Source organism: Amphiura filiformis, chromosome 10 (genome assembly GCF_039555335.1).
Source record: "Amphiura filiformis chromosome 10, Afil_fr2py, whole genome shotgun sequence".
NCBI classification, from domain to species: Eukaryota; Metazoa; Echinodermata; class Ophiuroidea; order Amphilepidida; family Amphiuridae; genus Amphiura; species Amphiura filiformis.
The window spans coordinates 68132304-68186327 of record NC_092637.1 but is presented as its reverse complement, the minus strand read 5'-3'; the positions used below and the strand labels follow the sequence as shown (position 1 = coordinate 68186327).

General features: G+C 36.7%; 2 protein-coding genes and 2 long non-coding RNA genes across 4 annotated transcripts; 3 read left to right on the top strand and 1 right to left on the bottom strand.

Moving 5' to 3' along the window:
* Positions 1 to 7341: 7341 nt before the first annotated feature.
* On the bottom strand, positions 7342 to 49355 carry LOC140162376 (squalene synthase-like). The gene is made up of 8 exons (XM_072185580.1): positions 49225 to 49355; positions 47857 to 47954; positions 46620 to 46803; positions 43897 to 44025; positions 42096 to 42287; positions 36037 to 36213; positions 11347 to 11499; positions 7342 to 7844 (listed from the first exon to the last, which is right to left on the bottom strand). Exons 1-8 carry the CDS (start codon positions 49318 to 49320, stop codon positions 7629 to 7631), a joined length of 1245 nt encoding a protein of 414 aa, XP_072041681.1. The 5' UTR covers positions 49321 to 49355; the 3' UTR covers positions 7342 to 7628.
* On the top strand, positions 13811 to 16685 carry LOC140162375 (uncharacterized). The gene is made up of 4 exons (XR_011860262.1): positions 13811 to 14118; positions 14688 to 14778; positions 15387 to 15632; positions 16594 to 16685. It is a non-coding gene; the product is annotated as an uncharacterized lncRNA (long non-coding RNA).
* On the top strand, positions 18149 to 19469 carry LOC140162374 (uncharacterized). The gene is made up of 2 exons (XR_011860261.1): positions 18149 to 18203; positions 18942 to 19469. It is a non-coding gene; the product is annotated as an uncharacterized lncRNA (long non-coding RNA).
* LOC140163297 (uncharacterized) lies at positions 22747 to 31296 on the top strand. Its single transcript, XM_072186696.1, has 6 exons — positions 22747 to 22858; positions 24410 to 24594; positions 25230 to 25320; positions 25630 to 25875; positions 26453 to 26547; positions 31079 to 31296. Exons 1-6 carry the CDS (start codon positions 22747 to 22749, stop codon positions 31115 to 31117), a joined length of 768 nt encoding a protein of 255 aa, XP_072042797.1. The 3' UTR covers positions 31118 to 31296.
* Positions 49356 to 54024: the final 4669 nt, after the last annotated feature.

The window sequence follows — 54024 nt, the reverse complement described above, 5'->3', positions numbered from 1 at the left end:
GGAAAAAATCCCAGCTACGCCACTGAATAGAAGGACACTTTCCATTTATTTGGTCACTTGTTTGACACGGTAAAGCCTAACCTACTGCCCTAACCCTCTATTGAAAGCAGAACAGGGGACGAAATAAGTGCCCCTCTGACCATGCTGACAAAAAATGAAAGAAAAAATCGGGAAGGCAAAGAAAAAAGAGGGGCAAGAAACCTGTTTTCCACATCACAGACCAAAGTAGTGTAACATAGATTTGTTTTGTGGGCTACGGGCGCATATTGTCCCTAAGGCCTTTTTAACCCTGATCATGGGCTAAAATAGTATAAAAATACAAAACTTTTGTAGTGTTCCAATAATTGCCTTTTTTGGGAACTGAAAGACTTCACATGTATATACAGTCTCTCTAAAAAAACGGTATGTGTATATCCCACCGATAATACCAAGTCAAAATGATGCAACCAGGAAATCATTTTCATCTTTGCTCCTGAAAGTTTTATTTACTCCCCCACCCAAGAATGCTGCTACACCCCTGCTATACGCAGATTAGTCTCCAAAGCAGCAAGTTTGGTTCCGCTCCCTGTTTGTGTGGAGGGAGCGTAACCAAACTGGCTGCGGAGGATACTATACGCAGATTCATCAAGATTTTGCAACTTCACTGCTCTGCGTGCTAGTATAAAATGTCACAAGTTTGAAATATTTTCTCAAAATATCAATAGCTATTTTAAGAACCACTGAACCAATACTAGGCTTGTTTGTACTCGTTTTAATACATTTTTCATGTTGATTCCAAATATGGTCATGAAAATTGACAATTCCGAAATTTTTGAATTTTTAACCAAATTTGAAACTTGTCTGCAATCGACACACGCTTGGAGAGAGGAAAGCGTAATTGCAGCCCCTTTTCAGTTTTTCTACAAAAACAACACTATTTTTGAAGATAAATTTTAGACCACTTTTTCTCAACTGTTATAATAATTATTCTGGGCAGTTTTTTTTTTTAAATAGGGTTGTGGTTGGGGTCAGTGTTAGGGTTAGGATTTGGGTTATTTATTGTAAATATAGGGTTGGGTTAGGGGTCAGTGTTAGGTCAGAATTAGGGTTCATAATTACCATTGGTTTGTCGGAGAAATGGACAATTCCAGTTGAAATCCATACACCCACTATCGAAGACATGACCTTAATCTTCCACACAGGTAGTGTAGTTTTCAAATGGAGTTACCAATTTATTTATGTAACCCCATTCATTAAGGTGGCCCTAACGGCTAATGCAAAACTTTAGATTTTCTTTCAATTTAAATATGTTAAAGCTCTTGCCTTGTAGATTACAAAACTGAAAATTTTGTTTCAATCGGACATTCGGTTCTCAAAATATAGCCTGTCAAAATGGCATGAAATTGGAAACAACTTTCTTTTTATTTTCTATATTTTTAACTAGTTTCAGTTTTGTAATCAGGAAAGCATGGACTTTCACATATTTAAATTAGAAAAAAATCTATATCCAATAGCGCTACCTTAATGTTCATAAATAAGGGGTGTATGGATTTCAACTGGAATAGCCCAATAACCCATCGGACTAACGAGATGGTACCATATTTTTTGGCAACAAGACCAAATAACAACAACCTTGAAACCATCAACTACAAATCACAAATGGCATATTTATTTTCATTCACATACACTGCAACAAATTTCTTTGGCATTAAGGTTAGACGAGGTATTGTTGGTCGAAGCAACCTAAAAATCGATTGGCATTATCTAGATCAATATATTATTGAAAATTAACACCTTGATGTTTTGCAAAAGTTCATTCTACAAATCGTATACTTTGCTTAATTTATTGTTGTTAATGAGTTATGTACGTTTTACAAAAGTGTTGATGTTTCAGCCCTCTTTACAACGTAACTCAAGAACCGCAGCACCTATAAAACTATATCTGTGATATCTTAATTCTTCTACACGCTCGCTATGAATTGAGCAATGCAGTTTTTGACAAAGCTCACTACCATTCGTAAGATGCTGTGAACTACCAAATCACAACAGTTTAAAATAATTAATAACCTTAAAATGAAGAAAATTATATAATATTGGCTTTAAGGTGGTACTACACCCCTGGCATAATTTGTGCCTATTTTTGCATTTTTCTCAAAAATTATAGCGTATTGGTGACAAGTAAGATATGTATATAATAGGGGCAAGGACTACTGCACTGGAAATTTTATTTCAGCAAAGACAACAGTTGAGGAGTTACAGTCAAAAATGAGGGAAAACCAATATTTGATCATTAAATCAATAACTACTTGCCTTGAGTTGCTGGATTTCCAGTGCAGTAGTTGTAGTCCTTGCCCCTATAATATACATATCTTACTTGTCACCAACACGCTATTTTTTTTGAGAAAATGCAAAAATAGGCAAAAAAATTTGACAGGGGTGTAGTACCACCTTAAGTGAGTGATACATGAATATACAAGCTGTATCAAAATGATTGGTACCCATCAGTTCTCATTGATAATCAAAATTCAACAAAATTAGATTCAAATAAATTATAGATTAATTACACAACAAGTCAAATACTAATTTACTATACATTCTTAACATAGACTATTCAATGTTGCATTTTGAAGAGGCGTGCTTTACAAATAAACATCAAAATTATTTTGATACACACAAGGCAGGTTCGGTATTTTCATGATGAATGCGGTATATTCTCGTATCACACGAAAATAAGCCATTCAATATTATTATCACTTTATGATATCAAGCTGTTTTGATGCTTTTTGAGTGCCAAAGTATCAAAATAAACATGTTGGTCAGAATTTTTAAATGATGGACGGCTTTTCCTCCCAGCTACATACACAATTTCCAAAAGTTTAAACTGACTTTCAGCACAAAAATTCACAAACCTTGAATTTTCGATGTGTCACACACATCTTCATCAGAAGAAGTCCTAAGATGTTGTGATGGACTTGCCCTTTTGTTGAGCTACATACACATACTACATTGTACATACATGTACTTGTATTGTTAGATTTATAAAGTTTACTTCAAGGACTGTTAAATGTCAAAAATATAAATTAGTAATTATTTGCCATAAATTTTGTGAATGATATCCCAAAAATTCCCAGACACAAATGATAATTATAAAAGGTTACTTTTTATATCAATTGTTATTTGCCATAAAATTTGTATTATATTGCAAATTTCAAAAAATCTAAATTATTTGATATCAGAAGGACATTCCTCATATTTAGAATGTAATTTTATGTGTCCGATGTGCTCCCATGTCCCACAAAAAACTACAAACATTGCTATCTGATCCCTTAAAGGAGTATTTCGTGATCCTAGCATCCTCATTTTTGTCATTTTTCATTAGATATCCACGAAAAAAACCTGTTCCCAAAATTTCAGTCGATTCCGATTTTGAGTTCGCAAATTATGCATGATTATGTGTATTACACTGCTCCATAGACAATGCGTTGTAATTTCGTTCTGGTGAAATTTCACGATATCTTTGCTAAACGAATTAATCTGCAAGAAATATTTTGTACATAAACATTATGTAGCCAGAGGTTTCCAGTGATATAAAAATCTCAACTTTTTTTGAGAAGTGGGGGGATGAGGCTGTGGATCACAAAATGCCCTTTTAAGAAAGATCAGCAACAATTTCTCCATTCTTGATTAAATCTATTCAAATAGTACAAAAATAACTGTATATTGACACATTCATTTTTTTTTATCATAATACTGATATGTAGTACCTTAAGGGATCTAAAATGAGCGTTTATTGCGTTTCGACAGCATTTTTTGTGGGACATGAGAGCACCTCAGACCTATCGAATCGCATTCTGAATCTGAAGCATGTCTTTCTGATATCAAATAATTTTCATTTTTGAAAATCACAATATAATACAAATTTTATGACAAATTATAAAAATTTGATATTTTTCAAATTTTGATATATAACAGTCCTCGAAGTAAATTATATAAATCTAATGATATATTCTTAAAGTGTATGTAGCAGGGAGGAAAAGCCGACAGTCAATTGAAAATTTTACCTCTCATATTGAAGATATGGATTTTTTCCCAAAAAGACCTAATTTTTTTAAAATGTTTTGGGAAAAAATCCATATCTTCAATACTGAAAGGTCAAAATTTTCAATTGATCGTCGGACTTTTCATCCCACCTACATACACTTTAAGTATAAATCATCAGATTTATAAAGTTTACTTCAAGTACTGTTAAATATCAAAAATATCAATTTTTAATGATTTGCCATAAAATGTGTATTAAATTGCGAATTTCAAAAATCAAAATTATTTGATATCAGAAGGACATTCTTCGTATGTAGAATGCAATTCAATATATCTGATGTGCTCTAATGTCCCAAAATAAATACTGTCCAAACGTTCATACCCCAGCCCTTAAAGTCATGTACAGGTAAGAAATAATAAAAAATGATATACTAGTTGTTTTTTTACCATTCACCAAGAACCCAGTGTCAAGTCACAATTTTGAATGTTTTAGATTATTACACATTTGAAATCTAAATAAACCAAGCTTTCAAATGATATATCACTTGTCTGCTTGGGAAATTATGTGCTTAAAATTTTGCTTTTGAAATTACTTTGTTTTCTTTGTCTGTAATGCTTATTGGTCCATATATTGAAGTACTGGAGATTTCACACTGGGTTTGTGGTGGATGGTCACATATATCAAAACACTAATAAGGCCAAAAAAGAGAAAGTCTGTCTCAGATACCAGCGTGCATTGGTATGTGAACTCCATTAACACTTAGTGCTACACATTGGCCGTAAAATTCTTTTTTTTTTCATATATATGCTCAATTTTTAATTTTTTTTGGATATTTTCAGCATTGTATCGCGATCAAAATTTTGCACAATTTTTGTACACATTTTGCCATGATTGTAAAAGAGACAAACAAAACTATGTATATGTATGTTTATGTTTGTGTTGTTGAATAAATCACAAAATAGGCCTACATAAACATTGCCTTGACTGTAAAAAATAAATAACATCGCATATCTCATTTTCTTTAAAAAAAGAAGCATAGCACTTAGCTTTTTTACCAAGTGTGTCAGACATTTCTTTTTTTGGCTTAACAGATAATTAAGATCTGAAGGAACATCTCACAAGATTACCGACGTCCAAAAAACAAAACTATTTTTGATTACATTTGTGAAAAAACGGTAATCTGAAGACGGTGATTTTCAATATTACAGGATCATGTTCCTGTCAGGGGGGTTGGCAGAGAAACCATATTAGTTTCGTTTAAAGAACGTCAGCAATCTTTTGGGTTGTTCCCTGACATTTATTTTCTTTTCATTTTTAATTCAAAAATTTTGATCTTGCAACACAACTTGTACAATATGCAGCTGCAATCCTATAACTTTTTGTAAAATCTATAGATTAAAATATATTTTATGGAATGTTACAAATAATATATTGTGTTTGATTATGTGAAAATAAAGTCACATATATGAATGAAATCTATTATAAAAATATGTTACTTTTTATCAGCTGAAGTTGGTAATATCAAAGGTGTGGGATGAAAGTAAAGTAGCAAGTTTTCTTTTTTCTAATTCTGTAAGTTTATAAAGATTTACACAGTGATTCCACAACAAGAACAGCAATCTTTGAGCATTTTTGGTCCAAATGCACATTATGCTTTTATATAAACATCACAAAAAAAAGTAACTAACCCCCCTTAAATAATCAATAATGGCCATTATTCAAAAACGGGCAATTGTAATACAAATCTGTAAATTGCATTGGAAGCAGCATTTATTTCTGCACATCAATGTAACCCAAAATTTGAAAGTTGCAGTAAATTTGATTGATTTGTATTCAGTGTAATGGAAGGAAATCTGTGTAATGATATCTGAGTGTTTTTATTGTTTTCTGGGCTATCGTATCAAATGAGGTGTCAAAATGCGTAGAAATAAATTCTGCTCCCAATGCATTTTACAGATTTGTAATACAATAGTCCGTTTTTGAATAATGGCCATTATTTAAGCGGGGTTAGTTACTTTTTTTGAGATGTTTATAATGCAACAAATCTGACATTGAACATGAAGTTACATTAAACAACATTAAACATTTAGCATGTTCTTTTGCAAATCAAAGCCAGAATGTAACCAATCAACATTGCTGATATAATTTTGACTCATTCCAACAATTACACAGTAAGTCAGTCTGACAAGTTATGAGCAAGATAAATTAACCTTGCAAAAAAATTAAGAACATGAGGGGAATAATGGCTATTAAAATTTATCATAAAAATTAATCTTAAAAAAACTAAACCATTCTAATCCCTCTTTTTGCCTGTATCACAATTGTACACTTGTCACCTTTCTGGTTGGATCAGTTTATATACACATCAAAAGGATGCACTTGTCAGCTGCTATATGTGTCTCATTTTACATAATAGCTAGAAATAAATACCAGACTCATCTCAAGTGGAGGTCACTTCAAATCATCCCCAAGTCACATGGTTTAGAAATGTTCTCTGTATTCCTCAACCATGTGACTCTACTTGAGATGAGCGTGGTATGTATTTACATCTAGCTATCATGTAAAAAAGACACATGTAGCAGTCAACAAGTGCATCCTTTTGAAATGGATGTACACATATAACATCAGCTCATGCTGTGACACTTTTTACATAGTACTTGATAGAATGTCATTAGAGTACCATGCCCTTCAAATTAAAAACATAGTTTTAAGGAAATTAATTTACCAAACCTTGGCAGTATGCTTTCATGTCGATAGTAAATACAAATACAGAAAAATCTGGTCCTATCAGGCAAAAAAAAGTTCGTCTCAAAGCTCACGAGTGGTTTGAAAACAAATGCGAAATGCGATTTATTTTTTTTATTCCCGACTTGGTATTTTTATACTATTTTGAGAAAAAAGTCAAATTTTCTCTGAATTTTTCCGGAAAAAACTAAAAAAAAAAAAAAAAAATTTGAAATCAAAAACCAATTCTTTTTTTTTTTTTCTTCAAATCTCGCGATTTTACAAATGCACGCGCAAGCTTTGGGACAAACCTTTTTTTTTGGCCTTATTTGAGAGTGGCAAAATACCTTGACCATCAGCCTGGTCAACTCGAGCTTCATTATAAGGTACATGCAGATTGGGGTCAAAGGGTCAAATAGGGGTCAATAGGGGACATTTTGATATCAGTATCACACTTGAATAAAACGAGTGTAGGCAGTAAAATGGGGGAGGGGGATTACAAATCATTAAGTGGTAGCCATTGCCACTATGTCACTGTTTGCACAAACCCCTTTTGATGCCAGTTTCGACCATAGCAAATATTTACAGTACTGACAGTACCATACAGTAGCAATAGGGCCTTATAGAGGATGGCTGAATTCTGTTATGATTATGTTTGCTATCATTCAGGAGATGATACCTGGTGTTCCACAAGGTCCCATTCGGGGTCTTTCTCTGACTTATAAAGTGAGCACATCACTGCATTACCATTCCAGTAAAGTATTATGATAATTACCATCATATGGTAGCGACAGAGCCTTATAGAGGATGGCAGAATCCTGTTCTGATTATCTTTGCTATCATTAAGAAATGATACCTGGTGTTCCGCAAGGTCCCATCCAGGGCCTTATCCTGATGTATAAAGTGAGTACAGTGCTGCAATACTGTTCCAGTAAGTATATAAGATCATTGCCGTCATGATAGCAACAGAGCCATAGAGAGGATAGAATGAATTCTGTGTAGTGACTGTGCTATTTCCAGTAGCACTAAGACTCACAATGCTGCTGGTGATCTTCAACGTTTGGTCCGCTGATGGGTCTGTCTTTGGGGTAGCTTCTTGAATCTGTAAAATGAAGCAATGAACATCAAAATACTAGAAACCAGCTCTATGTATTATAGCACCAAACAATGAGTGCAGCATCACAGTTGTGAGGTATTGTCAAGCAAAATCAAAATTCAGTTTTCAATTGCATTTTATGTACCCTTTATAGAGCTTAGGCAATAGCTGTTTACAACTCCCTCTGCAGAAGACTTAAGCTTGCACGGGGGAGTGTGGATATAATATGCAATAGTCCAAAGCAAATGATGCCTCATCTCCACATCAATCACCCCTTTTCCTTTTCAAAATCATTATTTATTATCCAGATAAATTTGAAATTATGACCTTTGACATTTTAAAATTACCTGTGATGCAAACTGGTACATAATGCCCTTAAGGTAGGAGCATCGGATAATAGACCCATGCAGGAAAATAGCCACTAGTTCAAATCAGAATTATGTATCCATTTCAAATATATAACCAATTGAAGATAAGTCTTTACTCCACTGATTTTTAATGTTTCATGAAAATTTAAACAATTCTTATGTTTTTCTTTATTTTTGAAAATTCCTAATTTTTTCTACTAATAATTATTGCTAGCCTAGAGGGAATGTGATATGGTTTCCATAGTTTGTGAGGTGGTTAATAAGCCTAATATCTAAATTCTCTCGCCAGATTTTTTGGATAAAGTGTTTATTTTTGAGAAAAATCATTTTTTCTATTTTTAAATTAGGGAAATCTAGCAACACCCATAACTTAAAATAGAAACACTTTATTAAAAAAAGCTGGCGAGAAAAGTTTCTAAATTTAATAACCTTTCATATGACACCTTGTTTGTTATAATTGGCCCTATGGTTAGCTCAGACAATAATTATGAAATTGGGTCATTCAGTGTTTCTAGATCAAATCAAGAAAATTTGAGCAAGTACTAACATTACCTTCAAATATCCCCTTTATAACTGACCAATATATTGAAAAAAAGTCACTATTATTATTTGGTAACATTTTGTAATAAAAAGATCCAAAAAGCAGTTCTATAAATGGGATAGAAAGGAGAAAAAATAATATTTAAACATAGTATCCATTTTCAAACTTTTACCAATTTTAGTGAACGAGGCTTAGTGTCAAAACCAGTTTATGTGCAAAGTCAATGGGGCTTTCTAATGATAAAAAATGGCATAACTCAAAAACGCTTTGTTGGCAAAAATTAAAACTTGGCAGGCAAGTTTTTCTCACCCAACTACACATCCTGTATCATTTTAAACCAAATCTGTGCATGACACCGTAGCCGATGTTTCTACCTTAATACTGCCCATGGTAGTGGCTTTCAGGCTGACCGCTTGACCTTTGCTAGAGACTCACCTGTGATGCAAACTGGTACATAATGCCCTTAATACTGCCCATGGTAGTGGCTTTCAGTATCAAACTGACCGCTTGACCTTTGCTACAGACTCACCTGTGATGCAAACTGGTACATAATGCCCTTAATACTGCCCATGGTAGTGGCTTTCAGTATCTAACTGACCGCTTGACCTTTGCTAGAGACTCACCTGTGATGCAAACTGGTACATAATGCCCTTAATACTGCCCATGGTAGTGGCTTTCAGTATCTAACTGACCGCTTGACCTTTGCTTGAGACTCACCTGTGATGCAAACTGGTACATAATGCCCTTAATACTGCCCATGGTAGTGGCTTTCAGTATCTAACTGACCGCTTGACCTTTGCTAGAGACTCACCTGTGATGCAAACTGGTACATAATGCCCTTAATACTGCCCATGGTAGTGGCTTTCAGTATCTAACTGACCGCTTGACCTTTGCTAGAGACTCACCTGTGATGCAAACTGGTACATATTGCCCTTAATACTGCCCATGGTAGTGGCTTTCAGTATCAAACTGACCGCTTGACCTTTGCTAGAGACTCACCTGTGATGCAAACTGGTACATAATGCCCTTAATACTGCCCATGGTAGTGGCTTTCAGTATCTAACTGACCGCTTGACCTTTGCTAGAGACTCACCTTTGATGCAAACTGGTACATAATGCCCTTAATACTGCCCATGGTAGTGGCTTTCAGTATCTAACTGACCGCTTGACCTTTGCTTGAGACTCACCTGTGATGCAAACTGGTACATAATGCCCTTAATACTGCCCATGGTAGTGGCTTTCAGTATCTAACTGACCGCTTGACCTTTGCTAGAGACTCACCTGTGATGCAAACTGGTACATAATGCCCTTAATACTGCCCATGGTAGTGGCTTTCAGTATCTAACTGACCGCTTGACCTTTGCTTGAGACTCACCTGTGATGCAAACTGGTACATAGTGCCCTTAATACTGCCCATGGTAGTGGCTTTCAGTATCAAACTGACCGCTTGACCTTTGCTTGAGACTCACCTGTGATGCAAACTGGTACATAATGCCCTTAATACTGCCCATGGTAGTGGCTTTCAGTATCTAACTGACCGCTTGACCTTTGCTAGAGACTCACCTGTGATGCAAACTGGTACATAATGCCCTTAATACTGCCCATGGTAGTGGCTTTCAGTATCTAACTGACCGCTTGACCTTTGCTAGAGACTCACCTGTGATGCAAACTGGTACATAATGCCCTTAATACTGCCCATGGTAGTGGCTTTCAGTATCAAACTGACCGCTTGACCTTTGCTTGAGACTCACCTGTGATGCAAACTGGTACATATTGCCCTTAATACTGCCCATGGTAGTGGCTTTCAGTATCAAACTGACCGCTTGACCTTTGCTAGAGACTCACCTGTGATGCAAACTGGTACATAATGCCCTTAATACTGCCCATGGTAGTGGCTTTCAGTATCTAACTGACCGCTTGACCTTTGCTAGAGACTCACCTGTGATGCAAACTGGTACATAATGCCCTTAATACTGCCCATGGTAGTGGCTTTCAGTATCTAACTGACCGCTTGACCTTTGCTAGAGACTCACCTGTGATGCAAACTGGTACATAATGCCCTTAATACTGCCCATGGTAGTGGCTTTCAGTATCTAACTGACCGCTTGACCTTTGCTAGAGACTCACCTGTGATGCAAACTGGTACATAATGCCCTTAATACTGCCCATGGTAGTGGCTTTCAGTATCTAACTGACCGCTTGACCTTTGCTAGAGACTCACCTGTGATGCAAACTGGTACATAATGCCCTTAATACTGCCCATGGTAGTGGCTTTCAGTATCTAACTGACCGCTTGACCTTTGCTAGAGACTCACCTGTGATGCAAACTGGTACATAATGCCCTTAATACTGCCCATGGTAGTGGCTTTCAGTATCAAACTGACCGCGCTTGACCTTTGCTAGAGACTCACCTGTGATGCAAACTGGTACATAATGCCCTTAATACTGCCCATGGTAGTGGCTTTCAGTATCAAACTGACCGCTTGACCGTTGCTAGAGACTCACCTGTGATGCAAACTGGTACATAATGCCCTTAATACTGCCCATGGTAGTGGCTTTCAGTATCAAACTGACCGCTTGACCTTTGCTAGAGACTCACCTGTGATGCAAACTGGTACATAATGCCCTTAATACTGCCCATGGTAGTGGCTTTCAGTATCAAACTGACCGCTTGACCTTTGCGTATCTTGACGACACCTGAGAAGATGTTATGATTGTTGTAACAAGCTGCCAATGTTGCTATTGCCATTACCTGTGTAAATAAAAATAAATAAATATATCATTGGGTTTATTTATTGTATAGTTAAACCCTGATGCTTGTCACAAAAAGTGAACCAAAATGACAAAGGGTTATTCCAGTTGAAATGCATACACCCCCGTATAGAAGACATAACCTTAATCTTCAATACAGGGAGTATAAATTCCAAATGGGGATACCTGAATGGGTGACTACATTAGAAATCTAGACCCCTGTTCTGTGTGGGGTCATAATCTTCCATAGGGGGTGTCTGAATCTCTATTTTTTTAATTAAAAAAAACATTTTACCATTGAAAACATGAAAGGCAGTGATTCGGAGTCGGCAGATAAAATTTCCGAATATTACAAGGTTAAATAACTAAAATCATACATTTTGTATCTGTGATTTCTTTTGTGTAGCATTATGTGCAAAGAAAACTGGGTTCCCATCAGTCGTAAATCAATTATATCTAAAATGAAAACAAATTATTAAAAAAACCCAGATATTTGAGACAAAATTTTTAAATCAATTGGACCTAATTATTAACAGTTGTTTTATTCATTGATAATGAACTGCAAGTCTTATATCAGTACCCCACCCCAAAATGGAACTGTCCATCTAGCATGACTATGACCCTCATGTCATTTACCCATGGTATGTACATGATGTGTAAATATTTTCTGCTCATACATACATGTGTAGGCCCTATATAGGTAGCAAACTGTCACATGATTGAAAACTCTGTAATGCAAATAACAGGGACATTGTATAAACATAACCTTGAACCTTGAACCACCCAAACTCAGTAGATCTATAATATTTGACTCCCTATGCAATTCCCATTGAATCGTAATATCATATGTTTTGCCACATACCCGGCCACATAGCCTATTCTTTAATGCACAAGGCCTACTAGTTTCAACCATGTTTTTATATCCTCATCTCATCCTGCTAGTCTGCATAGTTGTTAAGGTTCTTGATACTTCTGCACAACAGTCAGGAGACAGGTGCTGCCTTCCTGATGAACAATTCCATGTACTCAAAGGTAAGGGTTAACTCATAAGCAATTTTGGCAGGTAAAAAGGGTCAACCATATGTGACCATCCACCACAAAGTGGTAGTAAAGTCGGCTCTAGATCATTTCCTGTTTATTGCAGATTTTGAAAGAATGCACTTTCAGCTTTAAAATGACACCTCAACCAGCTTTATCGGACATCTGGAAGTGAAGTTATGGTTCAACAAAAGTCAAACTCTTATATATTTTACATAGAAATCCATTTACTGTTTTTGATTGTATCTCAAAATGGAAAATGCCGACTTTACGACCAGTTTGTGGTGGATGGGCACATATTCATTTTTAGGCAGATATTTCTTATACCATTTAAATAATGCCAAATTATATGATTGTATGTTCACACTAGACAGGAGTTAATGGTAATTAAAGTCCGTATTCCATAGTGGCGTATAGTGGGCGCGCTTGAATAAACAACTTTTCGAGAAAATCGGGTTTGAAGAAATGCCAATTTAAAATCGAGTTGTGTAAATCAGACATTCATTATATTTTGTAAATGATGTGAAATTTCTGTAGTAAACTAAATAGATTTTATTGTTATATATTTTTCAAAAGAAATAAATACATACTTTTGCTGGCAAACTGACAATAAAACTATACGTCACTATGGAAAACGAACAAAAGCATAATACCCTAACCTTTTAGTATTCCATAGTGGCGTATCGATATCGCCACTTTTTATACACATTTTATAATTATGAAATATCGGCAAAATGAAAAACATCGTATTCCATAGTGGCGTATAGGTCCGACACGCGTGCACGCCACTATGACATACGATGTTTTTCATTTTTTTTTTTTTTTTTTAATTATAAAATGTGTATAAAAAGTGGAGTATGGTCGATACGCCACTATGGAATACTGAAAAATGTCACTTTGTAACTATCGCATACATTTAATTAATCAATTACTAATTAATTAGCTAATTATGACTGATGAGATTTAGAAAAAATGAAAGAGAACATCATTAAAGACATATGTGCCAATTTTCAAAAAAATGACCAAAAATCACTATACGCCACTATGGAATACAGCCGACGAATTGTGGCATTTTCCATCTTACCTGTCATCAACACAATCATATTCTATCCGAAAGCAGGGGGAGGGGGCATACAACAGGGCATCAACCCCAGGCTGGGAGCCTAACCACAAGCCAAGTGACTGAAATATGACCAAAATAGGCTGATTTTTCAAGGGGGTGGTTGCAACCATGCAGAGACAGGATTTTTGGGCTTCTCTATGGCGGCCAGACGTATGGTCTCTAACTGAAGAGCAAGATTTTGTGCATGACTTTACCACAAATAGATTCATCAGTTTTGTAAGTTTCTCACTTTCTTCATTTCTATGTTTTACTTCGATATAATTATTGTGCCCAGGTGGTGTGATTGCATCCACAAGAACAGGATTTCTTGGATTTGTCTTCGGCCAGACGTCACTAACTGAAGAGCATGATTCTGTGTATGACTTCACCAATAACAGATTTGCTGCCTTCATCACCAGGACTATAATTGATCCTAATTATGTTAGAGAACATGTACAGATTATTGAAGAACCTGGAAAAGTAAGGACTTTATAACCATTCTGTAAAATATCTCAATCATCTAACAGTATTATATTTATTAACTTGAAATGCTCATTTCAATTGCCAATTATGACTAGGCTTTAATCTACTTATGGCCAAACTTGCATTTGCAGATGATCTTATCAATACCCTCCTTGATTGGTTCAAAATTGGACACAATACTCATTTTGGCCAATCGGCAGGTAGTTCTCATGGGGTTATAGCCCATCCTGTAAAGTACCCCAACCTACTATCTATGGCAACCCCTCCCCACCAAAGGGTCACTTGACCTGTACCTAGACTTGCTATCTAGGTGACCTCCTCCACCAAGTACTTTTAAGTAACAAAATAACATGCTATATACCCAAAAGGTTAATGTTATTTTGAAGTTTTCTAATTTAATAATTGGAGTAATTCTGGAATACCTTACGCACAATTATAACCCTAATCCACCCTAATTATAATCCAAACTCTAATCCTAACCAAACCTAAAATGTTACTGGGGTGTTTACTAGAGATGTGTACTTAATATTCTAATACAATGTCCCCTTTTCCAATTAACTTTTCAGGATTATGTATGGGTGATAGACCTGGACAAACAGACATGCCTACAAGGAGAGAAAGACTATTATCCCTTCCATTTAGAACGCTGTATCCCAGGTAAAACATAACTTTGCAAAGTTTTACTTTCTTCCTTCCTTTCTCCCTGTAGATCTCTCTCCTTCTTTCTTTCGTTCTCTTCCTTTCTATCTCTCTCTGTATCTCCCTTTCTTTCTCTCTCCATTTCTTTCTATCTATCTCTCCCTTTCAATCTTTCTTTCTATCCTCCTCCCGGCTTGAAATACCGGGGAATCTTGTTTATCCCTGTTAGACAAAAATTAAGCTATTAAATTAAACATCTATGACGACCTGTTGATGGAGAAATCGTCTGGCAACTCTGTTGCCAAGCAGCGATCAACAACAGCTGTACAGCGATCATCACATCAACAGTAGCATTGAGAAAGATAGCTGGTAGCTATCCAAAACGCCTGCACGTAAGTGTGTTTAACTTGGACTAGTATATGAAAAAATATACAGTTTTATGGAACAGTCCTGATGAATTTGTTCAAAAGAAAAATTAAGCTAACTTTGGACCATTGATGAATTCTATCTAATGGGTGACTCCATTTGAAATCTACACTCCTTGTGTGGGAGATTTAAGTCATGTCTTCCATAAATGGTTCATGGATGTAAACTGGAATTGCTCATTTTCTTTTATTTCATTATAGATTTTTTAAAACATGGCAGTACATATTATTTAGGCAACAGGGAGTTCTATGCTGACACATACTCTGTGGAAATACCCAAGGCAAACCCTACATATGGAGATAAGAGTGAGTTGTTTGCTGATGGTTACTATGTGGTTCTTCCCAGGGAATACCCGGCACATGGAGTCTACAGCGTCAGCATGAGTCAACAGTGTCTGCCACAGAGCGAAACCTTCATTGGACACACCAACTCTTGGAAAGTCTCTCGTAAGTTTATACAAAGAAATATAATAATTATTAGCCTTCGAATGCTAAATGAATACTAATCGAAGGTTATCTTAGCCTTCCTATTGGGTAAGGGTACAGCATCAGTATCAGTCAACAGTGTCTGCCGCAGAGCGAAACCTTCATTGGACACACCAACTCTTGGAAAGTCTCTCGTAAGTTAGATAAAAGAAATATAATTATTGGCCTTTGAATGCAACATGAATACTAATCGAAGGTTATCTTAGCCTTCTTGTTGGGTAAGGGTACAGCATCAGTCAACAGTGTCTGCCGCAGAGTGAAATCTTCATTGGACACACCAACTCTTGGAATGTCTCTCGTAAGTTCGACAAAAGAAATATAATTATAAGAGCATGATAGCCTAATAGCTTGATAGTTGGCATATGTGCTTACTCTCAAGCGCTTTTAAAACATGCAAACATGAAGTGCCCCATCCACAAAAGGTATTTGAGCAAATTATCGAAACACATAGTTATATACGAACAAATAAACATGCAAAGATGTGTCTCAACCCCATCAGTTCAGTTGGTAAAGCGCCAGACTTTGGTACAATTTCATGTTTTTAAAAGCGCTCGATAGTAAGCACATATGCTAAATATCAAGTTTTTACGGTATGCACCCAGATATAAAATGGGGAGCTGTAGAGAGGTAGCAAAACCTTAGACACAACAATTCTTGGAAAGTCAATAGATGAGAGCAAGGAGGCCTAAAAGTTTGCTATATAAACACCTTCATTTAGGTGACTAGGCCTACTTTGTCATTAAAAAAGACCGCCCATGTCAATTTCACTTCACACTGTTTTTGAAATTTTGGAATAAATCATATAAATTAGTTTACCTGGTATTGGTATTGCTTGTTCTAATCCCAAGAGCTCAACAGATGAAAAATACAATGTATCATGAAAAGACTCTTTTAAATAACACTGCCCTTCATCCTGTTGCAGAAAATGTTGCATCAACAATGGGATTCTATAACTACACTGTAGGGATTGAGAATCCAGACAAATACTTCACTGTTCCTGACTACTGCAAGAATGAGGTAATTAAAGTAGACTTATCACCATATGGCCATGCGTCCTGAACTCGCCGACTTTGCGTCACACCTCAAATTTTCGGTTACGATGCACCAAGTTTGGTATAATGGGTCATATCTGGAAATCTATACACCCTATGATAGTAAAAGTATACATTTTTAGAAAGCTATTGGCCCAAGGAATCTAAATATGGAGTCAGAACTAGTGTAGGGTGCTTGTGGAAAGAAATAATTTTAAAAATGCAAGCCTTTTTTTTCATTTTAGATGAACCTTCCCGAGGCGCCAATTTTCTTCCATGTGTAACCCTTCATCAATTCTTAATGCAGTTTTGAAATGTTCAGACCATTAGCTTTCTAATGATATAAAGCTTTATGATAGTAAACCAATGCGTACTTCAGAAAATGGCCGGTGGATTTTTATACCATTTCAACCCATCAGTCTGGTACATTTTCTAAAATATTTTCTTAGGGTAACACTCTACACTGATTTGAAGTGCATTTCTGGATTCCTGGAGCCAAGAGCTTTGCAAAAATGTATACTTTTGCTACCATAGAGTTTATACTTATACTTAAAAATAAAGCGGTGTTAATCTCAAGAGGTATATTGCGCTTGAAAATTTGGGTTTACTGTGTAGAGAATAGGGACGAATTTGAATGTCATGTGACTTAGTTGTCGCTACCAGTCATCTCATTTTAATTTGAGAAAGTTAAGCTATTTAAATGCGTACATGGACAACTAAGCTATCTTTTGATACCAAATTTGTAGTAATTAGAACAAATTTGAAGTATCTAATGACCAATTTTACAATTGGGTACACTTAAAATGCAAACTACCCATAGGGTTTGTACATGACTGCACCGCTGCCACATGCACCGCTGCCACCACCACCCCTGACTTGGTCGATTGAATTGAGTGCCATTCTGCTGATATTCAAGATATCTGAATGAAACTCCCCATAATTAATAATTGATACCTTAGCTATCATTTGACACCAAATTTACTGTCATGTCTTGTTTTCTTCCAAAGATACACTTATAAAACCAAATGATCACAGTAAAAAGTGTGACGCCACCACACTTTTTAGGTGTTGAGTTCAAAACGCATGGCCATAAGTATCTTCATCATAGTCATCATTATCTTCAACATTATCATCATCATTGTCACCATCATAATCAATAACAATAAGAGATTTGTAGTACGTCAAAGTGCGCATCAATGGGATCCTATAACTACACTGTAGGGATTGAGAATCCAGTCCCTGTTCCTGATTACTGCCAAACAAATTGAAATAGATGCATCACCATAAGGCGACAAAGGTAAAAAACCCTGTTCTACTGGCCAGACCGACCCAGAATTAATTTCTTGCTAAAATCATGTAAAATCAGCTGTTTTGGTCGCCTTAGCATCTTCATCATAGTCGTCATGTAAAGTATGCCAAAGTGCCCATCCTGTAACTATACTGTAGAGGGATTGAGAATCCAGACAGATACTTCACTGTTCCTGACTACTGCCACAATCAGGTAATTAAAGTCCACTCATCATCATTTACCATCTTCATCATAGTCGTCTTTATCCTTATTACGATCATCATCATAATCGTCGTTATATAAATCGTAAACAACATATCATCATCAGCAAAGGCATTATCACCACCATCATTGACATCGTTGTCATCATCATATCCTTTACCATTTGAAAAAAAATGTCTATAATCATCATAATATGATAATAATATTAAATACTAATGTACTCTAATAATCATTAGCGAAACAGTTGATGCAAAATGTGGATGGCAGGCTGTCTCTAATATTGCAGCTCATCACTCAAAATTTTCATGAATTTGTATAAATTAATAAATCAAAATATTAGCATCTACTTGAAAGAAATATGTTGGGGCAAATAGCATCTTGCCCCCTACAGTGAATTCTTTATTAATTCCGTGGCCTGAGTAGTGCGCCGAGCGTACACGAGCATAAACACAGAAGAGATAAACAATCACGCTGATTCAGTGATTGGCTGACAGGCCAATAAGACGGTTGAGCCATTGGTCGTTGACGTGGCGCGTAGTAGGCGACCTAGTCACTTCTATGCGATCGCCAATCACCAGCGAGTAGCTGGACCATGGAAGTAATAAAAATTTACTGTAAGTATGTACAGTCTAAGCTAATGGTACTAGTATACATTTTAGTAATAATAATAGTAACATTAATAAAAATATTATTATTACTTTACTATTATTCTATTATTTATTATTACAGGTAGAACAGGAAGACAACAGAATCTTCTCTTGGCTTGGTGGTAAACAAAGACTATGACAGTAGCAAGATTTATCATGATGATGGAAAAATCCATTGGAAGAAATCTACCTTTGCTACTAACATTTCTCTATTAAATCACAACCCTGATGTGGCAAAACAGCGTAAATGAAACTGGTGACTTTTTCATGTTGAGTTCACTTTGTGATAAATTGGGGCACACCGTTTAAAGAACATATCTCAAGAGTGTAGAGATTCATATGTTGGTTTAAAAGTTTAAATTTGTAACACAGCTGATTACGGAGTATGGTTACTCTGAAGGTATTCAGACAAAAACTTCAAAACTAAGATAAACAAACAAACCAAAGCAAACATAACTAAACCAAAATATAACTTGCTCTGTTCATAAAGTAGAATATGAATTTTGACAAGTCCAGCACTCATCGTGCCTCATACTGCCCCGGGCATACAGCCTTAGTCATGTTAGTGGGAGCACCGCTTTCAAATCAATAAAAAGGACATTGAATACTAGTATAATGATTGGGTTTATTCTATGAAAAATAAATCATCTCTTCAAAACTATACATTGCTTAAGCAAGAAAAAAGATTTTGGAAATATCTTCCACAGAGGGAGTATAAATTTCTCTCCCTCTGTGGAAGATTCAGGTTGAATCTTTCTCAGAGGGTGTATAAAATTCAAATGGAGCTGCCTAATGTGCTCATTCCATTTGAAATTCATACTCCCTCTGTAGCAGATATTTCCAAAATCGTCCACGGGGGGAGTGTGGATTTCAACTGGAATAGCCCATTTTGGCCAATATTTAAATGACATTTTAGCCATTTGTAACTTTACGAATATTTTGCGGGAAAAATTATCATTTTTGGTTATTTTCTTACCTGAAGTATTGCAAGCTGTCTAGGGCCTATTTTGGGTAAAAAATGATAACAATTATGAACAAAGCATGTTTTAACCCAAATTTGGCCTCTATAATATTGTATGATGGAATATTTTTGTTCACAGTATTTAAAATATTCATATGCCTTCTATTATTCAGAGCAAAAATTAAGGTTGCAGTCAATTTTCTTTTGAAGTTATGGCTACTTCAATATTTGACATTTGTAGGTAAACATTTGAAAAAAAGTCACAAAAACACATTTTTCAACCAAAACTCAGTCCACATCACTTTTCAGAATTGCCAGCTGGGTTAGATAGAGATAGATAGAGGAGACTCCGATGATTAATTCCAACCCGGCTGGCACCTTTGACCAAAACTGATGCACGGAACCCTATGTAGCCATAAAGTGGCCTCTCTACTACGAGAAGAAGATAATACATTGTATAGTCTATATATACCTTTTTTGAGTCAGTAATTTATTTATTTTATTTATTGTATCTCTCATAGAATTAGGGAAGGAGAACCAGGACTTGACCACCATCTTGATACAGGCATTGTACAAAAATTGGGGGTATTCGGTTTCCCTCGGAATGCACTCAAGGCATTTGTTGTCATGCGCGCATTTGAGAGACGCACTTGATGTGACCCGCACGCAAGTACAGGCTTCAGATATGAAACGCAGAATTGTTTTCGTTCGTCTCTGCGCACCATTGGCAATTACCCGGATACCACCAATTTTCTCCCCATAGCTGACGGCCTGCTTGTATGTGGCGGTATAGGGAATCCCGGTTCTCCTTCTCTAAATGTAATGATGAGAAGTATATAAAAGTATACATTTTCAGAAAGGAAATGATGCAAGAAATCCAACTAGCTAGTATAACAGATTCCTGCAAAACGTTTTTGAGAAAATCTCAAAATTTGATTTTACTTTACCGCGACTCGAGGAAAGTCTACGGAATATATGCTGTCATATCAGAGATCATTCTCTCTTCTTAGAGTTTTTGTGCATGGATCACTGTACACATTGAAGTACATTTGTAGGGTTGACTGCATTTCAATAACTAATATCTTTAATTCAGGTTAATTTCCATTTGTCAATTCATACCACACCCCTGTTCTAATTTTATATTATTCAAAATAAAGGAATGCAGCATATGTATGTTTATTTTGTATTATTGTTTCAGCCAGTGTGTCTTATACCAGAACAGGGACAGACTTAGGTTTCAGTTTTCTAGTGGCTCTGCAATCAATTTACTGGCCCAGCTTTTTCAATATGTTCTACTGCAAAAAAACAAAACAAACAAAAAAACTTAACATTTTAATTTGTTTTGTACTGAATGTACTCAGAGTAGAGTGTAGTCACTAACACAAGTTCAGTCAGTAGTCTGCCTTTTTTAGTTCCAAAACTTCACAAAGGTTCAAATGCGGTATTTGCAGTATCACTATCATCATCAGATAGAGCACGAAAGAGCTTGGAAGTAGTACGTAGGCCTACTATCGCCGTAAAAAGCGGCCGTATATTTCCAACTTGCTAGCAACGCAAGAATAAGAATATAAATATACAAAAAATCATTGAATAAAGATATAAATTACAAGTGACAGGCGGACCAGAAACTGTGTAACTATGTCCAGATACTGATTATGTCTTGTCTCGTAAGTGTTACAGGCTCAAAAATCTAGTGGCCCGCCGGGCCAGCATTGTTGAAAGTTTACTGGCCCGACGCAAAATCCACTGGTGTGGGGGCCACCGCTTAAATCCGCCCCTGTACCAGAACCTCACCCCTATACCTGTAATGGAAAACTATGAGCTCCAGGTCACTATTGTGCAGTGTAAGTGTGTGGTCTATTAGAGTACTAAATTAGAGAGACAACACTTTGCTCACAAAACTGAGGATAACGTAAGAGCGGGATCTTGTGTAAGAGCTGGACAGTGTAAGAGCCTGCCATACGCAGACAAAAAGGTGATCTTGATACAACAAAGATATGATGTAATGTAACAAATTGTGCCTATATTAGGCCTGTCAGTGGGCAATAAAAGTGGTGCTGACGTAGCAACCTTGTCTTCCGTCAGTGGGCAGATCTTTGTTCCGAGAGTGGTATAGACCCTATATTGAACAAACCAAGCGGATTGGTATAACAATTGAAATGGCTAGCCATGTTGGTGGTGTCAGAGGGACAGGTCTCTAGTTTGATTCCACAACCATTCATACCTATCACCTGTTTTATTGCATTATCATGCAAATTGTCCGATGGAGGCCTCCTGGTTGACAGAATTTTATTTAAATGATGGGCGATTCCAAGGTGCAATAAAGAAAAATGTTCATTGTTTGTTATGTACACAGACTTGACCGATGGTACACAGGGTTGCCACAAGATTTCAGCCCAAATCATGCATCAAATAATCAAAAAGTCACCCAAGTTTTCAGCCCAAATCGTGCATCAAATAATCAAAAAGTCACCCAATTTTTCTCTTAACCACTGGTTTCTATGGGACAGGAAACTATCGGAAGTCACGGGATCAATGTTGAAAAGTAGCCCAATTATATTCTTAACCATTGATTTCGATGGCAGGAAATAGTCAAAAGTGGTGGGCAAAATCTTCAAAAGTTGCCCAATTGGGCTACCAAACCACGGTACTACAGTCAGGTGCTTCCATTAGGCTTATTTGTACAGTGACGTGGCCCAGGTACATGGCATGTGTACATACATGTATTTCTGGTGCGTAAATAATAACGCAAATAACTGGGACAAATATAAACAAAAATCGACCCTTGAACCACTCAAAAATCAGTAGTTAAGTGAATATACAATTGGCCTACAACTCCTTTCACATGTAATATCATAAGGATTCTCTATATGCCTATTATTATGTGTATTAATATCATCTTCTAGGGCTACAACTAGTTTCAACCATGTCTGTAAATCGTTATCTCATCCTGCTAGTCTGCATAGCTCTTGATACTTCTGCACAACAGACAGGAGACAGGTGCTGCTTTCCTGATGAACAATTCCGTGTACTCAAAGGTAAGGGATTGTGTGTGACAGGGAAAATGGGTCATCTATATTCAATTTTTGGCACAAAATTTGAAGGCACCATTCAAATATATGCTGCATGTGTTCAAGCTAAATGAGTTGTTTATTGCTAATGGCTTATTCCATTTAAAATCCACACTCCCCCTGTGGAAGATTTTGGAAATATCTTCCACAGTGGGAGTATGAATTTCAAATGGAATGAACGCATTAGGAAGCTCCATTTGAATATTATACACCCTCTGAGAAAGATTCAATCTGAATCTTCCACAAAGGGAGAGTGAGTTATGGAGCTACCTTATGTGTTCATTCCATTTGAAATTCATACTCCCTCTGTGGAAGATATTTCCAAAATCTTCTACAGGTGTGTGGATTTTGCGTGGAATATATTAATAGCCCAATATGACTTTGAGATATATAGCCAATAATAGGGTTCCACTTGTGTTTTATTGTTTGAGCAACACTAAAATGACCATATTTTTGGAAGCTCAAGTCCAAATGTAATGGAGTTTTTAACAAAATAGAGCACTGAAAATGGCACTAATCAACTTTAAAACTTTTGATTTTGCTCCATAAATCACTCATTTTGCTTGATCGCATTACATGTACCATCTAAATAATGCAAAATTATTTGTATGCTCACACTGACACAACAGCTATCAAGACATGTAGACATGGGTTGGCGCATAATAAATAAATAATAATAAATTTTGGATTTATAAAGCGCCTTTCTCAAGATCTTAGAGGACTCAAAGCGCTGTAATTTCGCTGCAATGGTGAATCATCACAATCAGATCGCATCAACTAGGTTGCTGCCTAACGGCGCACACCTATCCGCATTTAGATTGTAACATCCACCAATTATCTGTGCAGCTCCCCAAATTCCATTGGGTGAAGGAAGTTTTGATAACCAAACAACTAATCGCCGATTTTTTGCGATACAGGAGGAAACCGGAGATCCCGGAGAAAACCTGCGAGAGCGAGCATGGAATCGGGATAAACCAAGTGCACATGAGTCCTTGGGCGCGCCTGGCTTGAACCCGGGACCTCAGTGGTGCAAAGCGAGGAATTACCGCTGCGCTAACTCGCCCTCGCGCATAGTGCAATTTCTAACTTGTGGTGTTTCCCATCTTACATGGAGGCATGTCACCAACACAATCCAATTCTATGGGGGGTCAAGGTTGGCTCACTCTTCAGCCAGACATCATTAACTTTCCCCACACAGTTGTCAACTGCAGACAAGTTTCAAATATTCCTTAAAAAATCAAAAATTTCAGAATTGTACTTTTACATGACATTTGAAATCATCATGAAAGATGCATCATAATGAGTACAAACAAGCCTAGTATTGGTTCAGTGGTTCTTGAGATAGCTCTTGATATTTTGAGAAAATATCTCAAAACTTCAGACTTTTTACATTAAAGTCTAGGAAGCAGAGCATTAATATAACTGTTGAGCATGATTCTGTCTATTTAGAATACCAATAATAGATCTGCAACTTTCATCATTTTCTCTGTTTACTTATATCTTATACATTGTCCCCAGGTGGTGTGACTGCAACCACAAGAACAGGATTTCTTGGATTTGTCTTCGGCCAGACATCGCTAACTGAAGAGCACGATTCTGTCTATGACTTCACCAATAACAGATTTGCCACCTTCATCACCAGGACGATACTTGATCCTAATTATGTTGAAGAACATGTACAGGTTATTGAAGAACCAGGAAAGGTAAGGGCTTGCCCCCGTCCTGTAAAATACACAGGCCCGCTATCTACAGTGATCCCCAAGTGACCTATACCCTGACCTGCTATTTACTGTGACCCCCTCACCAGGTCACTTGACCTACATGTATATCCAAACCTGCAACAACCCTTCCCCTATAGATTGACCTATAATACCTCAACATGCAATTTACAGTGACCCTCAACTACCAGATCATTTGATCTATACCTATACCCAGAGCAGCTATATTTTTGACCTCCCCTCCAATGAGACGGTCACTCCGAGACCTACACCCGACCTGCTATATATGGCGGATTTCCCCCACCCTGATCACTTGATCTATACCTAGACCCACTATCAAAGGTGACCCCCCCCCCCACCAGATCACTTGACCCAGACCCGCTATCTACAGAGACCCGCTATATATGGTGACCCCATTTACCCGGTCACTTGATCTATATACCCAGACCTGCTATCTTTGGTGACCCCCTTTATCAGGTCAACTGAGTTTTGCTTAAAGTTTTTACACTACTAATAAATGGCCCCCTTTCGAAAATGTTACACCCCAGGAGGCATTTATTAGAGAAAATATGTACTTGATATTCAAAATAAAATGTCTTCTTTTCCCATTGACTTTTCAGGATTATGTGTGGGTGATTGACCTATACAAAAAGAGGTGTCTTCAAGGCGAGAAAGACTATTATCCCTTCCATTTAGAACGCTGTATCCCAGGTAAAACATACTTTACATATCCTTCCTTCCTTTCTCTCTGTGTCTTTCTCTCGCTCTTTCCGTCTTTCTCTCGCTCTTTGTTTCCTTATTTCGGTCATTGTCATTGTGCTATTTCAGTTGAAATCCAATAACCCAGACGGAAGACATGACTTAAATCTCTCACATAGAGAGTGTGAATTTCAAATGGGGATTGGGGATACCTGAATGGGTGACTCTGTTTGAAATCTACACTCCCTGTTTGGGAGATTAAAGTCATGTCTTTCATAGAGGATGCATAGATTTTAACTGGAATTGCCCATTTCATTATAGATTATTATACCTATGGCAGTACATACTATATGGGCAACGGGGAGTTCTTTGCAGACACATACTCTGTGGTGATACCAAAGCCAAGCCCGTATTATGGAGACCGGAGCCATTTGTTTGCTGATGGATACTATGTGGTGATTCCCAGGGAATACCCGGCACATGGAGTCTACAGCGTCAGCATGAGTCAACAGTGTCTGCCGCTGAGCGAAACCTTCATTGGACACACCAACTCTTGGAAAGTCTCTCGTAAGTTTATACAAAGAAATATAATAATTATTAGCCTTCGAATGTTAAATGAATACTAATCGAAGGTTATCTTAGCCTTCTTGTTGGGTGAGGGTACAGCATCAGCATCAGTCAACAGTGTCTGCCGCTGAGTGAAACCTTCATTGGACAACTCTTGGAAAGTCTCTCGTATAATAATAAGAGCATTTGAATCATGATCACATGGTTGTAGGTTTGGACACCACACAGGTCAATGTGTTGTGTCCTTGGGCAAGACACTTTATCTAGCCTGTCCCACTCCACACAGGTGTAACATCTGGAGCTGTAGGGAGGTAGCAAAACCTTCACTGGACACACCAATTCTTGGAAGTCTCTCATTAGTTTAAATAGCCTATTAGATGAGAGCATAAACCAAGTGCATATTATACAGTCCTTGGGAACGGCTGGGGCTTGGAGCCTGGACTCAGTCGGGCAAGGAGAGGGAACAACCGCTGCGCCAACTCACTCTTGCCTTTAGCCCTGAGAGTTCAAAAGATGAAAAATATAATTGAACACAAAAATACAATTTTAACATACCATTGCTCTTCATGCTTTACAGAAAATATGGCATCATCAATGGGATTCTATAACTACACTGTAGGAATTGAAAATCCAGAAAAATACTTCACTGTTCCTGACTACTGCAAGAATGAGGTAAAGTAGGCCCTTATTCATCATCACCATTTTCATCATCATTATTGTCATCACCATCACCATTATTACAATCATCATCAAAAACATCATGATCAGAGGCATTATCATCATCTTCATCATCGTTGTCATCTTCATCATTGTTATAATCATCATCATCATCACCATCATAGCTGTCATTGTCATCATTATCAACAACATTATCATCAGCAGAGGCACTTTCATCACCATCATCATCATCATAGTCACCATCGTCATTGTCATCATATCTTTTAAGATTGGAAAATATGACAAAAAACTTACAAACCATATAATCGAGTATAATCATCATATAACGATAATAATACTCTGAACAGATTCGTCAGGATCGTTCATAAATCACTAGTAAGCAAATGTTCTCAAAACAGATCCAAATAGTAAATTATTTTTTATAGTAAAATATTTCTAGTAAGTACCTAATTTACTATTTGGATCGGTTTTGAGAACATTTGCTTACCAACGATAATAATAATTATACTAAAATAATCATCATGCCGAAATTAATTCTAATCTGCTAATTAATTTATGCCAATTGATACAAAATATTGTTGACTGGCTGTCCCTAATATGTAAATATATTCTGCTAAATACAGCTCATCACCCATCTTTTGCATAAATTTAAATAAATTTGAATAAAGCAATTAAAATAAGTTAATGAATAAATCAAAATATTAGCTTCTACATGAAAGAAATACATTAGGATTAACAGCAACATACCCCATAACGTTAGTAATGATAATGATATAATGATAATAACATGACTATAGTTTTATTATTACTATTATTATTAAATGCCCATTTTGTGATCTACAACATCATCCCCCTGATTTATTCCAAACTTACCAAGATTTTTATGTCATATGAAATTTAAAAAGAACTACATGTATTTACGATATAAATGTATATTGAGAACAAATTAAAAGATGGCGTCAACAGATTTTAGGAGCCTGGGGAAATTCCTTTTAATGCAGATGTTAAATACAAATAATTTACAAACAAACATATCAAAATAAGCCAGAAAAAAAATCTTTAAAATATCATGAAATCCTCCTTTAATATTATTATTGTTATTGTATTACTAACAATAATATTAAAAACAGGGAAAATATGACACAACATCCAATGGGGGAGTAACACAAAACATATAAACAAAGTTTAACTTTGTTTATATGTTTTGTGTTACTCCCCCATTGGTTTAATTTTATCCATTGTTAGTGTGACACTGTTGTATCCTTTTGGATCCATCCTTTGGTTCCCCGCTGGTCAGGTGGAACAGATTTGTTTATATGTTTTGTGTTACTCCCCCATTGGTTTAATTTTATCCATTGCTAGTGTGACACTGTTGTATCCTTTTGGATCCATCCTTTGGTTCCCCGCTGGTCAGTTGGAACAGATTTGTTTATATCTTTTGTGTTACTCCCCATTGGTTTAATTTTATCCATTGCTAGTGTGACACTGTTGTATCCTTTTGGATCCATCCTTTGGTTCCCCACTGGTCAGTTGGAACAGATTTGTTTATATCTTTTGTGTTACTCCCCCATTGGTTTAATTTTATCCATTGCTAGTGTGACACTGTTGTATCCTTTTGGATCCATCCTTTGGTTCCCCGCTGGTCAGTTAGAACAGATTTGTTTATATGTTTTGTGTTACTCCCCCATTGGTTTAATTTTATCCATTGTTAGTGTGACACTGTTGTATCCTTTTGGATCCATCCTTTGGTTCCCCGCTGGTCAGTTGGAACAGATTTGTTTATATCTTTTGTGTTACTCCCCCATTGGTTTAATTTTATCCATTGCTAGTGTGACACTGTTGTATCCTTTTGGATCCATCCTTTGGTTCCCCGCTGGTCAGTTGGAACAGATTTGTTTATATCTTTTGTGTTACTCCCCATTGGTTTAATTTTATCCATTGTTAGTGTGACACTGTTGTATCCTTTTGGATCCATCCTTTGGTTCCCCGCTGGTCAGTTGGAACAGATTTGTTTATATCTTTTGTGTTACTCCCCATTGGTTTAATTTTATCCATTGCTAGTGTGACACTGTTGTATCCTTTTGGATCCATCCTTTGGTTCCCCGCTGGTCAGGTGGAACAGATTTGTTTATATCTTTTGTGTTACTCCCCCATTGGTTTAATTTTATCCATTGCTAGTGTGACACTGTTGTATCCTTTTGGATCCATCCTTTTGGTTCCCCGCTGGTCAGTTGGAACAGATTTGTTTATATCTTTTGTGTTACTCCCCCATTGGTTTAATTTTATCCATTGCTAGTGTGACACTGTTGTATCCTTTTGGATCCATCCTTTGGTTCCCCACTGGTCAGTTGGAACAGATTTGTTTATATCTTTTGTGTTACTCCCCATTGGTTTAATTTTATCCATTGCTAGTGTGACACTGTTGTATCCTTTTGGATCCATCCTTTGGTTCCCCACTGGTCAGTTGGAACAGATTTGTTTATATCTTTTGTGTTACTCCCCATTGGTTTAATTTTATCCATTGCTAGTGTGACACTGTTGTATCCTTTGGATCCATCCTTTGGTTCCCCACTGGTCAGTTGGAACAGATTTGTTTATATCTTTTGTGTTACTCCCCCATTGGTTTAATTTTATCCATTGCTAGTGTGACACTGTTGTATCCTTTTGGATCCATCCTTTGGTTCCCCGCTGGTCAGTTGGAACAGATTTGTTTATATCTTTTGTGTTACTCCCCATTGGTTTAATTTTATCCATTGCTAGTGTGACACTGTTGTATCCTTTTGGATCCATCCTTTGGTTCCCCGCTGGTCAGTTGGAACAGATTTGTTTATATCTTTTGTGTTACTCCCCATTGGTTTAATTTTATCCATTGCTAGTGTGACACTGTTGTATCCTTTTGGATCCATCCTTTGGTTCCCCGCTGGTCAGTTGGAACAGATTTGTTTATATCTTTTGTGTTACTCCCCCATTGGTTTAATTTTATCCATTGCTAGTGTGACACTGTTGTATCCTTTTGGATCCATCCTTTGGTTCCCCGCTGGTCAGGTGGAACAGATTTGTTTATATCTTTTGTGTTACTCCCCCATTGGTTTAATTTTATCCATTGCTAGTGTGACACTGTTGTATCCTTTTGGATCCATCCTTTGGTTCCCCGCTGGTCAGTTGGAACAGATTTGTTTATATCTTTTGTGTTACTCCCCCATTGGTTTAATTTTATCCATTGTTAGTGTGACACTGTTGTATCCTTTTGGATCCATCCTTTGGTTCCCCGCTGGTCAGTTGGAACAGATTTGTTTATATCTTTTGTGTTACTCCCCCATTGGTTTAATTTTATCCATTGTTAGTGTGACACTGTTGTATCCTTTTGGATCCATCCTTTGGTTCCCCGCTGGTCAGGTGGAACAGATTTGTTTATATATTTTGTGTTACTCCCCCATTGGTTTAATTTTATCCATTGTTAGTGTGACACTGTTGTATCCTTTTGGATCCATCCTTTGGTTCCCCGCTGGTCAGTTGGAACAGATTTGTTTATATGTTTTGTGTTACTCCCCCATTGGTTTAATTTTATCCATTGCTAGTGTGACACTGTTGTATCCTTTTGGATCCATCCTTTGGTTCCCGCCAGGTGGAACAGATTTGTTTATATCTTTTGTGTTACTCCCCCATTGGTTTAATTTTATCCATTGCTAGTGTGACACTGTTGTATCCTTTTGGATCCATCCTTTGGTTCCCCACTGGTCAGTTGGAACAGATTTGTTTATATCTTTTGTGTTACTCCCCCATTGGTTTAATTTTATCCATTGCTAGTGTGACACTGTTGTATCCTTTTGGATCCATCCTTTGGTTCCCCGCTGGTCAGGTGGAACAGATTTGTTTATATGTTTTGTGTTACTCCCCCATTGGTTTAATTTTATCCATTGCTAGTGTGACACTGTTGTATCCTTTTGGATCCATCCTTTGGTTCCCCACTGGTCAGTTGGAACAGATTTGTTTATATGTTTTGTGTTACTCCCCCATTGGTTTAATTTTATCCATTGCTAGTGTGACACTGTTGTATCCTTTTGGATCCATCCTTTGGTTCCCCGCTGGTCAGTTGGAACAGATTTGTTTATATCTTTTGTGTTACTCCCCATTGGTTTAATTTTATCCATTGTTAGTGTGACACTGTTGTATCCTTTTGGATCCATCCTTTGGTTCCCCGCTGGTCAGGTGGAACAGATTTGTTTATATCTTTTGTGTTACTCCCCCATTGGTTTAATTTTATCCATTGTTAGTGTGACACTGTTGTATCCTTTTGGATCCATCCTTTGGTTCCCCGCTGGTCAGGTGGAACAGATTTGTTTATATGTTTTGTGTTACTCCCCCATTGGTTTAATTTTATCCATTGCTAGTGTGACACTGTTGTATCCTTTTGGATCCATCCTTTGGTTCCCCGCTGGTCAGGTGGAACAGATTTTCCCTGTTTTTATATTCTAACAATTAACAATATACCTATTTCTTATTATTATTTATTCATTATTTACAGGTAGAGAAGGAAGACAACAGCATCTTCTCTTGGTGGTAAACAAAACCTATGACAAGGATTTTTATAATGATGGATACAAATCCATTTGACATAAAATTAGACCAATGGCACTTGATCCTTATTAATAAACTGCCCTCATACATGTAGGACACAAACAAACTAAAGTAAACAACACGGTTTGTGATTTGTTTTGTTTTGTTTTTAAAAAATAGATAACAAAATGATTTGATTTAAATCAGTGCAATACTAGACATAATGTGCAATCCTATCAGTCAGGTATTTACAAAAAATCAAAACAAGTTTTACATGTGAAAATTTCAAATTTTCAAAATTTGGTACATGTAAATTCATGGGGAAAAACCTGTTGAATTCTGCACCTTGAATATAAGCAATAGATAAAATGACATCATAGTTATCCCACAGGAATTTTGACAAAACATTTGGAATGAAGTAAAATAGTAAATGTCAGAAAAAAATTAAGTTATCAAAAATGGTAAAAAATTAAAAAGTTGATTTAAAATCAGTGATTTAAAACCTGGTAAAAAACATAAACATGCCAAAAATTTGCATGTTATATTCAGAAAGTAGAATGCATACTTAATTTTATGCTCCAGCTATGGTGACACCTTGTGACGTCACGCTGGAGTCATGCTATACGCTGGCGAGGTTACATAATTAATCGGATTAATTACCATAGCAATAGGTGAAAACAATTTTGAACATATCGCGCTGCACTACAAGCATGTTACACTCATCACCTGTGTATGTCTGCAATCATAGATTGAATACAATACTGGTCTTTTCAAAGATACTAATCTTACAGGTGCAAATAATCAGCATGATATGGTTCAATGAAGAGGTACCGCGTGAACGTATCATTGTAGCGCGGTATATTCAAAAATTGTTTTCACCTATTGCTATGGTAGTTAATCCGATTATTACGTAACTTCGCCAGCGTATTTTATATCACTCATACATAAATTCTAGACAGTTCATTGGTTGATTACCATTTATCATTTTTACCATCACCCTCTCCGTGTGATAGTCTTTAATATCATAGTGCTCTGCCGTAGTGCGCCTGCGCTAAGCCGGCGCTGACTCTTGGACTCGCCGATTTAATTATGGGGTAGACCCCAAAATGTGAAGTATATCACGGCAAAACATGGTGTTATGTTGATGAAAAAAATGTATTTCCTACCTTAAATAGTATTTTAGTAATAGAATTTATGCATGAGTGATATAAAACAAATATTAACTGTCTTAAATTAGTGTAATGGTGAAATATAATCACTCGGTGAAAGATGTATTGTTCCATTCCACTCGCCGTTCGGCTCGTGGAATGGAACAATCCATCTTTCACCTTGTGATTATATTTCACCATCACTCATAGACAGTTAATATTTGTATAATGGCGATATCATGTGTCTTTTATAAAGACGGGCCTTTCCAGTTGAAATCCATACACACCCTATTGAAGGCATGACCTTAATCTCCCAAACAAGTAGTGTGAATTTCACGGGGATTACCTGAAGGGTGACTCCATTTGAAATATACACCTATGTGGGAGATTATCAGACATGTCTTCCACAGAAGGTGTATGGATTTTAATTTCAATTGACCTTTTCGGTAAATCCCATAACCCTTTGCGAGTACACCTGAGAACTCGTCATTTGGCGTCACTGACGACTCTTAATGCAATGCAGTATCGATGTTCGATAAGCGATATGCGCATCGGCGCATGCGCATCGGCGCGGAGCGGCGTGACGCAGAATGACGAGTTCTTAGGTGTACTCGCAAAGGCTTATGGGATTTACCGAAAAGGTGAATTGCTATTATTAACATTAATTAATTTCGCCTTCAATGTTGAAAACTATAAATGCAAGATCAAAACTTTATAATTATTAATGCTTCAGGAGACAAAAAAAAACACCACTATTCTACAGGCGGAGGGACATTTCAGTCAAAAGCTGTTGTTGTTGTTGTTTCCTTATTTTCAAAAGTCTGAAATAACCCTAAAAATAACTAAAATCTGTTAATGTGCTAATATTTTTTACTCATGTTTGTTATTCAACATTCATCCACTTTTAAAAAAAGTCTGATTTTACATGCATAAAGCAAAACAAGAAAAATAATACTCCTTTCCTTTTTTTTTTTTTTTTTTTTCAATGTTTTAATTTTTGTTATGAACTACATACAGTAAGCCAAAAAATTAAGGTACCAGTTGTGTTTACCCCTGTATATCCTAAATAAAGACAAATATGTCCAAATTCAAACAAACAGCCAATACCTGTACTCTTTAGCTCTGGTTTAAGACCTTATTTGTTGAAATTGGTTGAGAATTAAAGAAACGGTGATCTAAAACCTAATGAAGAAACGAAATCAAAAGTTGCACTTTTGTGTTCTAATCAATGAAAGCACGACACTAGTTTTAACGTGCTAATCAATGGAAGCAGGGGCGCTAGTTATCTTGTTAGCGAACACGTTGTGTACTAATCAATATGACATGGAATGGAGCAAACTGCAACTTTTAAATTGGAATCTTCCTTGGATTTTTGGATCGTCGTGTCTTTATTTCTTGAACAATTTCAACAAATGAGGTCTTAAATTCGAGCTAAAAGATTCAGCTGTTGGCTTCTGGTTCCAATTATGACATATCTGTCTTTGTTTAGGATATACAGGGTGAACATAACTGGTATTAATTCTTTGGCTTACTGTATATATATAAAAAAGTTTCTGCTCATATATTATATCAGCTCTTGTAAAAGATTTGGTTGACAAACTCTATGATCCGGAGAAGGTGATGGAGCTAATATTAATATGCCCGGGGGATCACTCACATGCAAAGGTGGTACGGGTATGTGAGGCGGTCAAAGGTCCCTTTTCCAGGCTCTCAACATTGGATCATGCTCCAGTTCTTTTAGCCTCAATTAAACTTAAGTGACAATTGTAGCTCTTCGACTCAAATTTGGAAACATTTTGATTTTTTAGCTCCACAGCCTATTACACTATGAAATTTTTACACTGAAAATCACACTGATATCTGTAATGGACACTGAAAATTTAACACAATGAACAGCACCACTGAAAATAACACTGAAATAGTTCTTTTGTTATTCTGTATGCAAATAACCATTGTCCAACCACACTGAAAAATGGACTGAAACACCTCTGAAAATCATTGGCCAGTCATTAATCCCACTGAAATTTATTTAATCCCACTAAAATGGATTTAATCACACTGAAATGAGCTGGCCTGTTCTATTGTTATGGAAATTAGTGCCCTGGGTCATTGCTCATTATAGCAGACAATAACCACTTGATATACCACAGAAAAATACACTGAAATACCACTGAAAACAATTTCAGTCTACCAATTTCTTTTGTTCTGATGATTTTCAGTGATACCCTGTCATTTTCAGTGTGATTTTCAGTGTAAAAATTTCATAATGTTATTTGGCCCAATTTTAGTTCACTAACCCCCCCCCCAAAAAAAAAACTTTGTTGAAATTTCAGTTCATCAAGCCTCTATTTTGCTTGAAAATCTGCAGAGCTATACACCATTTATCATGTTAAATTATCATTGCAATATCTTCATTAATAGTTACCTGCTATGTATATTATAACTTTGCTTATGTATAGACTCATTTCAAGTGCATGCGCAATGCTTATGCTATCACTCGGGCTGAATAAATTTTTCTTATTATTGTAATACTTATGCCATGCCTGAACCCTTACTATAACCCTTTTACACCTACTGTGTAGGTTTGGTTGTTATTTTCACCATCATTACTCATTGATTTACTATTGAAAGCATAGCTCTTGTGATGATAAGTTTATACCTAACCCACAAGGCACATATCTTACAAAAGAATACCTGAGTGGAAGAAGGGCCCAACTCCATCAAAACTGTTTTTGAGATATTAAGAAAAAACTTAATATTTGGAAAAGTTTTATAGACAGACAGAACGTTTTCATCTTCCGGGGACCTTTAATACATGAACATACAATAGTACATACATTCGAAATTATATATAATGTTTCCATGGCAGCGGTACAGGTCTTAATCTGAGATGGAGTTGGGCCCTTCTTCCACTAATATACTGCAAGTGCATTCTGTGTTATAAATAGCTACAGAAATTAGGAAATCACCATTAATTGCACAAGTAGAACTCGTGAAATATGTTAGCAAGAAAATTTATTGTTGTGAAAAGCAGATTTCATGGAAGAACAAAATTCCTCTTTAACCATATTTCCTTGAACCCTATTTCCATGAAAACCATGATTAATTATACGTGGAAGACTATTTAGAGAGTGGATTTTGGCTCATCTTTCACACACAAGGAAGATCCGTCTGCTGGCAATAAAATGCTGGGTCTAACTCATTTTTGTAAAAAATTGGAGTTGGGCCCTTCTTCCACTCAGGTATTCAAATGTATTCATTATCCTTCTATAATTTTGTTCATCATATATTATCTAATATTAATTTGTAAAGAGTGCCACAACAACATGCCCTGTGTTTCAGTGGCATCCTCATCATTTTCACCATATATACAGTGTTTGTAAAAGCTTTTTTATATTGTAATTATTTGTATGGATGACATTTGATGAAATAAAACTGAACTGAACTGCGTGAACTGAAACACAGCCTTAAAAACAAATTCTTTAAAAAAAGTTCAAGATATTTGTTACTTATTTGTTCCACTAGCTAGTTTATTTGAACAGAATGTGCATGTGCACAAAACTGTTGAACTGCAATTTTGGCCAATATTTAAATGACATTAACTTTACAATCCCTCTATTTTTGTGCATAAAAATTTGTTTGGTTAGTTTCCTTACCTGAAGTATTGCAGTTTGTCTCAAATGTTAATTTATTCTGCTAAAGACTCCCCATCACCCAAATTTTGCATAAATTTGAATAAATTTGCATGAAATAGTAAATATTGGTTTCTAGTCCTTACCTGAGGAATTGCACAGAAGTTGAAGACACTTTGGTTTTTGATTCTTGACATGTATTTGAGGACGTCTGGTACATGATGTAAGGCGTTAGTGATGAGGTCATTTAGACACGATACCGCTGGACGGATGTTGGAATGTTTCTGGAAGTCACTTAGCTTGTCTGCATACTTGGACCATGTCTACAATAACAACGGGTTAAATTATTTATTATTATAAGTTGCCTAAAGGCAGACTATCACCCAAATTTTGCATAAATTTGAATAAATTTGGATAGTGAATATTGGTTATAATATTTTGCAATAAACGTATAGTAACGGATGTGGATCGCTAATTAAAATTGATCAATAAATCAATAAATGGACATCGAGCATACATTATTTTCAAAATTTTGTAAAATATCGTACATCTAGTATATGTAATAGATTGCCAAAGTTATCCGTCACTATGTCATAACCATTTTCTGTGAAATCTCAACATCCGTCACTATGGATTTTTGTTCAGATCCACCAGTATGTAATACGCCCAACGAAATAACTGCACATTTTTTATTATAATTAGTTACCTTTAAAGGTGTGGTCCAATTTGTGCTATTCCATTTGAAATCCATACATCCCCATGGAAGACATGACCTTAATCTCCAACACAGATTTTAACTGAAGTCACCCATTCGGGTAACCTCAATTAAAATTCACACTCCCTGTGTGGGAGATTAAGATCATGTCTTAAAGTGGTCTATGTATTTCAACTTGAATAGCTGATAGTAACACATGGTGTTTCCTACTTTACAATGAGATAGGTCCATCAATATTTTGAGTTAAATTGCTCCACCGGTTTGGATTCTAATGTAAATTGTGTATCACAGTGGCCCCTACACAATTTCCAGCTTGGTAACCGTCAAATTATGCTATTGTTCACACCACTTAATACACACCTATGACGTCGCGCTATTGTTTTACCGCTCCATTATTTTCCACGAATGGGCGATGATTATAATAACACGCCATTCGTAAATGCCTTTCTCTTTTTCTGAAAAGCAAATACTTTTCAGGGAAAAAGTACTGGCATTCTGAATGTAGTGTTAATAACAATTGCACTTTCGAAAAGCATGTATTTGCGTAAAGTGCAGTATTGTTATCATCACTTCATTCATGCAAAACAATGATACGAAAAACAACAAAACTATTGATTTTCACTAATACAATAAATTAAGGAAGCGGATAGCAACATTTGCACATTATTGTTATGGGACATGAGAGCACATCAGACATATCGAATTACATGCTGAATACGAGGATTGTCCTTCTGATATAAAAAAAAAATAATAATTTTGATTTTGTGAAATTAGTGATATAATACAAATTTTATGGCAAATTATTAAAATGTCATATTTTTTAATTTAACAGTCCTCGAAGTAAACTTTATAAATCTAATAAATGATATGTAATGAAACTGTAGGCCTATGTAGCTGGGATGAAAAGCCGAATTGAAAATTTTGACCTTTCATATTGAACATAAAAATTTTTTCCAAAAAGACCTACATTTTTTAGTGTTTTGAGGAAAAAATCTTTATCTTTAAGGGCTGGGGTATGAGCGTTTGGACAGTATTTATTGTGGGACATTAGAGCACATCAGACATATCAATTGCATTCTGAATACGAAGAATGTCATTCTGATATCAAATAATTTTGATTTTTTGAAATTCGCAATTTAATGCACATTTTATGGCAAATCATTAAAATTGATATTTTGATATTTAACAGTACTTGAAGTAAACTTTATAAATCTGATGATTTATACTTAAAGTGTATGTAGGTGGGATGAAAAGCCGACGATCAATTGAAAATTTTGACCTTTCATTATTGAAGATATGGATTTTTTTCCCAAAACACCAAAAAAATTAGGTCTTTTTGGGAAAAAAATCCATATCTTCAATATGAAAGGTCAAAATTTTCAATTGACCGTCGGCTTTTCCTCCCTGCTACATACACTTTAAGAATATGTCATTAGATTTATATAATTACCAGTACTGTTATATATCAAAAATTTGAAAATTTGTCATAAAATTTGTATTATATTGTGATTGTCAAAAATGAAAATTATTTGATATCGAAAGACATGCTTCAGATTAAAATGCAATTCGATAGGTCTGAGGTGCTCTCATGTCCCACAAAAAATACTGTAAAGCGCAATAATAAACGCTCATTTTAGATCCCTTAATAATGAAGGTCAAAATTTTCATATGATGGACAGCCGTTCATCCCAACTTCATAATCTTTAGGTGCATATCGTTAGATTTATACAATTTACTTTTTACAATTTACAATTTTAATAATTTGCCATAAAATGTGTGATGTATATATCGCGAATTTAATAAAAATCGTGTTCAAAATCCAATTCGATGTGTCTGATTTGCTCTCAGGTCCCACAAAAAATATATATAGAGGCCTACACGTGAAAAACGCCGCTATCCGAGCCCTTAAACATAAATTTACAATGCAATCTGTGAAAAGTAAGGCAAGATCAAAACGGGCAGGTTAAAAGTTGTATATTATTATTATGCAAGATGTGTTTTTACCCTCACTTTGGAAAATGCTTATTTAGGCTTCACTTAGTAAGCCCGTAACTTTAAATTATTTGGACCTTTCTTTCTACGCTTACAGTTTTTTATATCATTTTTTTTTGTTCTTTATATTTTTATACATTTTCAGTGGCTTGGGACCAACGTTTAATTTGTTACATTTTGGGCAACATTGCTACATTATGTATCATGTATTTAGGCCTATGTATCTGTTTATTTTTAAATCGTTTGCTTTGGGCATGTTTAATAATGATAAAAGCCACAGTAGGTCTATTTTCGGTATAATTTTATTTCACTTTAGTACATCTGATGTTTCATCTGATAGTATTTTGGCATGTTTGAATATTTACTTACATCGATCAGTAGACCTATCCGATAATTAAATATTATAATGTTAGGGACGCTCCAGTTGATTTCGGAGAGGGACTGGAAGTTGAGCTTTTATTTCAGCGTGGGAAGCGGCGAAGTTTTTTTTTTTTTTTTTTTTTGCCGCTGAAGTTCAGGGACATAATAGGCCTAGGTAAAATGGGTTGTAATAAGGCCAACCAAATAAAACAAAGTTTACACATTCAAAATGTTAGTACCTTACTTGCTTAAAGTAGAATCATACCTGATTTAGGTCCTTGCTGCGAATCAACGATATATATCCTCGGAATGATTCCATCACACAATTATAATTACTAGTATCCAAGATAAATAAATACTGTCCATAATTGCAAGGTTTTCCAAAATCGAACACTCGATTCATAGAGAAGAATATCATTGCTCAGGTATAGCGGTAGGTCTACCCTTCTTGAGGTACAAAACGGCAATGATCTGCATTTAACTATTTCATATTAACCTATGACCATTTTGCCAATTTTCTTTATTATGCAAAATAGAGACCTAAACGCATAACTACTTCAATCATGTCAATAGTTAACACATTAGAAGTGGGCATAAAGAACTATTGATTGTACTTCTAATCACTTTAATGATTTTACTAATCTACGTTTATTCAATTTGGGTAACAAACATTTTAGATCTTTATAATTCAAGAACGTGGTTACGGATGATTTAAACTAAACACCTGGATCGTGATATGATGGGTAATTCTATAGAAATTTTACATAAAGCTGAGTCCGTGTATTTTTCACCCGCACCTAGTACGATCATTCTATTAGTGTATTTGATAGTGTATTCAGTGTGAGCAATTGATCAATTTGTAAAGAGCACCAAATTTCAATAACACTCCATTCGTGGAAAATAATGGAGCGGTAAAACAATAGCGCGACGTCATAAGTGTGTATTAAGTCGGTTAATGGCCGCGGATTCGCCCCAGGCCATTCTTAGCCACTCACGTTCTAATCCTTGGCCATTATCCTATACTTAAACATATTCCATCCCTATACTTGAGTTTTGAATGGGTGATGCCATTTGAAATCTACACCCCCTGTATGGGAGATTAAAATTATGTTTTCCATGGGGGAGTATGTATTTCAACTGGAATACCCCAATGTGCAATCTCACTTAGACCGTACCAAGTACAAATAGGAAGTCTTTGAGATATGAGATATCTCCACTCCATACTTTGGGGTCTTCTTATATTTTCAGTTTCTGGGAGTCTATTGTTCAGAAACGAAAATGCATGGGATTAAATGGTGGGTGTTAATTATAGGTGCTGTCAATCATATATATATCATCAATCTTTATTCAGCAAAACAGACAAACAAAGAAAGTAATGAAAAACAAAGACTGGACTTACGCCCAGGACAAGTTGGTAGACAAAAGTCATCAACTATGCAGGGCTATGCATGCAACGACGTGAGCAACGAAAAACTATTCTGTTGATAAAAGTTGGATAATATTAGTTATTAGGTGAAGCGGAGGTATGGTACGGGAAATTATCGTGCGCGAAGTGTCATACTGGGTGAAGCCGAAGGCTGAACCCAGTATGACACTGAGCGCACGATATTTTCCCGTAACATACCGACGCTGAACCTAATAACGAATTTATCATACCACTAAGTCATTCTAAATATTAAAATAATTATGATTTTAAACATTTTAATTGCTGCTAAATAGGAAAAACATTACAAGAAATTACACAAAAATAGATCACTGTTCCGCGTTTTACAGATTTCATGCATTTTACGCGCCCGGTATACGCAAATCGCCTTTATACGCGTACCTCGCCGTACACGCGCGTATCGGACTTGCAAAATACGCTCTCACTGCCTAGATATAAAGCGTAAAATACGCACTCACTGACTAGATACGAAAATATATCAGGTTAGCGGAGTTCTTTGATGTTTCCCTTAATGGTATGATAAAACAAGTTAGTGGTCAAGCGTTCCTCTCACTCATGTCTTTAGGCAGTGGCGTAGTGCCATAGGGGCACGGGGGCATGTGCCCCCTCCCCAATCGATTGCAAAATTTAGAAAATCCCATAGGAAAATTGCAGAAAAATGGCTTGTGTCCCAATCATGGTCCCCCCCAATCATACCCGGTGCCCCCCCCCCCCCAATCATGGTCGGTGCCCCCCACCCCAATATGATGACCCATGCTACGCCACTGTCTCTAGGCTAGGCCTACAACATGTCTGAACTCTCTCAGTACCCGCATCATCAGCTGATGACAATGGGGGATGACCAGCACAGACACCCAACGAGGGCAATGCTGTGTGTGTTCATCGGCAGAGACGTCGGTCGATGCACACAAATTAACTATGAACCCACCATTAGTCTATGCTTGCTTATTTAGACTGGGAGCCCAGACCATTTATTCAGCTGAGAAGGGACAAAAGGTTTGATGGCCTGGTTATGTTAGTACAGGCCCAAGATTCAATATTCAATATTGCTGCCGGGCCACAGCCTGTACGGGCAGCCTGGGGGTCACAAAATAGGGGGCCAAAAAATGCATTTATTCAGCTCAAGAGAGGCATGGAAAAAACTTGTTGGATATCACTCCCAGGAGGATACTTTTCATGCCTATAGCAATGACAGCAATTTTGGCCTGTACGGGGGCCCAGACCGTAGCCCCAAAGGGGCCCGCCCATATGGCGTTATTCAGCTGAAGAGAGACAAGGGTGAATCTTTTTGCATTGGAACTGTTACACATTGGGATGCACAAAAATACCAATGACAGCAATTTTTTCCTGTACGGGGGCCCAGACAGTAGCCTCAAGGGGCCGGATGCCCCATAACAGGTTATTCAGCTGACGGAAGTCATGCGTAAATCTTTTTGCATTGGAACTATTACACATTGGGGTGCACAAAAATACCAATGACAGCAACTTTTTCCTGTACAGGGGCCCAGACAGTAGCCTCAAAGGGCTCAGTGTCCCATAACTGATTTATTCAGCTGAAGAGACACATGGATGAATCTTTTTGCATTGGAACTAATTTGGAGTATACCTTAGAATTAGCTTCAACATGCTAGTGTAAAATAGTGCTAGTTACTTAAGTAACATGTTATAGTAAACAAACAAGCAAACAAACATACCTCTTTTGGCCAAAACTCTCTACCCTCCACATTGTCTTCCAAATAATCTCTTATAATATTAGTCTTCTGCAGAAATAGTCCCATGGAATTGGCCAAGTCAGTGTCCTCACCGACAATTTTATCTTCTAAATCTGACGCGGAGAAGAGACGTGAGAGACCAATGCCAACTAGACCAGCTACGTAGTGACAATACTGAAAATGAAATTGTATAACAGGAATTTCCATTTTTTAAACAGGTTCATTACATTAGGTTTGGTAGTACACTACAAAGAGCTCAATTCAACAAAACCATATTTTCTCTATTTTTTCACCGCTGAATGAGATATTATACCAGAAACTTTTGCAACTTTGATTTGATAATAATGTCAAGAACCCTGAGGTCATTCAAGTTGACATTTGGCAATTGCAGTTGAAATCCATACACCCCCTATAAAATTTCAATTGAATTGAACATGGAAGACATAAACTTATTCTCCCGCACTGGGGTGTAGATGGAGTCCCCCATTCAGGTACCCTCATTGAAATCCCTGTGTGGAAGATTAAGGTCATATCCTCCATGAGGGAGCGTGTAGATTTCAACTGGAATAACTCATTACTAAGAACCCCTATACTAATTCTGGATACATACCAGATTGTGATGACATTCCTCTGTATGAATTCACACATTCCTTCCCCATGCATTTTTTGACAGATGGATCATGAATAACTGCCTGGGAACGACTAAAGGGCTATTCCAGTTGAAATCCATACACCCCCAACATAACACATAACCTTTACCTTCCATGCAGGGAGTTTGGATAGGCAGCTCCATTTGAAATGTACACCCCCTGTGTGGTAGATTAAAGTGAAAGCCCCACGTTTGGTTGAAGTTCAAGGTTGAAATTTATCCATGTAAATTCTGATCTGTCTGTCATCAAAATAACAGGTGCAAACTGACCAAGCGGGGCTTCCTGTTTAAGGTCATATGTGACACGATCTGGTCCATGGGGGCCAAAGGCGGCAAATTTTAAACTGAGGTAAAAATATCGAGTAAAAAAACAATAAAATACATAAGAAAATAAACATCAAAAAACTTCATAACTGGAGAACCAAGTATGCTAGAGCTTTGGTGTTTTCAGTAAATAATAGCCTATTGTATGTATAATGTAACACTTACAGTAACTCAGTTTTCAAAAATGCCTCCTTTGGCCCCCATGAGAGCAGATCGTGTCACATATCCTCCATAGTGGGTGTATGGATTTCAAGTAAAGTCTGCACAAAAAGTAACTCAGCTGTTATAAATACGCCTATAGATTCAGAACTAATAAATGTTTTCACAATATTTCAACATAGCGAGAAGGATGATTTATTTACACACATTTTGATACCCCATTCGTCAAATGTCGTTCAATATTAACAACACACTAGTGCTTTTACAGAAAAATACCCGAATTTAAAAGTTGCAGTTTACAGCGATCAATGGCTATAATGCCAGCACTGTAAACACGTAAAGCCCGCCATTATCTTCGCGCTCACTTCAAATCAATACAAATAGCTGCAACTTTTAAATTGGGGTATTTTTCTTTCAAAACACTGCTGTATTGCCAATCCGGGTTGCCAATATTGAACAAAATTTGACAAATGGGGTATCAAAATGCGGCGTAAATAAATCATCCTTCTTTTATGTTGAAATATTGTGAAAACAATTAGTAGTTCTGAATCTATAGGCATATTTATAACAGCTGAGTTACTTTTTTGTGCAGACTTTAGAATGGCCCCATTACTAAGAATCCCCTAGCTAATTATCATTCTTGATACATACCAGATTCCAGTCTTCCATTTTGATGACGTCCCTTTGTATGAATTCACACATTCCTTTCCCCATTTTCTGACAGATTTCTGAGATCACTACTCTATATTCCGATGCTAGACCACGATATTCCTTGGAAATCTTGAAATGGTAAAAATTTATACATTATTTTCATTTTTATATAAAAAATGTGTAAATATTTTCTGCAAACATTTCAATACTTTACATGATATGGTACACTAAGTTCTATTGCAAATTTGATCTTTAGGAGATGAATGAATGCGGTTCATCCTTCAACTAATTCTACAGTGCGGAACTTTCCAAGAACAGTTAGTCGGTCAGAAGCATTTTTTTTGGAGGAGGCTACATGGTCCTAACAAATCACTGAAAGCTTGAAAAACCTGAAAACAAAATCTGAAAAATTATTTTAAAAAATTGGTCAAAAGCAATCCCCTTTAACCAAAAAAAAACCCATTACATTTTACTTGCATACAGGTAAAAAAAATCACAAAAACACCAATTCTGGGTCAGTCTGGGTTCGAATAAAGGGTCCTTTTGTCAATACTGTGTGGGAATTCTTGTGAAATTTCACTGGTTTTTCCTTTAGCCATTCTAGCTTCTGGGTTTGCCAACATTTTGTTTTTGCATATTCAGTTCACTCTCGCGATATGGTCGTCGACATTGTGTCTAAAGTTGTCAGGGAAACTCAACTGTATTTCTAGATTGTGTAATGAAATATTCGATTCTAAAGTGTGAATTTTGTTGTTAATAATTCTCAAATGTTCACAAAACAAAAGCTGAAAAAGCTTAAGAAAGCCTTCACCCGATCGCAGAGACAGGCCTCCATTACAGGGGAGGACAACAAATCAGCAACAACTGCGATATATATGAGGAAAATCATGTTATTGGATGGGAGAAATCAGAAATCAAAGACAGAGAACAGAACAGAAAGAAGAGATATATCAAAGAAGCCATCTGGATAAGGAAGAGGGGGCCAAAACACTCAACAGAGACGAAGGGGACTGCTTTCTTCCGCACATACATGACCAAGTCCTAAAACAAACAGTGCCACCAATGTCAGCTCCAGCAGGTAGCAGCCATCTAGGTGCAGAGATTGGTCATTCAATTTGAGAAAGTGCTAAGTGTTAGCACGAAACTGTCATTGATCGAGGTATGTAATATCAAAATTAGATTTACTTAGAAGAATTTTGAACTTAATATTTCATTGACAATCCTGAAATTATTTCCAGCGCTTTCCAGCAGCTGTTTTGTTCAAGTTGATTATATTTACCCATACATGTATCTTCTACAACTGGAGTGAGTATTTCAAATGGAAGTACTGTAAAAGTCAATATTTTCGCGATTTCGAAGATTTTGTCAATTGCGCGAGAATTAAATTTTACGGTTTTGATATTGATACAATAGAAACCTAATGCAAAAGGTTATTTTCACGAGTTTTTATTTTCGCAATTTTTTGTCCACTCGCGAAATTCGCGAAAATAAAAACCTCGCGAAAATTTCTACTTTTACAGTAACTCAATTATCTATTATATTTGAAACCCATACTCCCTCTGTGAGAGACTTTAGCTAAATCTTCCGCAGAGGTAGTGTGGATTTTAAATGGAATAGCCCAGGCATTTACATACAGGGTGTCCCAGAAAAAATTACCATGCGAATTAATTTGGACGTAACTCGAGAAATAGACATCAGAATCAAAAAATCTAAACATCAGCGTGTAGCCCATCTTATCTGCTTCTTATGTACCAATTTTACCTGAATCGGTTGACTGATCGCGAAGAAATGAGCGATTAAACACCCATGCGTCAATACACTTCATTCCAAGTTTGAAAGAAAGATCATTCAACACAATGTGCACTAGTGGTTAACTGTCAATGGGCTTCATATTTTGTTTTGTGAAATCATTTTCGTTCTTTTTAAACAATCTGTTTCTTGCAAAACATTTAATTAGGTTTTATTCAAATTTGAAAACCGGCACTGTATTGAAAATGAAAGCTTGCATGTAAGATGATGCTCCGTACTTGTAAATGTATTTTTTCGTTAATGTTGATATAAATGTTGCATTAAGAATTATTGCATTAATTATTCCAGCGGGCTTAATATTTAAAAAAATTCTCACACACATTTTAATGTTTTTGGAATATTTCCAAGAAATTGTAATGCAAAGTTTAAATCTTTTAAAACTTCAACATTAATATTGCATGGCATCAAAAATCACACATAAAGCTGTACGCACTTGATCATTGTTATTCTTGGCTCAAGTATTCTTTGGAAAGTTAAAATATAACATATTTGCGCAACATAAAGAATTGCAGTTGGAAAGCTTCCAATTGCAGAATAATAATCAAAGTTTTCTCGGACAAACTGTTACTCATCTTCAGTGAAAGCATGAATGACATAACACCGATTATAAAATAGATAATGTGGACTAAATTTAATGAGATACACAAACTTTAGGAAGCGGTGAGCGAGCATGAAAACAGCGCCTGTTGATCAAACTTGGAATGAACTGAATTGATGCACTCATTATGTAATCGTTCATTTCTTCGCAACCGTTCAACCGAATCAAATAAAATTTCCGTATGTGATGCACAACAACATTTAAGCTATATGCTACATTTTAAATTTTTGATTTTGATGTCTATTTCTCGACTTGCGTTCAATTTTATTCGCTCGGTAATTTTTTCTGGGACACCCTGTACAACTTATCAACTTACACATGTGAAATCTTCTAGTACCATCTTATCCTTCTCCTGGCTCTTGTTATATGTCCACTCAGAGTCCTCAAGTTTGGTATAAAACTGGACTAATAAATCCGTCTTTTCATCCATTGGTATGGTCATATCGTCTTCTACTGTATCAAGAGCTCGTAGTACGAGGTAGAATATACATACAGCATGCCTGGGGAGAAAAGAAAAACATGATCAAGATTATATTTATTGTCCTTCATAACTCAACTCCATTCATACTGGGGAGAAAAGAAAACATTGATCAAGATTTTATGTGACACAATCTGGCCCATGGAGGCCAAAGGCGGCAAATTTGAAATTGAGATAAAGGCAAAAACATGGAGAAAAAAAACAATAGAATACATAAGAAAATACACATCACAAAACCTTAGAACCAAACATGCTAGACCTTTGGTGTTTTCAGTAAATGATAGTCTATTGTATGTATAATGTAATAATTACAGTAACTCAATTGTCAAAAATGCCTCCTTTGGCCCCCATGGAGCAGATCGTGTCACATATTGTCCTTCATAACTCAACTTCATAACTCATCTTCTACCGTATCCAGAGCTCGTAGTACAAGGTAAAATATACATACAGCATGCCTGGGAGGAAATGAAAACATTGATCAAGATTGTATTGTCATTCATAACTCAACTCCATTCATAACAGTTGGTATAAACTAGACTATCAATTACATCTTCTCTTCAATCCGGCCCAGGGTCCATTTCACTAAATGTTAAAACCTTTTGTAACTCGTAACCATTTGTAAGGTTACGAATACCATTTTACCAGACATAACTTTGATTATTACTTACGAAGTCATTTTAGTGAAATGGATCTGATTTTCAAAATACAACATGAACACTAGACCTTGGACACTTTTATAAGTTGGTAGGATTCACTTCCGTATTACGCACAAGCAGGCAATCATCACATAGCGTATGCAGACAATCATCATGCTGTTGGCAGCTGTGTTCATTCAAATGAAATATTTCTACTATAGTGAGTGATTAAGAGAATTATTCTGGGCCCCTCCCCCCCCCCTCATACCTCTCCTGTTTCTTTTATAAGATGGCACTCTTTATGTATATGGGCCTTGCAGGATTTCTCTTTCCACTGGCTCATTTTTTGATATGGTCAGTCCATGATGTTATTGGACGTACTTTTCTGGTTTGATTGATGTTAAAACTAAATAAGTTATTTTATTCAATTATGTACATACCTCAGATCTCCATCCAATGCTTGTATAACTGCTGCAAAACTTCTACTTGTTTGGTTGAGGTAGTCATAGCAACGCTTAGCAGTGGCGGACATGTTTGTCTGTGTGTTAGGAAGTGACACAAAAGCAAAGATAATTTGTATGGGTTGCTCTGTTAAAGCCATGAGTGATTTGCTCAACAGCGATGCCATAAATTTTTCTTGAATTTCTACTTTTTGCATGATTGTAACGCCTAATGGTGTACTAAAATACCATGTGAAAGGCTAAGCCTGAAGTGCTTTAATCAGTAAAATTTAAGTTTTTATATTAAATCCGTTCACCGATTGTGTGATGGCTAAACACATTGCATGCATTTGTATTATTGAATCACTGAATCAGTGACGTATAACTGTGTGCATATCAATATTCGTCATACGGCTTGCCGTATAAACTGTGTGCATCCCAGCTGCACTGCCAATAATCATGATACTAATACGATCGGCGAGCTAATACACACATTGTAGGTACTGGAATGAAATAGCCATTTTCTTTGTTTTACTTCATTTGTTTGGCTCGAAATTAAAAGGGGACAATGTGATCAGTGAAAACTAACATTTAAATAGGAATCTCTTCTACAATGCAAATCATACATTATTGGTTAATATATAATGCGCACAAAAAATAAATACAATTTAATAGGTTTCTAAGCTATTGTGAGACTGTGTTCCATCCTACCAGGTATGAAAAGGATAATTGTCTGGTCGATTGATTGATTTCCAGATATCCACACACTCCCACACCTACCCCCTTTCACAGAATCTACAAACACACACTCGCCCCCCTCCCACAACCCACCCACAACCCTTATGGTATGACTGTATTCCATCTTACCTTGAACAATGCCAGGATCTTGTCTAGGGATCTTGTCGGGGTGTGGGGTGTGTGTGTGGTGGATTTCCAAACATCGAAACACTCCGACACCACACACCCACCCACTCTTACTTTCTGTGTCCTATTTTAGAGTGACTACATAACATTCCATCCTACCTGGTACTTAATTAATGCTACTATATCAATTATCATCAGGATATGAGTGATGGATTTTTCATGATGGATTTCCCAACGTCTATACACACCAACACACCCCCACATCCATCCCACACAACAGTTCTAATACTGTACAAGTATGGCGCTATGGGCTATCTTGACTTAAGTGGAATTTTAGGCACAACCTAAAAGTGCACTCCCGTAAAATTCCCACCAGCAAGTAAGGGCACAAAACCTTAATTCTTTCAGAGGAGGGAGCTCTCTATTTGCAAGAGACATTTATCTCAATGCAAAGGAGCCCAAGTGCACCATTAGGCAAAATTTTACAGTACACTACTAACTTACTGTGTCTTGTTTTGGTGCTACTGCATTCCATCCTAACTGGTATTTAAACAAGGCTACAATCTCGTCAGGATGTGTGATAGATTTCCAAATATCCATGGTGTCTGATGATACAAGGTGTATTACTCCTAAATATATCTGAAAATAAAATGGGAAATAAAGAAATGTTATTTAAAAAATCTGTGAAAAACAGAAACCAGTCATATCCTTCATGTAATATTTGGCAGTTGGAGCGGATAACTGTCAGTAAATTGCAACTTCTTTCACCTGACGCAGCTATAAAATGGACTTTTCCAGTTAAATCCACCCCCCCCTATGGAAGACATGACCTTAATCTCCCACAAGAGGATGCAAATTTTAAATGGGAGTCCCCATCCATTCAGGTTAACTCCATTTGAAATTCACTCCCTGTGATTACATCTGAGACGAATATACCTAATGGGTGTATGGATTTCAACTGGACCCAATCTTAACTTAGATGATACTTACAGTATTTTACTTCTTCCTAGATGTTTCAATAATCCCAGTTCTTTCACTTGCTGATAAAAATGTAGCTTAATGTCAAAATTTTAGCAAACTCAACTGAGACTCACCAAGTCCAAGTCAAATTAATACCAGTATGTTGTGAGCTACATACAGGCAGTCATATATAGCATATCATTCTCCCAAGTAATCTTAATATGCCCTCAATACAGCATCACGCCAGAGAAGACATCTTACCCTTCCCAGAATCCTCTGCAACATGAGTCATGAAATGACACTCTTCAATATGACTATGTCATTATCATGTTGAGAATAGACTGCATGGGTTGACTCATAAGTCAACAAAAACATTTCGCAAGTTACAGATGTATTTTGTTCATCAAAGTACTTTTTTCACAATCGACCCACGTTGCACTAGCTAGCAAATCAGTGCACAAAAATGAAATGGAAGCAATGCATTATGGGAAGTGTACAATATTTTCTGTGGCATCATGCCTTACAGGTGGACTGATGCATGCAGACTTGTGGAGTTAAATTTGTCCGTTTTATCACTGATTCTATATTGATTCAGGATAATACACTGATAGCATTGATATTATCAATTCAAATTATCAATAGCATCTAAATATAGATCACAGGATCCAGAATTGGCCAATTGGGCTGTTCCGTCAATACCTGTGGAAGATGCCAGAAGTATCGGGGGGCTATGGGGGGCACTCAACTGAAAATTTGGTAGGGGTGTGCAGCATGGAGCAACAAACTTTGGGAACTAAGAACTGATTTGATTTTGAAGCAAAATAGGGGCTTGATGAACTGAAATTTCAACATTTTGGATGGGTCTTGTGAACTAAAATAGGGGCCAAATTATAGACGTTAGAGCTAATAAAATTTCAAAATTGTCCAAATTTGAGCTAAAAGGGCTATAATTGTCAGAGTTTAAGGCTCAAAGAACTGGAGCATGATGCAAATGTGGGTCTAATAAGGAACTGCTGGAGAGCCTGAAAAAGGAACTCTTCACCGCCGCACATACCCATACCACCTTTACATGTGCATGAGTACCCTCTCAGTCTCCGCACAGTGTCATCGCCCCGATATCTTCATGGCAGAAATTGCCATGGTAGGTTGAATCCACAGCCACACATGGCATTGTGTTACCACCTGTTTAATAGTTTTTAAATAGTGATAGGCTGTACAGCCCAAAAAAAAGGGTGATGTTTCAAAAAGCTTAGGGTACCAGCTGAATTGAAGCAGCTAATCCTCCTGAGCATTTTGACACCATTTAAAAAAAAATCGGTTGAAAAATGAGGCAGTGCCGGCCAAAAAACGACGCATAAGGGGGATTTCTTGGGACCCCCCCTATTTTTCACTATTTTGACAATTATGGGCATTTTCTTTGCTGTTTGCTGGATTCTAATGATTATTTACATGATTTTGGGTCCTCTGGATATATTTATGCAATTTTTACACAAATCGTATGTTTTGATGCAAGTTTAAGAGCCAATTTAGGATGTGAGGGCGCTGTTCAGCCTAATAGCTGTTACGTATCCCCCTGCTAAAATTGTATCATTTTTTATTATCAAATCAAAGTTACTGATAAATAACATCTTCTGTCCAAATTTGAACTCTCAACCTTATTTCGCTTGTGTGTGGTACCCATTTTAATATGTGTAGAGACGCTTCCATTGACTTACATGTGATACAAAGTGCGTTGACCCCAGTAATTTGCTATGGGCAGGTTACCCCTGTGTTAAAAATTAGTGCCACGGCCACACCAAATGTGATAAATGGCTGAAAATTTCAGAATAAAAAATGGTTGCGAAAGGGGTCGCTAACAGGTAAAGCGCCCTCACGGCCTAATTTTACCCAAAACCGTTAATTTTAAGGATACTAAAAAGTTTCATTTGACACAAAGTGCATAAATGACCTTCCTGGACCTAAAACTATGTAAGAAGATACCAAATATGCATTACATAATCCTTAATGTGATACAATTCCCTTAAAACTAGAAAATAAGGGACAAATCTGCCCCCCCCCTTGTGTGTCGTTATTTGGCCGGCACTGTCTCAATTTTTGGCAGATTTCAATGAAATTGGTGTCAAATTACTCAGAACAACAAGCTGCATCAAATAAGCTGGTACCCTAAGCTGTTTGCAACTACACCCTTATACAGCCTATCACTATTTTAAATGCATAGTCACTAGGAGAAGTGAAACGGCGCCGTTTTCCCAATTTCAGCGTCAAAAGGCGCCGATTGGAGTCAAAAGGCGCCAAATGGCGCCACTTGGAGTCACTGGCGCCAAATGTTGGCGTCATTGGATCCATTTTGGCGCCAGTGGCGCTGTTTTGTCATCAAGGGATTTTTTTGGCGTCATTGGCGCCATTTTGGCGTCATTGGCGCCATTTTGGAGTCATTGTCGCCATTTTGGCATCGGGGTATTTTCTCACAGCACATATGGCGTCAGTGGCGCCAAAATGGTGGTTCTGGTGCCAAATCGGCATACTTCGCCAATTCTAACATTGCAATAATAAAATTTAATATTATTTTGATATACTAAGAAGCCAATCCTCCTGATGAAAAGGTAACAAAATTTCAGGTCAGGTGTTCAGGTTTACTCCCTTTACTATACTGTGCCAAAATAACTCCCCAATTTCTACTGGATAGTCCCAACACTGGTAAAAACTGGTAAAAATCTAATGCTTGGTCAATGTTTCTGAAAATCTTCAGAAAATCACTTTTGTGCAATCACGAAAACAGATACAGCTTATAAACAAATGTGAACAATAGGCTATATGAGTGCACACCAGTAAATACAAGTCTCCTACACCCTGGGAGAAAAAAATCAGTGTTTAAAACGAGGATTCGTGCAATACGACTAAATTAAATCCATCAGAAAAGGCTTAAAACCCAACTATTAGGCCCTGATTCATATTTAATCCTCATTTAGGCCTGGGAAATAGATTGTCTGTGAAAAATGAGCAGGATCTGACTTTTTATTACAATTTGGCTAAACTTTCAAAATGTGTTACATTTCAGAAACACCAAGCTATTTGTAAGGTGGCGACGCTGTATGGGCTATAGGGTGATCTAGTCGGCTTTTTTCTTGTATAAAATGCTGGACTCCGTATATAATTTCTACAATAGATGACTTCATCTGACCTTCGACTTGCAGAAAAGGTAAGTTTTGAAGAACTGAGTCGCTCTGGAGTCAAGAAAATGATGTTTTCCTGGGCCCTGTTTGTACAGAAAGTCAATGGGAGCTATTTACCGGTGTGAAACCTGTACAATTTTGACCTTTTGACCTCGGTCACATTGTTTTCCTTGAGTTTTAAATTGTTATCGATAAAATCCTTCAAAGCAAAGCCACAAATGACTGTATAGCATATCAATTAAGTGGTTTCTAGCTTGTTTAGCAAACTACCTGCAGATTTTTGACTATTGAAGGAGTATAAAGGTAAGATTTGTGTACAAATAAGGCATAAATCAGTGGAAATGCATACTCGGATCGGTCAGATCACTCGTCATAGCATTGTAAGACGATGCATGATCATGCATCACTGTGCAACGCGAGACTTCCAAATTTGGCACTGCTGTCATTCTCTATCATATAGAATTGCAAAAGCTTAAGAAAATCGTTCCCACCATGGTTCGAGCATGCATTTAGAAGGCTGTGATTGGCTGAATGGAACCTGCATTGGACAGAATGTTGGTAAGCTTAAAAATTACACTGACCATTTTAACATGTTTTAGGCAAGCTAATTTTCATCGTACCCAGGCTCTACTCCCAGGGCTTATGTTATATAGTTACTAGCCATGTACAGTGGTGTAGCATGAGATATCCTGGGGTGGGGGTGGGGTGGCACAGACCACTATGGGGGGAGGGAGGGAGGGAGCATCACCAGGCCCTAGGGGCATCCAAGCACCTTTTCTGCAATTTGCCTCAGGGATTTTCAAAATTTAAAATCGATTGACAGGGGACATTATGCCCTTTCACCCCCCACACACCCCTGCAACCCCCCCCCACCCCACCCCTATGATGCTACACCACTGGCCATGTATTTTCTCCTCATTTGCTTTTGCAATTTGCTTATCTTCATGTTTGCTTGCTCTTATTTAGAGAGATTAAAATGGGAAATTATGAAATTAGAATTTTTGGCATTGCTATCAGCAGTAGATAGCAAAATATTCTAAAAAGAGTACCATGTCAATTAGCTCATTTGCCTGGTAAAAACCCCTTCAAACTGAAAGAAACCAGTCTAATTAAGTTTACCAATGTCCAAATTTATGATTTACTAAATAAACATAAAAACATAAAAATTCTT

Coding starts and splice junctions, on each gene's coding strand:
- LOC140163297 (XM_072186696.1), top strand. CDS start 22,747: ATGTCTGTAAATCGTTATCTCATCCTGCTAGTCTGCATAGCTCTTGAT. Junction 24,595..25,229: donor TTATTGAAGAACCAGGAAAG/GTAAGGGCTTGC, acceptor TTGACTTTTCAG/GATTATGTGTGGGTGATTGA. Junction 25,876..26,452: donor CAACTCTTGGAAAGTCTCTC/GTAAGTTTATAC, acceptor CATGCTTTACAG/AAAATATGGCATCATCAATG.
- LOC140162376 (XM_072185580.1), bottom strand. CDS start 49,320: ATGGATATTTGGAAATCTATCACACATCCTGACGAGATTGTAGCCTTG. Junction 44,026..46,619: donor TACTAGAAGATTTCACATGT/GTAAGTTGATAA, acceptor TACCATTTCAAG/ATTTCCAAGGAATATCGTGG. Junction 36,214..42,095: donor GAGAGTTTTGGCCAAAAGAG/GTATGTTTGTTT, acceptor TTGTTATTGTAG/ACATGGTCCAAGTATGCAGA.